This window comes from Mus musculus, chromosome 16, assembly GCF_000001635.26.
Source record: "Mus musculus strain C57BL/6J chromosome 16, GRCm38.p6 C57BL/6J".
Taxonomy (NCBI): Eukaryota; Metazoa; Chordata; class Mammalia; order Rodentia; family Muridae; genus Mus; species Mus musculus.
Genome location: NC_000082.6, coordinates 50,500,123 through 50,561,574, shown reverse-complemented (window position 1 = coordinate 50,561,574; position 61,452 = coordinate 50,500,123). Strand labels below are relative to the sequence as shown.

The 61,452-nt window shown below is 41.9% G+C and overlaps 2 long non-coding RNA genes across 4 annotated transcripts; one reads left to right on the top strand and one right to left on the bottom strand.

Moving 5' to 3' along the window:
* Positions 1–2,115: 2,115 nt before the first annotated feature.
* G730013B05Rik (RIKEN cDNA G730013B05 gene) lies at positions 2,116–35,330 on the bottom strand. Of its 2 annotated transcripts, NR_040379.1 has the most exons (6): positions 33,012–33,073; positions 24,037–24,087; positions 23,257–23,364; positions 19,574–19,734; positions 6,995–7,100; positions 2,116–4,360 (listed from the first exon to the last, which is right to left on the bottom strand). It is a non-coding gene; the product is annotated as an RIKEN cDNA G730013B05 gene (long non-coding RNA). The 2 variants fall into 2 exon arrangements; NR_040380.1 differs by lacking the exons at positions 19,574–19,734; positions 33,012–33,073 and adding an exon at positions 35,193–35,330.
* Positions 35,331–41,475: 6,145 nt separating this feature from the next.
* Positions 41,476–48,763, top strand: Gm41459. Of its 2 annotated transcripts, XR_876099.2 has the most exons (4): positions 41,476–41,963; positions 43,288–44,809; positions 45,349–45,455; positions 45,669–48,763. It is a non-coding gene; the product is annotated as a predicted gene, 41459 (long non-coding RNA). The 2 variants fall into 2 exon arrangements; XR_876098.2 differs by having other exon boundaries at positions 45,349–48,763.
* The last annotated feature ends 12,689 nt before the right edge of the window (positions 48,764–61,452 follow it).

Here is a 61,452-nt window from a genome sequence, read left to right as displayed (position 1 = left end):
TGAAGAAATTCCGCAGTAAAAATAGTAAATCCACCCTTAAACGTTGACAGATTATATTTCTTTCATTAATGACCTTGAGTTTTCTCATGACTTGCTTCAGTTTTCTTCATGAATCACTGCTGTGAATAATACTAAATGTTCCATCATCTGTTTTATTTCAATCCTACTTTACTTTCGTTTTTCTCTTCTATTGACTTTTCTACAGTTTATCCAGTAGATAAAGACAGAGGATTAAAATCCTTGTCTGGCAGTTTATCTAAATTGATATGTAAAAAGGGATTAAAATATCCCATTTATAAACCCAACTGCTAATTTTCTTAAAGCCTATCTTATAAGTGCTTAAAATATAAAAACAAATCTTTTAATACCTTTCTGAAAACTAAAATAGGTATATAATTTAATTACTCATTTTATATAGACACTTGAACAAACCTGAATTCTCAAAAATAGTGAGATAGAAACATCTAGCTTTTCTAGAAGAGTCATTTTATTGTTTAACTTAGTCATCACTGAGATGATTTTCTCTGTTATATCATAAACTGGGACCAGATACCATTATGGCCCAAATATGAATGGGTTGCCACTGTAAATTACTTCTTCTACAAAGATCATCTCTCTATAAAGTTTGAAATAAACCCTAGAAGATTTAAAAGATGGCAAAAAAAAAAACCCAATTGGGTAGAAATATAACCCTTCAAGCTATAAAAAGAAGAAAAAAGTTTCAGAAATTGAATTTTCCTTCTACATAATATTTCAAGAGAGTTTTTGCCTTGAAAAATCATGGTACTAGAACTAATTACTAGCTATATTTTTTAAGTAAATAGTAGACTTCAGATTATTTAAAAGGAAATACCTTTTTCACTTGTTTCTGGAAGATGAACTTCCTAAGAGTTTACCCTCATCTGAAAGGCAAATACCCTCAATTTTCCAAAACTCTATTTCTATAAATGTTTCACCATAACTCCTATTGTTGTCTAAGTCAGAATCTCGAACAGAGAGTAGGATGCAAGCTAGACTGAATGGTGGTGCACGCCTTTAATCCCAGCAGTTGGGAGGCAGAGGCAGGCAGATTTCTGAGTTCGAGGCTAACCTGGTCTACAGAGTGAGTTCCAGGACAGCCAGGGCTACACAGAGAAACCCTGTCTCAAAAACAAACAAACAAACAAACAAACAAAAACAACAAAAAAGTCTTTGATTAAGATCCTGTCTCAGTATCAACATAGGAGGCTGTTGAGGAAAACGAGGTGATAAACATTCACCTCCCTGTTCGCTTTCTCTGACCCTCAACTCCTCCCTGACAACTACTCTGGTTGGTTGATAATGTCCCATGAGTATATCTAGAGGATCCGGTTTCAGACCTCCAAGGGCTAATCCTGACACAGTAGATAGGCCTAAATGTTACTTCCTAAAATGACTCTAGACAGAAAGAAACAGAGATTTGGGTGATGCTGGGAACTACCCATAAACACATAACTTATCACCAAACCAGGCTAAATTTTAGAATAAAAAAAGCTCAGTATTGTCTGAGTGTGGTCCCAGCACTTAGGAAGCAGAGGCCAGTGGGTCTCAGAGTTTGAGGCCAGCCTGGTCTACAGAGCAAGTTCCAGGACAGCCAGGGCTACACAGAGAAACCCAGTCTTGAAAAGCAAAATATAAATAAATAAAATATAAAAGAGCTCACTGTAGAATCTGGGTTGGTTATTTGTTGGTGCTGTAACGTACCAGCTCAACCCTAAGAGATTTAAGCACAAATGTATCATCCTAACGCTCTGGAGAACTGAAATGCAAAATGAGTCTTGTGGAGCTTAGGTCAGGTTGTCTGGAGGCTCTCCAGTGGGAGAGTCTCTGCTTCCTTGTCTATTTTTAGCTTCTGAAGACAAGGATTTCTTGGCTATGGCCTCCTTACCTGTCATTTCCATTGCAGGCCCTCTTTATCACATCTACTATTGGCTAATCTCCTTATCTTCCTTTCATAAACATTCTTGAGTTTACCTTGGCTCCACTCAGCTCCCGGGGAATCACCACACCTCACCATCTTCAATTCAATCAGTCATGTGTGTGCAGGCTTACCCTGTATGAGAACAAAGCTATAGATTCAAAGGATTCAAAGATCCTGATTTTTAAAAGATTTTTATTTTTCAGTTATGTGAACCTGTTCGAGCCTGCATGAGTTTATGAGCACGTGTACAAGAGAGTATGTGCAAGAGCTTTAAAGACCAAGAGAGGGTGCCAAACTCACTGAAACTGGAGTTATAGGCAGGGCTGGGATTTAGAGTCACGCTTTCCAATCAGGCAGTAGCAATCGATGACAGCAATACATTGGAGTAAGATATCAGATTTTACAACATCCTCCCTCCCCACCAAATGAACTATCGAGGAAGGTAAATATCTCTGGAAGTACTGGGGGGTGATCATTGTAAAAGATATAGGCATACGGTGGAGGAAGAACGCCCAAGTAAAATGCCTCAAAACAATGGGCAAATGGTTCATTTTGCCTGACTCACACACCTCTCCCCAACCCATCACTACCCTGGCTGAGAAGAAACTAACCAGCCCATGAACTGCCCTCTTAAGAAAAAGAAAGGCTGGGTGAACAGCCATATCCCACAAACTTTCAGAACACCTTTTCAAAGACTCGCCTGGTGATCTCCCCAGATCACTAAGGAAGAATGGCATAGTATGCATCTGGAAATAGCTCGGAGCAAAAGAGACAGCAATAGAGTATGTGACTTGGCTGTCCTTAGAGTCTCCTCAGAAGAGGACTCTGGAGCCATCTTTGCTGGAAACTTAACAGACCCAGGAGCTGCTGCAAACTCCTCACACTTTCACCACTGAGGACTCACAATATTTAATGTGACAGAATTAAAACATTGCTCCAAAGAGGACTCCATTAATCTGTAGCCAAGAGTCTTTATTTGCCTTTACAAGCTATGGCTTCTGAGCCTCTCGTGCTCTAAACTTTCCCGCTGTGCACTTGCCTGCCACCAAACTTGTCACCCAGCAGATACCTGCAGCTGGCCTTTGAGGCCAAGTGTACGCATCTGAGTGTCCCATGTCTCCATTGCTGCCCTTGCCACTGGATCCCTAACAGTCCTCGCAGCATAGGACTGCCAAGTTGTCAACACTTTGGATACCAGCTGTGTGAGCTGATAGACACATTCATTACCCTCTGAACTGAAAGCCTCCACACGTGCCCTGGCTCACTAGGTTTAGAGTCAAAGTATGCTTTAATGCACCCCAGCTCAGAGGTAAAGTTAATCACTATGTCAGAGATAGTTGATAAACCCTGGAGGAAAGAATCTCTTGTGCAAATGTACAGATAACTACAAAAGACTCTAAGAAACATGAATAACCAGGAAAACAAGACACCACTGGTCTTAGCGACCTATTGCTATGAAGAAACACATTACCATGGCAACTCTTGTATTAAAAAGCGTTTGATTGGGGCTGGTTTACAGTTTCAGAGGATCAATCCGTGTCATCACGGAGGAAAGCACGGCAGCGTGCAGGCAGACATGATGCTGATGAAGGAGATTTCTACATCTGAATTCACTCTCTTAGCTAGGGTTTCACTGCTGTGAACAGACACCATGACCAAGGCAACTCTTATAAGGACAACATGTAATTGGGGCTGGCTTACAGGTTCAGAGGTTCAGTCCATTATCATCAAGGTGACAGCATGGCAGCATCCAGGCAGGCATGGTGCAGGAGTCCATTATCATCAAGGTGACAGCATGGCAGCATCCAGACAGGCATGGTGCAGGAGTCCATTATCATCAAGGTGGCAGCATGGCAGCATCCAGGCAGGCATGGTGCAGGAGTCCATTATCATCAAGGTGACAGCATGGCAGCATCCAGACAGGCATGGTGCAGGAGTCCATTATCATCAAGGTGGCAGCATGGCAGCATCCAGGCAGGCATGGTGCAGGAGTCCATTATCATCAAGGTGACAGCATGGCAGCATCCAGACAGGCATGGTGCAGGAGTCCATTATCATCAAGGTGGCAGCATGGCAGCATCCAGGCAGGCATGGTGCAGGAGTCCATTATCATCAAGGTGGCAGCATGGCAGCATCCAGGCAGGCATGGTGCAGGAGTCCATTATCATCAAGGTGGCAGCATGGCAGCATCCAGACAGGCATGGCGCAGGAGTCCATTATCATCAAGGTGGCAGCATGGCAGCATCCAGGCAGGCATGGTGCAGGAGTCCATTATCATCAAGGTGGCAGCATGGCAGCATCCAGGCAGGCATGGTGCAGGAGTCCATTATCATCAAGGTGGCAGCATGGCAGCATCCAGACAGGCATGGTGCAGGAGGAGCTGAGAGTTCAGATCTTCTGCTGAAGCCCGCTAGTGGAAGACTGATTTCCCGGAAGTTCACATTAGAGTCTTAAGCCCAAAACCACAGTGACACACCTACTCCAACAATGCCACACCTACTCCAACAGGGCCACACCTACTCCAACAGGGCCACACCTACTCCAACAGGGCCACACCTACTCCAACAGGGCCACACCTCCTAATAGTGCCACTTACTGGGCTGAGCATATACAAACCATAACATTCCACTCCCTTGACCACCATCACAGACACTAAGTCTGGCTTGAGCTTTTGAAATCCCAGAGTCCATCCCAAGGGCATAGTTCCTCCAACAAGGCCACAAGGCCACACCCACTCCAACAAGGCCACACTTCCTAATCCCTCTCGAATAGCATTGCTCCCTAATGACCACACATTTAAAATATGAGCTTATGGGGGCCATTCCTATTCAAAACACCATATCACCAAAGGGCCACAATAGACTTCCAATAACCTGAAAGATATGGAAGTGTATAAACATGTGGCAAAGACTCCAAAGGAATTATTCCAAAGAAGCTCCGTGCACCACAAGAGGACACAGATAATAATATTAGAATTTCTAACAATATTAGAAAGACAATTCCAGAACAAAATTAAAAGCTTAACCAAGAGATGGACAGCAGGTAAGAAACAAGTCTGGAAACAGAAACATTAGGACCGAGTGACACAGAGAGCTTTAGCAGTATACTTGATGAAGGAGAGGGAGGGATCAGCAAATCCAGAGACAAGTCATTTGAATTCGATCAGAAGAGGAAAGATAACGAGGATGGAAAGGAGCAAAGAAGGCTTGTGGGATGGATTTCTAAAAAACTACCATGATAACATAACATACGGCGAGAAGTGAGAAAAAAATCAATGGAGGGTTTGCCTAAATTAAAAATGTTTTTAAAACTCTCCATTCCAGAAGCACGATATAGAAACCCAGATATATAAAGGCCAAAAGTGCTCAGATTCAACCCAAAAAGGCCTCACTGAAACATTAAATTCAAATTGTCAATAACCATAACTAAAGACATTTGTGAAAGTAGCAAGACAAAAGAGGGTTGCTACATACAAGGGAATGCTCCTCTATCATCAACTGACTTCTCAGCAGAAAGCAACAACAACAACAACAAGAAAAACATCAACAAAATGACCTTCTGATGCTTTCTCAGATTAAAAAAATAGCTGAAAAGGTTCATGGTCGCTACGTAGGCCTCACAGAACATTCTGTCATTCTTTAAGCCAAAGCTAGAAGATGCCATTTTTCCCCCCACAGGGGAAATGCAAAAGTGTAAAACTCAAACGTAAATATAGAATCAAAGAGCAAATGTCTAGCAAAATTCATAATACACTCATATTGTAATGGTGGTGTATAAATAACTTATTACTCTAATATAATGATCCAGAGCCAAAGTTTAAAGACAGCTATAATTACAGGAGCTTTTTATATAAGAACAGATGTTTTATGTAAGAACATTCATACAAATATAAAACCATAGTTATAATAACTTAACAAACATGCAATATGAAATTATGCAAATTATGACACCAAATGTAAAATGTGGGTTCTGGGCTAGCCAGGGCTACACTGGAAGACCTTTTTCAAGTGTGTGTTTGTGCATGTGTATATGCACGTGCGTGTGTGTGTGTGTGTGTGTGTATGTGTGTGTGTGTGTAAGTATATTAGTGTGTGGTATATGTTTATGTGTGCATGTGTATGTATATGTATGTGTATTTGTGTACTGTGTGGTGTGTATGTATGTTTATGTGTGTGTTTGTATGTGTATATGTGTGTGGTGTGTGTATGGTGTGTAGGTGTGTATATATGTGGGGTGTGGGGGTGTGTGTGCACACACCTGTATGTTTAGATGTAGAAGGAGGAATAAGTGTAGAGCTTTTGCATGTGACTGAAGTTCAGTTGTCAGCTTAAAATAGACTGAGAACTACACTCTGTCTTTTGAAAACCTCATAGGAACCACAAATAAAAACCTATAGTAGACAGACCACAAAAAAGTCATCAAAGCACAAAGAAGCACAGCAAAAGATAAAAGAAACAAGGAACCCCAAAACACTAAAACCTAAATGGCCACAGTAAGTCTGTGCCTACAAATAATCACTTATATGGAACAATGGGTCAGAGATGGGCTAGGTAGATGGAGCACCCACTTTCCTCTTACCATTGTGTTCTTGTTCAGCTCCATTGTTAAGTCCTAGAATGTTCTTCATCTTCCCACGCTTAATCACCGTTGCTCTCTGAGCTATTTTCTACTCTTCAAAGCCCATTCAAGAGCTAGGTTCATCATAGAACCACCCAGCTCAGTGCAAACGCTGCTGTCCCTGCTTCGTTTTCAGCAAGAATCTCCATTCCCTCCTAGAGCGCTAGCTAACACCTGTTCCTACAGCGCTAGCCAACACCTGTTCAATGTGATGTAAATGCATTTGTACATTTGACTTTCTCACACCTGAAATGAGTTCTGAAGACAGTAGGCGTACACAGCAGCATCAATGAAGATGCTTCCTCACCATAGCCACATCTGGTTCTACTAGTACCACTTCTCTAAGCCAAATTCCCATCCATTTAAGCCACTTATCTTGCCATCTAACAAAGAACAGCAAACACTTGAGAAGTTTTTACGCACCAAGAAAAGACTCACCAGAGAATTCCAGCAAATTGTGTAAGCCAATGTTTTGGTTGAGCTACGTCTATTAGCTGAGGTGATTTTCATCAATAGTATGCTTCCAACCACATCTGCTTATTCACTGAAACAACAATTAAAAAATTAAAATTGGACTGAACAAAGTAAGACATGCCTGTAATCCCAGCACAAATAAATAAATTGATCAACTGATTAATTCAATTAAATAAACAGTTTAGACATCTTATTTGTAAGCTAAATACTCTCAGATGCTCATCAACAATTAAAATGGCAACATTGCCTTCTGGGTTTTGTTTTATTAATGACAGATGATAATATTGAAGTGTTTTAAAGCAATGGAGAAGATACAAGCTGCTATGATCTCCTTTGTCCAGCTATTTCTCTAAAAATTGTGTGTAATATTAGAGGTAATACTGGAAGCTCAAAGGGTTATGATTATGTATTTGGTAGGTCCTAGCCAAAAAGCTTATATATCAAGATAATTCACAGTAGCTCATGAATATGTATTTGACAAGAAGTTCCCACAACAGAGTCCAACCGGGTGCTTTTAAAGCCATATGCTAGTGCCTTGGAAACTGAGAAAGCAGTTGACATTGCAGAAGGATATGTTAGCAAAGGACTTTGCAATTAGTTCTGACCATTTTTTTCCCTCTCTGTTAATAGTCATTCCTGGGTTCAGTCCCAAGCCAAGGAAGGAAAGGCCAAATATAGTCACCAAATCAGCCGTGTTGCAAAGCAGCTGTCTGCTGCACGAAGCAGAGCAGACAGTTGAAACTCCAATGACAGCGAGTAAACAGGGGCTCCACCGAAACAGTAATCACGTTTATCACCATTTTGTGAGCAAATGTGCTGCACTTAGCATGCTCACAACATTGTATCATCATCAATTAATAAAGGAGCTGTAATCACTACCGCATGAGGCACACGCAAGTGTGTGCAAGATGGAAGAAAAACAGTTTCCTATAGAGTGTATTTAGAAAGTGAGAGACTTTTCTGTTGTCTTTAGTTGGCTTGTTTCTTTTTTTCATTGGACACACTGCACTATGGTCCCTCACTCTTTGTCAGAGTTTATCCCTTGCCTTCCATCTAATGCAAGCCTCTAGACAGTGCTCATCCATCTGGTAGAACCACCGTCAACATCGCTTTATCATAGAAACAGTTCCCAACATGGCCAAGGTGTGGCAGGGGACATCTCCTGTAACTTTTCACCCTCTTCTTATTGAGCTGTCTTACGGGCCATGCTGTCAGAGGCTATGTATGCTCGTTCACCATTGCATCACAGTAAACATTTGCTACCCACTAAGTTTCTCTTTAATGAATAAAGAAAGGCATTTATTAGTTTCCCATGACAGAGAGGGAAATAATGAAAGTCCATCTTTACTATGTTAAGTTCTCGCTCCAGAATTATCTGCTCAACACTTCGGATGCTTCTCTCATGTAATGTTTTCCATGTTTCCTCTAAGGAAGGAACATGCTCCCTGTTGTAGATAAACAACCTCCTAGACCATCCACATCAAACAAGGACATTCTGAGACCATCATACAATGAAACAGAACAAGACTGCTTCATTATTTTCTCCAAGCGCCGACCCAAATAAGGGCTCTGTAGAAACTCCACAAGAAACCATCCTCCTCCTGGCTTTGGCTGGTGGGTGGAGTTCTGCCTATGTCTTTCCCCGAAGAGTTCTGTACAACAGCCCTCTCCACCGGTAAGACTGAGAACTTCAGTCTTAAAAGGCTCCTCACTACCTGGCAACAATCACAGAGATAAATTCCCTCCTTTTTTCCCCTGTGCAAAGCCCACATGATTCAAGAAATCTTTTGAGCTATCCTATTACTGAAGCACAATCCAGTTACCATGGCCTGTGTTTCCAGTGAGAAGCTTAGTTCAAGCACATTGTGTGTTCCTCGAATGTGTGCCCCTTTGGGATTTCGGGCCAGGAGGCATTGACAAGGAGTTACACAACATGTACTGGACTGGAGAAAGAAAATGTGACAATTTATATTTATCTAAAAGACTAAGAAAAGACATCTTAACCCGCATTCATCACAGTACATAAATATTGTCTGGTTCTCTCATTCTCCCCTCTGAGAGGTGACTCCAGGACAAACAGCAGGTACACACAGATCACCAGGATATCACAAAATGTTAGGCATGGTATATTTCCATTCCTGTGTGAGCTTGACCAGTCAAAATCATAGAAACAGAAAGCCAATAGTGGTTTCTTGGGGCTCAGGGCAGAGGGGGAAAAAGGAAGTTATTTAGAGATATAGTTTCTGTTTTACAAGTTTTTGTCCTTCAGATGTAAATAGAGTAAACACTACTGCACGGCCACGTCCTGTCTGGCTTCGTCCTGAAAACCTCACTGGGGAGAAGAAGCAATGAAGAAAGGACAGACACACTTACAAAAAAAGCTGCGATCAGGTAGGGCTGTGTTCATTCTCCTACAGCAGCAAGATTGGCACAGCAACCTGGACCCCTAGTGGCTTATGATGTACGCAGAGGGTGCGGGGTATGGGGGAGCTATGTCAGAAGCAGTTCTCAGCAGAAAAGCAGTCTTCTGCAAGAAGGAAGCAGTAGTTTCTAGTTTGGCTAGCACTGGTCCAAGTCGTAAACATTTGTGTATTGCCAGTTCCTGTGGGTCTGGGGCATTGGTCCTTGAAATCAAGCTTTGCCTATTTTCATGGGTCTGCAACATTGATCCTTCTCAATGACTCACATTCTCTCAGGACTTCATTAATCCTTACACTCACCCAAGGCTTCCTCAGTGCCAAATGCTCACCTACGCTTGGAAATAGCTAATAAAATAAATGTTATATTATATACATTTTCATCACAAGCTTTTAGTTATTACTATTGTGTTTCTGTATATGCAGTGTGTGTGTGGTGGGGGTTGCAGCATGTGTGTGGAGGTCAAAAGACAACTGTGTGGAGTTGTTCTCTCTCTCCATCATGACATGGGTTCTAGCGATTAAGCTCAGATCGCCAAGCTTGTATAGCAAGAGCCTTTACCTGCTGAGCCACCTCTTTGTCTTATTAATCACAATTAAAGGGAAACACTTGAGCGAAAAATAGGAGTTCCAGAAAAGAGAAAATTCAGCAGGGCTGTTCTGCCCTGGACACTGCAGTATACCGCAGCTGACTTGTGCCCAGAAATAAACTTTGCCTTGCATGCAGCTAATCTCGGGTAGTAAGCACACTAGGGAAGATGAAAATTGAACTGTGTGCTCAAAATATCACAAATCAAGCCAAGAGAATTGATATATTTTTTAAGACTGACTTTTGCATGTGTGTTCCTCTCAAAGAAATGATCTGTCTGTCCGTTGTTGAAGAGAAACACAGTTTTTCACTTCAGTAAGTATACAGCTGACTGGGAGTCAGTAGGAGGACTACATATGTTCTGTAATCTGACTAATGTCTCTAAAATGGTGCGAAAGTTCATAGGCAAGCTCAGTGACCTTTAGTCAAGAATCAAAAAGAGGTAGTGAAGCTGGTGAAGGAAAAGGCAAACGTTGTCAACATGACGACAATATCTGTGACTTTCAACCCAAAAGACAAAATTTTGCTTGCTTTTCTCCCATTTCTCAAGTGTCATCTCCTTTGCTCTTCTACATAATGCTATGAGGGAGAACTTTGCGATGAGAATAACTTTGAGACAAATGCCATGAAGGAAAACATTTTTATTGTGCTCATTCCCTGTTGGCTTAAGATGCTCTTCTTTTTTAAAAAAAATATTTTTATTAGGTATTTTCCTCATTTACATTTCCAATGCTATCTCAAAAGTCCCCCATACCCTCCCACCCACTCCCCTACTCAACCACTCCCACTTTTTGGCCCTGGCGTTCCCCTGTACAGGGGCAGATAAAGTTTGCAAGTCCATTGGGCCTCCCTTTCCAGTGATGGCCGACTAGGCCATCTTTTGATACATATGCAGCTAGAGTCAAGAGCTCCGGGGTACTGGTTAGTTCATAATGTTGTTCCACCTATAGGGTTGCAGATCCCTTTATCTCCTTGGGTACTTTCTCTAGCTCCTCCATTGGGGGCCCTGTGATCCATCCAATAGCTGACTGTGAGCATCCACTTCTGTGTTTGCTAGGCCCTGGCATAGTCTCACAAGAGACAGCTATATCTGGGTCCTTTCAGCAAAATCTTGCTAGTGTATGCAATGGTGTCAGCGTTTGGAAGCTGATCGTGGGATGGATCCCCGGATATGGCAATCTCTAAATGGTCCATCCTTTCGTCACAGCTCCAAACTTTGTCTCTATAACTCTTTCCATGGGTGTTTTGTTCCCAATTCTAAGAAGGGGCAAAGTGTCCACACTTTGGTCTTCGTTCTTCTTGAGTTTCATGCGTTTAGCAAATTGTATCTTATATCTTGAGTATCCTAAGTTTCTGGGCTAATATCCACTTATCAGTGAGTAGATATTGTGTGAGTTCTTCTGTGATTGGGTTACCTCACTCAGGATGATGCCCTCCAGGTCCATCCATTTGCCTAGAAATTTCATAAATTCATTCTTTTTAATAGCTGAGTAGTATTCCATTGTGTAAATGTACCACATTTTCTGTATCCATTCCTCTGTTGAGGGGCATCTGGGTTCTTTCCAGCTTCTGGCTATTATAAATAAGGCTGCTATGAACATAGTGGAGCATGTGTCCTTCTTACCAGTTGGGACATCTTCTGGATATATGCCCAGGAGAGGTATTGCGGGATTCTCCGGTAGTACAATGTCCAATTTTCTGAGGAACCGCCAGACTGATTTCCAGAGTGGTTGTACAAGCTTGCAATCCCACCAACAATGGAGGAGTGTTCCTCTTTCTCCACATCCTCACCAGCATCTGCTGTCACCTGAATGTTTGATATTAGCCATTCTGACTGGTGTGAGGTGGAATCTCAGGGTTGTTTTGATATGCATTTCCCTGATGATTAAGGATGTTGAACATTTTTTCAGGTGCTTCTCTGCCATTCTGTATTCCTCAGGTGAGAATTCTTTGTTCAGCTCTGAGCCCCATTTTTTAATGGGGTTATTTGATTTTCTGGAGTCCACCTTCTTGAGTTCTTTATATATATTGGATATTAGTCCCCTATCTGATTTAGGATAGGTAAAGATCCTTTTCCAATCTGTTGGTGGTCTTTTTGTCTTGTTGACGGTGTCTTTTGCCTTGCAGAAGCTTTGCAACTTTATGAGGTCCCATTTATCGATTCTCGATCTTACAGCACAAGCCATTGCTGTTCTATTCAGGAACTTTTCCCCTGTACCCATACCTTCGAGGCTTTTCCCTACTTTCTCCTCTATAAGCTTCAGTGTCTCTGGTTTTATGTGGAGTTCCTTAGTCCACTTAGACTTGACCTTAGTACAAGGAGATAGGAATGGATCAATTCACATTCTTCTACAGGATAACCACCAGTTGTGTCAGCACCATTTGTTGAAAATGCTGTCTTTTTTTTCACTGGATGGTTTTAGCTCCCTTGTCAAAGATCAAGTGACCATAGGTGTGTGGGTTCATCTCTGGGTCTTCAATTCTGTTCCATTGGTCTACTTGTCTGTCACTATACCAGTACCATGCAGTTTTTTTCACAATTGCTCTGTAGTACAGCTTTAGGTCAGGCATGGTGATTCCACCAGAGGTTCTTTTATTCTTGAGAAGAGTTTTTGCTATCCTAGGTTTTTTGTTATTCCAGACGAATCTGCCAATTGCCCTTTTTAATTCGTTGAAGAACTGAGTTGGAATTTTGATGGGGGATTGCATTGAATCTGTAGAATGCTTTTGGAAAGATAGCCATTTTTACTATATTGATCCTGCCAATCCATGAGCATGGGAGATCTTTCCATCTTCTGAGATCTTCTTTAATTTCTTTCTTCAGAGACTTGAAGTTCTTATCATACAGATCTTTCACTTCCTTAGAGTCACGCCAAGGTATTTTATATTATTTTTGAATATTGAGAAGGGTGTTGTTTCCCTAATTTCTTTCTCAGCCTGTTTATCCTTTGTGTACAGAAAGGCCATTGACTTAAGTTTGAGTTAATTTTATATCCAGCTACTTCATTGAAGCTGTTTATCAGGCTTAGGAGTTCTCTGGTGGAATTTTTAGGGTCATTTATATATACTATCATATCATCTGCAAAAAGTGATATTTTGACTTCTTCCTTTTAAATTTGTATCCCCTTGGTCTCTTTTTGTTGTCTAATTGCTCTGGCTAGGACTTCAAGTACAATGTTGAATAGGTAGTGAGAGCACGGACAGCCTTGTCTAGTCCCTGATTTTAGTGGGATTGCTTCCAGCTTCTCACCATTTACTTTGATGTTGGCTACTGGTTTGCTGTAGATTGCTTTTATCATGTTTAGGTATGGGCCTTTAATTCCTGATCTTTCCAAGACTTTTATCATGAATGGATGTTGGATTTTGTCAAATGCTTTCTCAGCATCTAATGAGATGATCATGTGGTTTTTGTTTTTGAGTTTGTTTTGTTTATATACTGGATTACGTTGATGGATTTCCGTATATTGAACCATCCCTGCATCCCTGGGATGAACCTACTTGGTCAGGATGGATGATTGTTTTGATGTGTTCTTGGATTCGGTTAGCGAGAACTTTATTGAGGATTTTTGCATCGATATTCATAAGGGAAATTGGTCTGAAGTTCTATATCTTTGTTGGGTCTTTTTGTGGTTTAGGTATCAGAGTAATTGTGGCTTCATAGAATGAGTTGGGTAGAGTACCTTCTGTTTCTATTTTGTGGAATAGTTTGTGAAGAACTGGGATTAGATCTTCTTTGAAGGTCTGATAGAACTCTGCACTAAACCCATCTGGTCCTGGGCTTTTTTTGGTTAGGAGACTATTAATGACTGCTTCTATTTCTTTAGGGGATATAGGACTGTTTAGATCATTAACCTCATCTTGATTTAACTTTGGTACCTGGTATCTGTTAAGACGCTCTTCTATGCCATTAGTTGGCTTCATGATCCATTTTGATCAGTCAAACAAGGTCAACATCACTCGTCCATGAACCTTAGTCTTTGAACCTTATGTTTGTTGGCGCACATGGTTCTGTGTATAAAGGGAGGAAACAATATCTAAAAGGCAGTAGGGGAGTTCTTTGGACGAGGAACCAGAGTGGGAGAAATGGCACATATTGATTACTGAATGACAATAATCAAAGCTGTTGCAGAGAACAGGCATCTTAAAAAACATATATATTTTCTGAGCTTCTGAGATGACAGTCCAGGTGGAAAAAAATAAACCACTTTTGGTAAAATATTGAATCATTCCGGAACTTTTTTTTAAATCTTTGTTGTACTTCAAAGAAAGAAAAAGAAATGTAATCAACAGCGCCTATCATATTTCTCCTATTACCAAACTGAGTTCCAAACCACTAACTGTGAGAGTGTCAGGCAAAAGTCAGGGTGCAAATGGAGTGCAGGTACTCTTTGATTATGATTGGAGTTGTATCTACAGTCACATCTCATTATAACTTCAAGGCTGATGCAGTCTGAATGTATCCATGAAATCAATGTGTTGGGAATTGAATGCTTGATTCACAGAAGTGGGAAGGTTGGAGCTTCCATGACGTGTTAAGGCTGCATAGGCTCTGGCCTCTTGAGCACTTTGATGCCATGTAAGAAAGCAAGCTGGAAGGAGTTTGCTCCCTTTGTGGATTCCCAGCTCTGTCGCACAGAGTGGTACACTCCTCGCCTCTGAATGCAGCATCAGTGTGCCATCTCAAAAGCACTGGGCACTCTTGGCACCCAACCAAACCTCCTGAGTTCTTGAACTTCCTAGCCTCTGTAACTGAGGAGCAAATTCCTTCTATTTACAGTTATTCTGTGGTACTCTTTCAAGTCATACAAAAGACTAAGACAAAAAAAAAAAAAAAAAAAAAAAAAAAAAAAAAAAACACAACTCTGAGTACTCAGCGATTGGGGGCTGGGAAAGTTCTTGCCAAATAATCATGAGGGCCCGAGTTAGGGGCATCAGCACGTATAAATCAGCCGTGCCCACATGTGCCTGTAATCTCAGTATGGATAGGCAGAGATGGGAAGATCCCAGGGGTTCACTGACTGTCTAATCAATTGTCAAATTGGAAAGGTTCAAAAAGAGACAATTCCTCAAAAAAAAAAAAAAAAAGATAAGATGGGGTGTGCCTGAGGAAAATGCAACATCAGCCTCTAGCCTCCACATGAGCATATGCCTCCGCACATACATGTGCATATGCCTCCACACATACATGTGCATATACAGAAATGCACAAAGCTAGTGAATGATTTCCAAAGCTGTACTTTCGTACATCAGAAAGCACCTGTGAGCATGAGTACTGACTTACGCAGAACTTCTTTTCCTCTTGTTTTGTTGCGTTCCAGGCTAATGTAAGATCATATCACACTCTTACACTGTTGCTGTAAAGTCTCCCAAAGAAGCAGTTATGAAGATTAAATGGCTACATGACAATTGCTTCAATGCTTCCCTGTATATCTGTGACTAAATTGTGAAGAGTTCTGATTTCTGGTCTTGCGTGCAAAGAATTGAGAGGTTGTGATTCTTCCTAACAACAAAGTAAAACGCACACCAAAGTAGAAGTCCAGCAAGTTATTCTGAGGCCACAGCGCAAACCACTGCCCTGAAAATGAGAGATGCAAACTGTCAAATCCAGAGAATGGGAATTTACAGGAGAATAAACCTCAGAGGCAGGGTAGGGAAGCCCATAGTATAGGGCTAGGCTTCCGGAGGCTCCAAGAGCACAGAGGAGCACCCACACATAACCTCTGGGAATTTTACCATATGAATACTGAGAAAAATGTTCATGCTTATAGCCAGGAGAGTAGAAATGGAGGCATTTGTTCTTCTTAACAAGCCATGTCCTCATGAGTCACTCTCTCCATCAGAAGGTTAAACCCCACACCAACCTCCTCTCTCCTTTCTGTCCAAGCTGGGGGTGAACATAACTCTGAGAAGCCATAGAAAAGCCTACAGTTTAAAAGCTGAAGTTCACCAGAAGGTGGAGGCTAGACCAGAGAATGACAGAACTGTTACATGTCTCCATCCCTCACCTCTGTTCTCTCTGGACTATTTACTGCAGCCTCTTTAACAACATACACCAAGTACAGATTTTCAATTTAAAAAACAATAAAGCACGATAAACACAAAGCCCCATTGGAAAAGACAGTTTAAGTGCGGAACTGTCAGATGTGGAAGTCAGATATGGAAGATATAACCAGCAGGTCAGAAATTAATGTACCTGTGTAATGTCCAGACCAGAACACTGAGGATGAAATGGAATGCCCCCTCAGACTCTACATGGCTGAAGAAAGAATTCTGAGACTGAGATTATGGCAACAGCGTCTCACAAAAGAGGAAAATAAGAGTTCGGAAGAAGACCTTTACCGAGAAGCCATGTGGCAAGGGCAAAGAATGCAATATGAGTGTCATGAAAACAAGAGAGATCAAGAGAAACTTTTTAAGGCAATTAGGTTGGAGGTCGTTCCCAAGCTGATGTCAGACGTTGTACTATGGACCAGAGAAGTACGAAAACAGCAGGCAGAGTAAATGTAAGAATGAAAATTAAAAATTAAAAACTACATCTAGACATGCTATGTTCAAACATCGAAAAGCCAAAGAGAAGGGGGAAAAATCTTCGAACAATTAATTTCAATAAAGTGATATCAATTTGGTGCCATCAATGCCATACAATAAGGAACACAAGAGAAGGTTGATTCCAGTAAGTACTTAGGATACAATGGAAGAGACGCCATCTTCTATGAGATGTGTAAGAAAATATCTTGTTTGACCTGTCCTGGGGCACCACTGGAGAGGTGATCCAGGAGGTGTACAGCTTCGAGCCCTACAAGCAGTGCACTGTGGAGCTGCACAAAGTGTCCAAGGACAAACACAGACTCAAGTTCAGCAAGAAGAGGGTGGGCATGCATATTCATGCCAAGAGACGGCTAAAAGAGCTGAGCAACCATGAGGAAGGTGGTGACCAAGAAGGATTGATGCACCCTTCCTCAATAAACGATTGTTCCATACAGTTAGAAAAGAGAAGAAAAGAAAAGAAAAGAAAAGAAAAGAAAAGAAAAGGAAAGGAGGGGAGGGGGAGGGGGAGGGGGAGGGGAAGGGGACGGGAGAGGGAGAGAAGAGAAGAGAAGAGAAGAGAAGAGAGAAGAGAAGAGAAGAGAAGAGAAGAGAAGAGAAGAGAAGAGAAGAGAAGAGAAAAGAGAAAATCTTGAGCAGGGGAAAAGTGCTCAGTGGTTGAGGCACTTGCTGCACAAGGGCCTGAGTTCTAAAAGCAGGGCATGGCTGGGTACCCCAGTGACTACAGTACTGGGGGGCGGGATGGGGAATGGGCAGATCTCAGGGTTGTGCTAACCAATCAGTATAGTCTAAACAACATATCCCATATTCAAGAAGAAACCCCATCTCTAAAATATGAAAATGATACCTGATGTCAGCCTTTGGCCTCTGCAAGCTCCTGCATGGGTGAGTTCATCTGTACACCAATGCACATGGATGAGAGAGAGAGAGAGAGAGAGAGAGAGAGAGAGAGAGAGAGAGAGAGAGAGAGAGAGGAAAAAAGAGAAATATCTCCAAAGGCAAAGGGTTTGGGGTTTGTAATTCTAAGGATTCAGTTCTTTAGAAATTAGTAAAACCCTGAAGGACGTTATTCATAAGTAAACTGTCAATATAAATTGGTTTGGCTTATATAAATTAGAACAGACAGGATGTTAAAGTTGATGCAATTGCACATAAAAGCATTTACAATGCGCTGTGGTGTGTTATAACACTACATTAATAAAAACACTGAAAGAGAAATATATTGGTTTCAAGAGAATTTTACAAAGATTATAAACAATAAAATATGCTATGGTGGCTACTGCAGGAATCAGTTTCTCTCCACTGCTGGTGACAACTTCCAGAAGACCACACTAACCAGTCTTACTTAGGACTTTGGTCTTCCCCATTCCTTTGGAAGACCTATGATCTAGACATTGCCAGCAGATTGTCCTACAAATCAGCCTATTTTCAATTTAATGTGGCTTTGGCCAACCAAATAAAATGATGTAATAATTCCCTGAACATTACCACTCCTAATATTTATTGGGTGTTTAAAATATACTAAGACTAAACAGTACAGATAATTCAAACTTTATCTTTGCTTAACAGTTTTGTTTATTCATGCTTTTTCTGTTGTGCATTTATTTCCCCATAAGTTTGTGTGTGCAAGCATGTGTGGTGAGTGTGTGTGTGTGTGTGTGTGTGTGTACATATTATTCCCTTAGAGTTTGCCACATTAAATGTTTAAAATTCATTTCATTTTTACTGATAATGCTCTCAAAATCTGTTCCTACTCTTCCCCCTTTGGTAGCATGCTGATTGCTGTCACAGACAAGGTTCTACTTATGTGTTTACTATTTGTACCAAGCACTTAGGACATCCTGCTTGTCTTTTCCCATAGCCTTGATCAACAGACACTCAACTCATCAAGATGGCAGCTGACAGTCTGAGCCGCATCCTTTTGCTTCTTGCTGCTCCATATCTGCAACTCCACTCTAAATTCTGAAGTGAATACGAGGTTTCTTTTTCCTTCTGGAGTGCTATGGAAGGTTTATCCCCCAAGAACTGGAGGAACCAAAACAATGTCGTACTTTGTATCCTCAGCATCCTTAGGTCAGAAGGCTGGTATCACACATCCCTCCAGACTTGGGTTTTGAAGTAGAAATTGGGAAGCCTTGCTGAAAGGACTTTCCCACTTAAAAAAAAAAAAAAAAAAAACCACCTGTGTAGAACTCCTATAGCCCTGCACAGTTATTCAGCTACGTGCCACTGCCTTAGCCACTGACATACTGCCATCTTCAGGAAGAAATGTGGGGCTCTCCACTCCTATCTGTAGCAGGGTCTCTTGCAGCCAAACATTACACAGCCTGGCCTTTGTTTATGCTTTGCCATGAAATCACCTATGTTATTTCCTTTATCATCCAAGTATTAGTAATTTCCTTCGGTGGACATTTTCATCCCATATGGGGTTTTTTTGTTTGTTTTGGAATATATATATATACATACATACATACATACATACATATATATATATTGATTTGTCTTTCTAAACAAGTAGACATTTCAGTGTGAAGTTGCAAGAAATGCTAAATGGAAGAAAATTCACTTTTAAATTCAATGAACAATGTTAAAATCTCGTTTTAACATGACCATGTTTGGAGCAGGAAACAAACTCTAAAATGTTTCCTGTGTACTTATGTATAGAAAATATAGATACATGACTTAATTTCTCAAAACCAATTTATACATTTTACAAGAAAAAAATTGTATTTTTAGGTTTGTAATATAAAAGCTTTGCCTTCTTTTTATTACCCCTAGTCGCAGGTTACTACACAAATTAAAATAATGCTGCACCAGCTCTCTAGTGCTTAAGTCTAACACTTCAGTTTGCTCACAAACAATGCTTTTTTTGGCTGGGGACTCAGCCTGAGCAATTGCAGAGCATTGGCCTAACAGGGGCAACGCCAGGCTGGGCTCGCTGTTCCCAGTATTGTAAGCACAGAACGCTGCAGCTCCAACAGGGCTTCTCACCTCTGATCCAGTACACACCAGTTTCTCGGTTTCTCGCTGCTTTCCTTTGATGACTTTTTCCTCCCTGTCTTCCATCCTCTTTGTTGTCTTGTTTTTCATGGTTTAGGAAGTTCATGTCTGAGCTGCCCAGGTGCTTCAAGCGGCATGTCGGGGCTATTTTGCTAGTTATTTTTAATAGAAATATTTTTCTTCTATCACACAATACACAAACACAGTTTTATAGATAGATAGATAGATAGATAGATAGATAGATAGATAGATAGATAGATAGATGGATGGATGTGAAACGCCCTAAATACAAAACACAATTACGGAGAAAGAAACCATGCACACAAAACTCTCGGCTTAACACTGGGGAAATTTGAGAGTTATAAAGATATCAGGTTCTCCCCTCTGGCCACCAGTTAACTTTACTTTTTGAGTAACTAATACGGTATCCTAGGTTATTTGTTTAATTTTGTTATTTATATTACTTTAATCGGCATAATTATATAGAAACATTATGACATTTGTGAGGGAGAAAGGGTGTGATTTTGTTGTTCTTGCTCCTCCCAGATTTTAAAGTCATATCAACTAAAATTTCAGTGGGTTAAGTGTGAGAGGGAGACAAAAATTTATACAATAATTTCAATATTCACTTAAGATGATGATCTACTAGAGACAATAATGACAAATTAAGTTTTGGGAAAAAGAATCTTGTTAATCAATAATATCTACTATCAGATATTTATAAAATAAAGATGATAATGATACAATGTGGAAGTTACGTCTAAAAAGCAGAAAAGACCCTCCTGTAGGTGAAAATATTCTGTACTAAAAATATTATTTTTAAAAACTAGTAAAATTTCAATAAAATTAAAACTTTGACTTTATAAATATAGCAATAAACCCAAGGCAAAGAACTCATAGTAAATTATTTTTAAAAATAAGCTCTAGTCTTCATGTGGGGCCCCTAACAGCAGGAGCAGGGGCTGTTTCTGACTTTGTTGCCTGTCTTTGAATCCCTTTCCCCTAACTTGGCTGCCTTGTCTAATCTCAATAGGAGAAGATGCCCAGTCCTGCTGCAACTTGATATCCAAAGTAGGATGATATCCACAGGAGGCCTCCCCTTCTCTGCAGAGAAACAGGGAGTTAGAAGGAGAGAAGGAAGGGGGGGGGGGGCTTTGATTGGAAAGTAAATTAACTAATTAATGAATGAATGAGAAAAAAGCTCCATTTAAAACTGTAAGGAAGTGAGGGCTGCACGGTGAGTCTGGGCCAGTCTAAGCTAAATAAAAACTGCAAGTCCCAAATGAAAATAATAAACCAACCAAGAATCAGATAATATCTACTATTATAATACCTGCTATTATTGTGACTATTCGTTGTATTGCAACATAATTAAAAAGAAGATATGGAAAGATGAGGGACTGGGCACTGAAATCAGGCCATCAAGTTTTAGTGGCATGCACCTCTACCAACTGAGCCATTTAGATAGCCCTGAGTTCACATTCATAATATACTTACCCTTGACTCTGAATTCTCTTTCTATTATGGTTTTATTTTTATTTATGTTGATGTAGGTGACTGGTGCCTATGAGTACAGGTGCCTGTGAGTGTAGGTGCCTGCAAGTGCAGGTACATATGAATGCAGGTGCCTGGGAGTGCAGCTGCTTGGGAGTGCAGGTGCATGTGAGTGCAGGTGCCTGGGAGTGCAGTTGTCTGTAAGTACAGGTGCTTGGGAGTGCAGGTGTCTGTGAGTGCAGGTACCTGGGAGAGGCCAGATGTATCAGGTTCCCATGTATCAAGAGTTAAGGTAGTTGTTAATCTTCCGTCAAGGATGTGAAGACCTGAACTCATGTCCTCTATGTGAATAAAGCATGCTCTTCACCACTGACCCATCTCTCTAATCTTGCTCTCTGATTTCTTAGGCATAGTTTAAATGTCCTAGGGAAATAATCAAGATACAGATACATGTGTGTGCATACATATATGTGTGTATGTGTATACACGTGCATACATACTCACAAATAAAGTATGCATCAGAATAATCAGATTGTGGATTGGTAAAATAAGTGTTGTATACATATTAATGGAATACTATTTATTTATTTATTCAACTTAATTAAAAACAGTGAAAGCCAAGTATTTATTAAGTGATTGAACAATAGCTAAACTATGTCACATCGTCATCATAGTATGTAATTACATACAATGGAAGTGAGGTTTAAAGAAAAAGTTAGTTGATTTATTTCCTAAATAGTAAGGCCATAGTTAATTTCCTTGCTTTTTAGAAAGTAATATTTTGTGGGATTTTTTTTCCTACAATATAACATCTTAAGAGGAAAAAATACTTATTTTAAAAGCCCTGAAGCCCCTCACTTCCATTTTAAATTCAATCATACACCTCTTTCTGCTTCCTGTCTGGGAATGGAATATGACCAGCCCATTCTTGCTTTGTAGGCCTGAAGTCCCTGCCAGGAAAGCCTACATCCCCTTCAAGTGTTAGTTACCATCGATCCTGTCTCCTTAAGCTGCATCTTTTCATATGTTTGACCACAGAGAGTAGAAAAGTAACTCACATAAACATGTAGCCAGTATAAATATTCTATCATTTGTGCCCCATAAAGTTATTGAAACCTTATGTGAATTTACACATACACAGCCCATCTCAATTTGGTTCCTAAGTTTTCTCTTTAAGATTTATTTATTTTACATATGTGAGTCCTCGGTCACTATGTTTGTCTACATATCAGAAGACAGCATTGAGTCCCATTAGAGATGGTTGTAAGCCACCATATCGTTGTTGGGAATTGACTTCAGAACCTCTGGAAGAAGAACAAATGTTCTAAGCCACTGAGCCAAGTCTCCAGAGGCTCCTAAATTTTAATAAAAATACTTGATCAGTATTCAGATTTCAAAAACCTTTCAACCGTGAAAAGATGTTAACATACTCAAGATTTTCCAAACTCTAATTTTCTAGTAACTGACTCAAGGATCTATTTTGAAATTTAAATTTAAAAGAATTAAAATTAAAATTAAGATTCTCAGGCTGGAGGCAAAAATCAATGATAGAGCATTTGAGGACTCTAAGTTCAATCCCTAGTGAGTGAGTGTGTGTGTGTGTGTGTGTGTGTGTGTGTGTGTGTGTGTGTGTGCATTTGTGTGCATGTGTGTGTAAGCACACATAGAGAACACCTGAAGATACTGAGCTGTACTACTACTTAGATTCACATTCAAAATGTGGCTAAGGGCTAACTTACTGGCCTCTGAAGGGATTATTCCTCTCTGGAGGGATTAATAATGAAATAGTGACATTGGACATGATATTTCATTGGGGAACTGGCCTGAATATATTTACCACTCAGTGAGCTTGGATCTAAGGTCTACTCGTATTAAAGAATGTTCACTGTGTGTGCTTCTCTACTTTCTTGGTCTCCTTTTTCATAACCAAATCATATGTGTATTAGATTCTCAGCAAATTTGTCTACAGAAAAAGGTGTATCTGGGCTGGTGAGATGGCTCAGCGGGTAAGAGCACCCAACTGCTCTTCTGAAGGTCCTGAGTTCAAGTCCCAGGAACCACATGGTGGCTCACAACCATCCTTAAGGAGATCTGACTGGTGTGTCTGAAGACAGCTACAATGTACTTACATATAATAAATAAATATTTAAAAGAAAAGAAAAGAAAAAGGTGTATCTTACCCCAGCAATGTTTTAACAATTAACAATTAATTAACAGTTCAGATTCCCTTGGTGGATTAGAAGATACATCTGGCTGGGCACTGTGGCCCACACCCATAATCTCAATACCTGGAGGGGAGACAGGAAGATGGAGAATTCAAGGTTATTCTTTGAGGCTAGCCTGCTGCTATTGTGAGACCCTGTCACACAATAGCAACAATTACAAAACTCTATACAATGCGTAACAGTGCAGGCTCAGTGTGAGAGATGAAAAGCCCAGGCATGTTGTTTATTACAGGAGGGGACCATGTGACCTCACAAGCAGTGAACTTCCTCTCATATCTAAGAAGTCTTCTGTGGCCTAAAAGAGAAGAAGTAATGACCTACCCAAAGCTCAGCTGTGCTTTTCAGCTTGTCCGTAAATATTGGACAAGCACTTTACTGCTAGCAGCCAGTCCTTTGGTAGTGCTAATGAGCATAATATTTTAAGTTGATTACAAACTGGACTGAAATTCTTACACACCGGTATGTGAAGTTGGGTCCCGAGTGCCAGGGACGGATAGAAAAGATAGAATGCGTGCCTGGATATGGCTGCCAATGATGTCAACCACTTGGAAAGGAATGATATATCGTGATGGAGGTATCCTTCCTCCCTTGGAATAAATGCACTCCCAGAAAACATCCATAGTAACTCATATAAAAAGCAAAGCCTCCTAGGATGGCTACATGAGAACATAGTGTATGTGCACCACTAATCTAAATTTGTCAATCAATTGTCAACAAACTTTAATTGTCACTCACAGCAGGCACTCCATCCGTTATCAGGAAACAACTGCATCGATGACAAAGTTCCTAATAAGAGAACAGTGACAAACATTATATAGTAGCCTGTAGTTAAGACACAAATGAGCACTACAAGCCATTAGTGCTTCTGCTAGGACTCAAGCAGTCATTCTCCAAGTAGCCCCCAGGACTCACTGTGAAAATAAAGCAATTTCCACACAAATACCTCGGTATCATTTGCCTCCTATCTGTATTTCCACTAATAATGGGTGTCTTAGTTAGGGTTTTACTGCTGTGAACAGACACCATGACCAAAGCAAGTCTTATAAAGAAAATTTAATTGGGGCTGGCTTACAGGTTCAGAGGTTCAGTCCATTATCCTCAAGACAGGAACATGGCAGCATCAAGGCAGATATGGTGCAGGATCAGCTGAGAGTTCTACATCTTTATCTGAAGGCTGCTAGTTGAATACTGACTTCCAAGCAGCTAGGATGAGAGTCTTATAGTCCACATCCACCATGACACACCTATTCCAAAAAGGCTACACCTTCTCATCGTGAAACTCCCTGGGTCAAGCATATACAAACCAACACAGTGGGTAAAGCTATGGCTACTTTATCAAGAGCAAAACAGAGGTGCCAGACTCTAGGAGTCTCCCCTTATGCACCTTATACATTTCAGGACTCCTAATAGATGTCTGTGATTTAAGATACTACTAAATCATATACATGTCTCTTCATGACCTATACATATCCATTCTAAATTAGGTACACTAAGAGATCAATAATAATTGGTGATAAAAGAGAAAAATAACAAGGTTTTATGCCAAGGTAGTATCTCAAAGTACCTTATTACGTTGCCCTCATCCTTCTTGGAATGATGGGAAATAATGGAGGACCTCTGCAGTGAACTGAGCTGAGATGAATGACATGAGTATTGAGACATCACACCAGGCTACTGCACACGGATTACTTGATCCTACCTTTGCAATACTGTTACAGCTGGTCAATAACCAAAATGGCTTCTAAAGGACTTACAGGGCAGCTTAGCTTTTTCAACATGGGCACCCTGAGCATGGATGACTCGTGTCCTATGTCTTCAGAAGGGACCCCCTTGAAAACTTAACTGTTTCTTTGTAGAGTTTTCCTTGTGACATTTTCAAGTTACAGGTGACCTCAGATAACCGAAACCACAATAAAACAATACACCGGAAGGGGGAAGCTCAGAGGAGAGGGTGCAGTGAGATCCTGTCATTTCATCACACTTGACGTACAACAGTACAACGAAAGCCAGCTTTGCTCAACGAAGTGATGCCTCAAACACTGAAAGTGTTGATTTTATTATAGTCTAACTGTCTAGGATATGTCTTTTTAATATTCTGTGGGATAAAGTTGGGAGAGGGGCTACATGAAGCGCTTCTGTTGCTCACAGATGTGCACATTTAGCATCGGTTTGAACTAACCAATTTTCTTATTGAATACTATTTTTATTTGAAAGAATGATGGACTGACAGACACACTATAGTCACTCAGCTTTGACTACCTGCATGGGGTTTTCTCTCAGAAATAAACAAAACAAGATTGTCACTTCAAGGAAAACAGCTAACGGTATTTTAACAATGTTAAATTTTTGATGTATATGCAAAACAAAAACACTGGAAAATATGTATCCTGGTGTGTAAAGTCTGTCCTGATGATCTAGGCCTGATTGCTCATGATTGTAATCTCATAACCTGTAAGGCTTGAGAACGAAGATTGCCATGAGCTCAGGGCTAGCCTGATCTACAGAGGGAAACTTGGCCAATGCATAAATAAGTAAAATTTGTAAAAGAGAGTGATAAAGCTGGTGACATAGCTTGGTGGTAAAGTCCTTGCCTCGCATGCACTCAGGCCCTTGCATTAGCCACCAGTGCTACTAAAAACAAGCAAGCAAGCAAACCTTGGAGAAAATGTAATGAAAATGGTGCTGAAAGCAACACTTTCGGTCACATCCAGAAAAGTGGACAATATTTGCAAGATCTACATAATTCAGTAAATCAATAACTCCAAATGGCCAATGGGTGTTGCTATAAAAGATTCATGGGCCAAAGAGCCATTTTATACACAGTTAGATTTCAATATAAAAGAAAAGGAAACACTTGTTGACATGGACTTAAAATCTACATTACAGTTTTAATTTCCAACTGAAGGATTTGGGGTAGTGTCAAAAAATAGCCTCAGTTATCTGAAAGAACCACTTAAATATGCATCACTTTTAAAATCTGTCCATAGATAGATTAGATAGATAGATAGATAGATAGATAGATAGATAGATAGATAGATAAGATAGATAGAAATATATAGATAGATGATAGACAGACAGGCAGACACACCGATAGATGGATGATATATAGGTAAATGGATAGATAGATGATTGCTGGATAGTTATAGATATAAGATAGATAGATAGCTATGATTAGATAGATACATGATAGAATAGATGGAGAAATAGATTATTGATATATAGATAGAAATAGGCGATAGATAGATAGATAGATAGATAATATGTATGTATATATATATATATCTCTATCTAATCAGTGAAGCCAGACTTTCTCCATATCTCTATAGCACATATCAAGATACACAAATAGTGGAAACAAAGATGAGTGTCGTTATTGTTTTGGTTTGTTTGTTTGTTTGGTTGGTTGGTTGGTTGGTTGGTTGGTTGGTTGGTTTATCTGTGTAATACCCCTAGCTGTTCTGAAACTCTCTTGGTAGACCAGTCTGGCCTTAAACTCGTAGACATCTGCCTGCCTCTGCTTCCCCAGTGCTGGGATTAAGGCCATGCACCGCCATGCCCAGCTGAGAATGTAGCTATTGTTACAATATTAATTATTATTAAGGAAACTTGCAAATATAAAGACATCTTTATCAATTTGGGGGAGATATGGTTATATTTAATTTAAAATATATTAATACATAATGGCTGATCATTAATAATTAACAAATATTTCATATATTTCTCTAATTCTAATTTCTTTTTTTAAGAGATTTTATTTTTGTCTTATGTGCATAGGTGTCTGACCTGCATGTGCATCTGCACACTACCTGTACACCTGGTGGCCTCAGAGAGGGTTGGATTCCTTGGAACTGGAGTTATTATAGCCAGTGGTGAGGCTCCATGTTTGTGCTGGGAATCAAACCCAGTTCCTCTGGAAGAGCAGCCAATGCTCTTAACCACTGAGCCAGCCCTCTAGCCCTATGTTTCTAACTCCTAATAAAGTAAACACTGAAAGCTTTAATCTACTTATACAAAGGCTCTGTGGGTCTCAAGAAAAAATATTTGAGAACCACTGAATGGAAAAAAAAAAGAGGAAGTCTGGGGAATTAAAATCCACTACTGCATGATCTCCAACATACCTTTTAAGGTGGTTTGAGTCAACTTGACCTCCATAGCTATAGAGAGTGGCATTATTGGGAGGTGTGGCTTTAGTGCAGTAGGTGTGGCCTCGTTGGAGGAAATGTGTCACTGAGGTTGAGCTTTGAGGTTTCCAACGCTCAATCCTGGCCTAGTCTCTCTTCTCTCTTCCTGCTGACTGCCAATTCAGATGCAGAACTCTCAGCTACCTACCCAGCACCATGTCTGCCTGTGTGCCACCACGCTTTCTGCCACCTCTGAACTGTGAGCCAGCCTCAATTCAATGTTTGCCTTGATGCTGTGGTCATGGTGTCTTTTCACAGTAATAAAACCCTAAGACAACCTTTCTTCACCTTTATGACCTCAAATGAAAGGTGTTGATAATTTAATACATACATGCACACAAACACACACACTCAAATGCACACACACATATACATATATGTATATGTGTGTATGTATATTTATGCATGTGTGTGAACATGTGTCACCAAGTAAAATGTTGGGAGTAGTCCATGTTACATCATATCTGAGGAAGTCAGAGGACAACTTTGTGTAGTCAATTCTCTCCTTGCACCTTTAAGTGGGCTCTGGAAGTCAATCTCAGGCAGGCAGTCTTGCCCAGCAAGTGCCTGACCCTCTGGGCATCTCTCTAGCCCTGCTGTCGATCATTTAAACACAAACAACATACACTAGTGTTCTTTAGAGGACAATGTACCATACTTTTGGAGATATAATCTAAAAGCTCCTAATGTACCAAGACTCCCTCAAAATCAGGCCTTCGATGGAGTGGCAACAGACGAGAGTCACATCAGATCCTAACTCAGGCTCTGAGTGCCCAAGGTCTCATTTTCACGTTTACAGTTGTCAAAAACAAACAAAAAAAAAAAAGAAAGAAAAGAAAAAGAAAACCAACCTCGTACAAGCTGATATATAAGATATTGACGAGCATGTGAAATATGTTTATTTTTAGATTTATTTATTGTTATATGTAAGTACACTATAGCTGTCTCAGACACACCAGAAGAGGGCATCAGATCCCATTACAGATGGTTGTGAGCCACCATGTGGTTGCTGGGATTTGAACTCAGGACCTTTGGAAGAGCAGTCGGTGCTCTTAGCCTCTGAGCCATCTCTTCAGCCCATGAAATATGTTAAGTCTTGTGTTTCGTTTCCTATTTCAGATTGCTTATAGAGCTTAGTCTACACATTCTGAGGCAAAGCAAAATGATGGAATTTTCATTAACAAGTGGAGGAATCAAGCTATTTCTCTTTCAGTCTTTTGGATTTTTACACCAAATGATGGATTTTTTAATCTGCTGTCACCTCCATAAACCTCTGCAACACAGAAGTGGGGAAACCTCTGTTCTTGTAAAATTCTGGTTTCTCCTTGCCTTTAAAACACTGGTTTTGGCTTTAGTATACTCGAGTTGTGATTATTTACAAGTATGCTAACTTCTGCTTAGGCGCCAGACAGCAAAAGAGTCCAGGATCTGTGTCCCTTTGTAAGCACACTATGTTGCTGGATCAGACAGGGGCTGGGTGACTAATTGCTTCATAAGAACCTCAGAACCTCAATTTTCCTTTTTTTAAGTAAAGATTATTTTTATTATCCTTAGGGGTGTGTGTGTGTGTGTGTGTGTGTGTGTGTGTGTGTGTGTGTGTGTGTGTGTGTTTGCCTGTGTGAAGGGAAGGGGAGGGTATCTGCATGTGAGTGTAGATGTGTGCACTTAAGAGGTGATGCCTGGGTCTTATTCTCACCTGATGGGATTAACAATAGCTGGTAAGTGGGCCTGGAGAGATGGTTTAGTGATTAAGAGCACTGACTGGCTAGGCAGTGGTGGTGCACGTCTTTAATCCCAGCACTTGGGAGGCAGAGGCAGAGGCAGAGGCAGGTGGCTTTCTGAGTTCGAAGCCAGCCTGATCTATACAGTGAGTTCCAGGATAGCCAGGGCTACACAAAAACAAACAAACAAACAAACAAACAAAAAGGCACTGACTGCTCTTCCAGAGGCCATGAGTAGTCATGAGTTCAATTCCCACCAAACACATGGTGGCTCACAACCATCTGTAGTGGGATTCAATGCCCTCTACTGGTGTGTCTGAAGACAGCAACCGTCTACTCACATTAAAAAAAAAGAGCTGTTGCCTAAGGAAGCCAGAGGTATCAGATTCCCCTGGAGCTGGGTGAGTTCTGGGTAATTATGAGCTACCCAGGTGGATACTGGGAACCATAATGAGGTCCTCTGGAGGAGCAGCAAGCTCTTGTAACCACTGAGCCATCTTATGAACCTCAGAAATCCAGTTTTCTTAACATATAATGGATATGTGGACTGCACACACTGGAGTCACAGATACCTTCCAAGTCCAGTTGGTCTGGCAGAGGATTGAGCAAAGGACAAAAGTGTTCTAAAAAGTGATACTCTGCTTCAAACCCATGAGATCATTTGATTTTTCCTATCACTGCCAATGTGTGACAAAACTTTCTTTAAAGAGATGTTTGCAATTGGTCTTTGGCACGGCTTTTTGGCCATCTAAAAACAGAATAAGATGCCTACCCACAGCCTCAGTGTGTCAGCACTTATCCGGGTTTGCCTCCAGACACAGAGCAATCATGGTTCACAAGTTCAAGTAGTGCCCTAGCCCTGGTTGAGCAGCTATAGGCCTGGCCTAGTATTTTTAATCCAATTTAGATCAATTGCCCCTCTGCAACCTGGACCACAAGGCTAGTATAACTCTTTTTCATCCCTCTCAAATATGAATATTTACTACAATTTTTAATAAGGTAGTGTCAGTTACTAGGAATGGTGAGTCTATAAATGAGATTTGTGATGTTGAAATGTGCTCTGGAAGACCTTCCGGTCCTCTGCAGTTACAGTTCTCTTTCTAAAAAGAATGCTGTTTGGAAAATTTACACTAAAAGTATTATTTTTTTGTATGTTTTCTTGCTCTTCATAATAAAATAAAAACATCTCAGTCATGCTTTGATAAATTCTACAACTGCAGGCTGTAATCCTGCCCTGCCTGCCAGAGGTCTATTAGGCATTAATTGGAGTTTTTAATTGTGCATGATGTTTGTAGAGGGCAGGCACAACCTTGTTGCTGTTACATATTGTTTGATTTGAATAATTCATCACGTTTTAAAAAACTACCTAGACATGATTGTAATAACCGGCCCCTATTTTTTTTTACACTAGACTGCTTAAAAATTACTGTCTGTAAATGTATTTTTAATTTAGGGAAAAAAATGTGCTTGTTTGATGGAAATGTGAATTTGCAAGAGATAGGTAATTCCCCTTCCACTGTTCTGAACACAGTGCCCAGCTTGGCAAGGCGGGCAGATTTTCAGATTCCTTTGCAATCTCTCTGGGTCTGAACAGATCCGAGCTGCTCAGCTCCAGGCTCCAGAGCTCGGGTAGCCACAATCAGCCCGAGGTCTTCCCAGTTTACCCCAGAATCCTCACCAACAGCGATCCAGCCACTCTAAGGGATCCGGATCGGTGATTCCCAACTAGTGAGGGAGCGAGCACGTTCGAAATTCAACAGAATTTAACAGATCCCACCGCCACCCAGGCATGGCTCTTATTTTAAGATTAGAAACTCTGATAGATTCTGGATAAATTCGCGTGATGGCTGAATATTTCACTAATGATAACATCTGCATTCATCTGAATGAGTGCTGCGCGCTCAGTTTCACAGATGGCCTTCCACAGGGAACAAACATCTTCAGGTGCTCCGGGTCTCAGCCCAAGACCACGCAGCTGAGGCTGTAGCCCGAGAGGCCGCAGATCCAGCCTGCTCACCCAAAAGTCCAATTAGGCCGGCTTCCCACGGCCAGTGGACACATCGCAGTGCAACTGCTGCCCCCTATCGGCCACGCAAACAATAGCCCTACCCCGCCTCGCTCGCTGGAAAAGGCCTCTGGAAAGGAAAAAAAAAAAAAGGTTCCACCACCAAGCAGTCGAGGTGGTGGTGGGGTGGTGGAAATTCTCGGAAAACCTGTTTTATATAGCCAGCAAGCTCCCACTGCCTCGTTCTAGCGCGGTTGTTCTAAAGAGATGATAAGATGTGAGCTTGGGGAGACGAAAGTGACACTGCTTGGTGGGGGAGGGGCGAGAGACCCAGAAGGTTCGATTTACGGTTTCCGCCCCCTGTTCAGTCATCTGGCCAGGGCTTAGGGGACAGCGCATGCCTTCCGTAGCGACCAGCACGTTCGTTAGAGCACAGGGTGTTTCCCCCAGGTCTCAAGCCGCTGCCTTCCCCATTGCACCTTCAGCAGAGTCCCCTGACCTGCTGCAGAGGTGACAAAGGCCACCCGCCCCGAGAATCTGTCCCCAGAGGCGTCCACAAGTAGGTGTTATCCCTCTGGTGCCTGTAATGCAAATAAAGATGTATCTCATGGAAAAGCACTAAATCCTGAGCTCAAGCCCGGGGCTCCACTGGCGCCTGTGCTGTGTGGATTCTGTCCTAGAATTGAATATTTAAAATTTGCCTCCACTTGGACACAGCCGAGACTGCTGGCGGCTGAGAGCATCGCGCGCGCGTGGGGTTACACTCTCGGGTGTTTCTAATTTCGTTTTCATTATTTTCTCCCACTTCATTACCACCCTCCTCCCAGCGCACACGCGCTCGGCCGTATCCTAACTTGTTCGCTCATGTCCATCTTTGCCTTGGAGCTTTTGGCAAGAAGATATGAGAGAGATGGACGGAGGTGAGCGGAAGAAGGGAGGGCGGGGAAGAGGTAGAATCAGCTGGCAGCCCCGACTGTGTTTGCGTAGGTAGGGGGACGCCGGAGGAGGCTCTGCGGGGGGACAACTGAGAAACCCCGCACGCGCTCGTCGCCTAGGCGCCTGCACTGTGCGGATGCCAGCAGACGCCCGAGTCCACTGGGACCTTCGGGAGCTCGGCTGGCTCCGCTTTCCCGGACTGGCCGGGTCTAGGTTCCCGGGCGGCTGCAGGTACCCACGATGCGCATCCCCGGGGGACAGAAAGACCGGGGCGGCGCCCGGATCCGAGAGCCCCTGGGCGCGGCCGAGACTCTTGGGGCCCCTGGGCGCGGTGCTACCGGGACACGGGCGGCCACCGATCTGGCGGAAGCAGAGTCTGCGGGGAGGAGCTGCCTCGCCCCGGGCGAGCCGCAGGGCTCCGGAGGCCCCGGGGAGGCCGTGCTGGGCTCCGCGCGTTCCCGCTGTGCGCCTTGGCGCGGGCACCAGGAGCCGCCCCCCGCGGGCGGCCACTTCCCGGATGGGGCCGCGCTGTTCTCCAGGACAATCGGGGCTCCTCCCCTCGCCGCGATCTTTCTAGGAGGCTACCTCCGAGATTGCCTGGCGGCTTTCTCCCTGGCGCTACCCTCGGGCTTCTCTCACTGAAAGCCCCGTAAGAAGCACATGCGGGCGGCTCGGCTAGAGATCCTTCACAGCCGCAGGAAGCCAATGGGGAACGGAAGTTCATTTGCGATTGCCCTGATTCTCGCAAAGTTACGTGCTCTGTTTTCAGCCTGACCAACAACACAGAAAATGTAATTCTGCTTTGTGTGTGTGTGTGTGTGTGTGTGTGTGTGTGTGTGTGTGTGTGTGTTTCGAAATCAGTCGTACCTAGTGACTTTCAGAGGAACCGTGGATGGATCTAGGAGAGCCGTCGTCACGCGGCAGGATCTGGCTAAAGAGACTCAGTCCCTTCCTCTCGGCTCACCCACTCTAATGGGAGTGCTAGCTTTCAATTGTTTTTCTTAATTATTGTGAGCCTCACGATATAAAAGTATTAATATGACAGAAATTGGGCATAAAATTTAAGTAGATCTCCCAAATAAGCATTAGATTTCTTGGGTCAGTAATACCCGGGATAATAGAGAACTTGAGTTTTATAACAACAAAGGAAACTTTACTCTTTAAAAGAAAATTATTATTTAGCAAACACTTACGAAGATTCTATCTTGTATCAAAACCACCCATATACACACCACTGTATTCTGTGAATCATCTGCTACGGTTCATTATACAAGCGGGCAGAACACTGGATATTTTGAAAGCCTTGTATCATTTTACTGTTCCAGAGTCAATAACAAGTAGATATTGTTTTTATATAAGATTGAAATATTGGTTTTATGAGACATGAGAGGTGATCATTCGAGTTAGTCCTCGCAGCTAATGCCACGAAGGGATTGAAGCAACCAGTCTGCCGCAATCTTCTCATTCTTGGACCAGATTTACAAAGATGTGTATTAAAACCTCTTCAGTTGGATGTGATGTAAAACAAAGCTTGTTAACAACCCCCCATTCCCAATCAGAAAATAACTCCAACGTATTTAACCAAAATTAATTACTGTATCAAACAGATAGTTCCACTCTCAAAATATGGAATTAACCAAGGTGTCCATTAGAAGAAAATGTATAGTAAAATATTCAGACCTTAAAAATGAACTAAATCAGGCAGGCCAGTGGTGGCCCATGCCTTTAATCCCAGAACTGGGGAAGCAGAGGCAGGCAGATCTCTGAGTTGGAGGCCAGCCCGATCTACAGAGCGAGTTCTAGGATGGGAAGGGTATGGGGAGAAGTGTACTAAGCACGAAATCACAGTAGGAAGAATTACTGGGCTTTCTGTAGCTCTGAAATGTAACTGTTGGTTCTCAGACTCTATGATAAAATGTGAACGTTCCACCTTTCACACTCCTCCATGGTTCCATTTGCTAGAAGAGCTTGCTGTCTCCAGTGCATATATTGTATCTATGGACTGAATCCCAAAATCTATGGACTATATCCCAAAAGATGAACAAACATTTATAGCTCAACAAAATGTATAATAATAATAAAAAGAGACTGTTAAGCATTCTGTCTAAACTCCACCCCCACAGTTACCTGGCAACAGCCAGGTATGCTTCACCCCACAGTTACCTGGCAATAGCCAGGTCGGCCTGACCTACTATAAAAGGGGCTGCTTGCCCCCTCCTCCCTCTCTTATTTCTCTCTTGCTCTTCTCTTCTTGTTTCTGCTCTGTCCCCTTATCCTTCCCCATTCCCTTCCCCCCTCTCTCCACGTGCTCATGGTCGGCCTCTACTTCTCTACTCTCTCTGCCTTTCTCTGCCCCTACTACCCTCTTAACTCCCCTCCCCATGCCCTGAATAAACTATTCTATACTATACCATCGTGTGGCTGGTCCCTGGAGGGAAAGGGATGCCTTGGCATGGACCCCCTGAGACATCCCCTTCCCTCATACCTCACCACACGCCTATAGAACATATCACTCCTTTTCTTTATCTTTTTATAAACACATCAGAGACCCTCCAAGAAGAGAATTGTCTGCTGACACGGGGGCAAATTGAAGAATGAGGTCTGGACACAGTGCACTGCAGAATGAGGTCTAGAGAGTCTTGTGCCTCCTTCCCAATTTCCTTTCTACCGCATCCAAACCACACTGCCTCAGCCCAGAAGTAAGAATGTGAATAATTCAGCAGCTACAATAAATGGACAGTCCGGTCTAGATTGCCCCCCCCCAGCCCCCTTCCTCTGCTAATTGCTTGCCTTCTGCATATTTGACTGTTGTCAAGTCTGTCTCCCAGAGGGGGAGAGAAACCCAGTAGAACTCAATTATTTCCTTCCTGCTAATGCCAACCAGTAATTCCAATATAAAAAAGGCAGGGGTAAAGAATTTATGGGAGAATTTACTAGAGATGTTCCCTTAAACAAATCTTCCGATGACCCTGGATTTAATTTCCATGCCACTGGTGTCTCCCCCAGTCACAGGAAAGTCTTGGACATGGCTAAATGGGTGTTGCTCACCTAAATGTGTCTTCCAGACTTTTCTTCCTGTCCATCCCGCTGGTGATAATTAAGACGCCGGGAAAATAAGAAAGAAATGGGAGTGATTTGCTGAGCTATTCTACTTTCGTTTTGGGGGTAGGGGGAAAAGAGTTCTATTTCGAGAATCCTTTTGTAAGCTGTGTGAAGATATGTTTCTGTCCCGCCTCACCTGCCTACGGCATTCTCTGATTGGTTTAATGAACTGCCAATAGTTAACCAGGAGAGGATAGGCAGAACTTCCGGGTAGAAAGAGGAACACCAGGAAAGACTCACAGGCCGGGATTGCACCAGCCTTGTTAAGTTGGTTGTATGGTTGTATACGGACCGAGGAAAGGTAATGAGCCACACAGCAGAAAGCAGATTGGTGTAAATGGGTTAATTTGAGTTATAGGAGTTAGTTGGGAACAAGCCTAAGTAAGCAAAGGCCTTAAGCATTGATAATTATTGAAACGTCTCCGTGTTGTTACTGGGAATTGGCATCTCGGAGACAGTACAGTTCTAGGTTACAGCATCAAAACAAAAACAAACAAACAAACAAAAAAGCTGGCGAGATGGCTCAATGGTTAAAAGTACTTGTTGCTCTTGCAGAGAACGTGGGGTGGGTTCCCAGCACCCACATGGTGGCTCACTACCATCTGTAACTCAGGTTCCAAGGGATCTGACGTCCTCTTTTGTTCGATGTGGGTATTGGGCATGCGTAGGGTACGCATACATACAGTCAGGCAAAGCACTCATACACATAAAATAAAAACAAGAATGAACTGAAGTGGCAGTATCCCCTCTTCAGCCCTAAGCACTGAGTGCCGACCACTAAACAGCCTGCTCACCGCATTCCTACTTCTCCTCACTCTTTTTTCTCACTTTCTCTTGGATATAAAGATGTTGACAGTCTGGACAAACCCCAGAAGAATGCTGCCCTTTCTCAATAACTAATACATCATTTTCTTTATTAAAACCATTTGCAGACCCATGCAGTGGCTGCTCACGGCTTTGGGCCCAGCACTTGGGAGGCAGACTCAGGCAGATCTCTAAATATGAGGCCAGCCTGGTTTACAGGACAGATTTACAAAGTGAGTTACAGGACAGCCAGGACTACACGGAGTTAACCTGCCTCGACAGACAACAAACAAACAAAACCATGGCTGATTCTGCATCAACCAGCCGAGATAAAACTCTTCCTCAGACTAAGAAAAAGAAAATCTTCAGGATACACCTCTCAGCACTCTCCGCGAAAGTTCGATAAACACTTAACAGGCTGCATGTAACACTGGCCCCTACTCCATGTTCCCTGTGTGACTTTATCCTCGGCCTGGTGTTGCGCAGTGCCTGTTACAGCAAAGCCCGCCTGACACATCAACACCTAAGCGTGAATTCTTTTCCAAGGCCTACCTATGTCCCTCAGAGAATTCCTTTTCACTTGTGAAGGGACAGCTGCTGTTTATCATACAGTTCCCTTTCACAGCTCTGCTGTGAGACTGCTGTCGCCATCGCTCCGCCCCCTTTCTTTCTTTTCTCCTCTTTCTTTCTTTCTTTTTTTTTCTGTTATATTAGTGTTCTTTGGGAACTCAAACATAAGCTCTCTGTTTAGTGTAACTGAAAACTTAGGAAAAGAGCTGAACTCATTATCAAGTGTTGCTTACAACTTTAAATAATGTGCTTAGTGAGTTTAAAGCATCAGATCCACTTATACACACTGCAAAATGCTCCCACGCAAGTTTTGGAAACAGAGGGAAACTGTATTCAATATATTTTTTGTGTTATTCCAAGACTTTAAACTATAGTCATTCTACTTGAAAAGTTTTCTGGAGATTAAAGCAAAACTGAGAATATAACTTGAAAATATGACAGAAATATTCTCTAACCATAAACACATCCTGTTTCCTGGTTTTTCAAAAGGAGACCCTGTAATCCTAGCCCCAAGCACTCTGCCCTCACACCGACACAACATTTGAGTGTAGGTTGAGCTGTTGTAAATTGATCTAACTTTAAACATCCACGCTTCCAGGAACTTCCAGTTCTAGCTCGCTGCTGGTCCAGCTTCTGTCTGGTGAGCCCCTAGCAGCTTCCTTCACTTTGTCAGTCATTCCCATCTACATGTCTTTGTTCTCCATTCGTTCCGATGCTTTTGATAAATTATAGTGACTTGTGCACTTGGGACATTTTACTTAAGGAAGTCATCCACAAACTTTCGCCATGGATAGCTTAAATGTTCTCAAGGAACAGAAAAAACTCACGAAGAAGCCAAGAAGATTCTAGAATCAGCCAGTACAGCATTCTTTCACTAGCTGGACATAATTAATTAATTTTAAAATTTCCATCTATATTATGTGTGAGGCTGAGCCAGGAATGGCCTTCCAGACTGATAGGGGAATTCTGTTTTATCCAACATCTTCAATTAAAATTGTCAGAGAAGTTTCAACTGCTGTTTAGGAATGGGTAAATGGGTTCTTCACCGTCAGGGACCATAAGAGTGAGCCAGGACCAGGCAAAGTAGTAGTTTAGCATCGGTGCATTTCCCATGTCGGGTTAGTTCTCAAGTAAAGAACGTGGATATTCCCACAGAATATGCGTATACTTACATTTATAAATAAAGTATTTATGAGCACCTCTGGAGGGCTTCTCGGTCACAAACAGGTCTCATGGAATAAAAGGTCTCTGTCTCTGGAGTGGTTGCTAAGCCTTCAGTATAACAACACTGTGCATATCACATACACTAGTTTAGACACACAGTGCGATGCACACAGTCAGGAGTGCAGAGAGGAGCCTGAGAAGTGGCAGGAATAGCATTTCTACACAACACAACTTCTTTTCATACCACAAGAGGGAAGAAGTGAGAGAGCGAGACTCTTCAGGCCTAAGAAAAGTCTGGTGAAAATTAACAAAGTCGATTTCAGAAGAGAGATTATATTCTCCAACAGAAGCATTTGAGAAACTCTTGACTCAAGGCTATGTTTCATAAGTTACATATTCAAAAATAAGATTTATAAAATTCTCATTCTTTTACACTCATTTGGGTTCCTTTTTTTAATGAGTTCAATGACTTTCAATGTTTCAGTTTGCAGCACAATTTAAAAAAAGGCAATTGTCTGAGTTGTTTAGGCATTGAAATAAACTGACCCTCCTTAGATTTACATCAGCTTAAATTAGAAGAGGCAGCGCAGTATTTTGGAGCTACGTGGAGCTAGATGATCAGGTTCAAACCCTGGTTTGCCCATGTGCCAGCTTCATGACCTACCGTTGCTTCTTCCTCGTTTGCTTCATCCCTCTGGGGCCTGGTGAGAGCATGTCTCTGATGCAGGTTTTGCATTTTTTCAGTTAAGATAAATATCCTTTGAAATAGAAGAAATATCTAAGTTGGTTCTACTCTGAAAAATGGGATTTTCTGAATTAGACCCCAAGAAACCACTTTTTCACACATTTCTCCAGCTTGTCCTGCACTGCCCTTGATCAGTTAGAGGAGTTCCAATCCTCCCCTGGCTGCCAGTTCCCCACAGGTCCTACAGCATGAAGGGCAGCAGTAAACCGGATTGCCCAATCTGGTACTTGCCCGATCTGCTGCTGTTCTCCATATTCCCGTTACGATGCATTCACTTCTACTAACTGACTTTACTGGCTTCATTAGTAGCATTTATGACAGACATACGAAGAGAAGAGAAGAGAAGAGAAGAGAAGAGAAGAGAAGAGAAGAGAAGAGAAGAGAAGAGAAGAGAAGAGAAGGGGGAAAGGAAAGGAGGGAAGAAAAAGAACGATCTTTGGAAACTATGGAATTGTGAATGTAAAAGGTGATCACTTGCTCTTTTCAAGAACGGAGCTTTGGTCAGTTTGGACCACCACACGGCAACAACATGAACCACCGAAGAGTGGGAAGATGCCCCTGCTGGTAAAAGTGCTAACCATGCAATGATGGCTTGAGTTCAGTCCTCCAAGTTTGATTTCCAGACCCTGTATCATATATGATACTGTGATAGAAACTTGTAATCACAGCACACCTACTGTGAGGTGGAGTCCGGACAATTACCCGGAAGCTTGTAAGAAGAGAAGAGAAGAGAAGAGACGTGGAACAAGGCTACAGAGATACAGTCTCAAAGGATGGGCAAATCCAGAGACATAAATTACAACCAATGCTGAAAATTATAATCAATAATGGTATATTATAAAACAATTGATGATAGATTCTTCTAACTCACACACATTCTCCCACTTATGTGGGCTGATGACTAATATGCCTTAAAAATGTTACTTCCTATAGCCATTTATTCAAACATTTGTGAGTTTATATACAAGGGAGGTAAGACAACTGAGTAACAAATATTTTCTTTTCTTGCATCTTCATATCTGATTACAGAGCCATTTTTCCCTAAACAGAGGTGCCATGAGCTCATAACTTATAAGTAGTGCCCCCCAAAACTGGGAGAGCAAAACTGTATGCATAGACATAGATATGAATCAGGCAGCAGTGTGATGTGCCTCAAGACTCAAAACAACACCCATTTCTTCCATACAAATTCTCTTAAATAGGACTTGTCTGCCTAATTTCTCATTTCTACCTTTCCATGTGTGACGATTAGTGACTAACATAATTCCCTTTTGTAACACATACCCTCTTCTATCCAACTATTATAGTAAACAGAGGAAGTATAAAATAAAAAGGGTTGGTGGTTTTGTTTTGGTTTTTTGGTTGGTTGGTTTCTGAGAGGAATTTCCTGTGTAGTGTTGGCTGTCCTAGAACTCACTCTGTAGACCAGGCTGGCCTCTAAGTCACAGTGACCTCCTTGCCTCTGACTCCCAAGCACTAAGGTCAAAGATGTGCGCCACCACTACCTGGTCAAAGGAAAAGCATTTTCAAAACTAAATTTTTGTTGGTACTGAAGCTAAATAATTACATAAAGTCGAGGCCTGGCATGGTAGCTCACAGCTTTAATCTGAGCACTCGGGGGCAGATGGATCTCTATGAGTTTGAGGCCAGTCTTGTCTATATAGCAAGTTCCAGGACAGCCAGGGCTCTGTAGAGAGACTCAAACTCAAAAAAACAAAACAAAACAAAAACAAAAAATAAAGAACAAAACAGTAAGAACAAAAACAAACAAACAAAATCCCACAAATATAAAACTATGAAATCCTAATTATTCTGAGGCAATTACTGAATTGAGCTCCTTTGGGGGAAATAAAGGAACAGGCTGGAGTTGGTTCTGGGTCCCTCTGCATTGAGGAGGGCAGGGATGACAGCTTTCATCTCTGCAAATGAGAATGATGTTCTCTGGAGGCTTCTGGGAAAAGCTGAGACATGAGTAATGTTCGCTTACAGGATTGTAGAGGTGTGCTGGGGTTTAGAATCTGAGTGTCTGTGTGGGCCTGGGAGAGCTTCCTCGGGGCCTAATGCTCAAGAACACTAGAGTACACCCACTGGGATTACTAATGCCTCTTCAGTTTTATGATTGTATTTTCCTGATTAACTTGGTAAATTAAACTGTTCTTAAGTGGACAGGAAAAAAGACTGGTACATGTCTACACAAGAGTATTACAGATGACAAAAGAAAAGGTTTCGTGAAACGCTGTGCCAATTAGTGGCCTTTCTGAGGTGTATCAGTAGAAGCCACGCAGGAGAAAAAGGCTGGTGAGCTGGCCAATGCTCACCCCTTCACCAGGACTCCAGCCCACTCATGCCTTCCTTTCCTTTCCAATCTTCATTGAAGAACACAAGACTCAATCTCTTCCAGTTTCCTTATTCCCTCCTCGATGCTATTAGGAAGAACTGAGTTTACCAGCAAGAGATCTGTAGCCCCTGTCTTCTGTGGAACAAAGCAGTGTGGCTAGAGACTAGAAGAAAAAAAAATATGCTTGATGAGGAACTAGCTTGGAACATTGTGTACCCTTTTCTCGGGGCTACGGCTCCAAACTCTAACCACAGGTGTGTAAATCTCACTGTCATAAAGTTTGGAACAAATCCTTCCAAAGAATATGCAATGTTTGGGTTTTACTTATTCTCCATCAAATTCTTATTCAGGATGCAATTAATCGGCTATTCTGTTTCTGAAGACTTCCCCCCAAGTATATGAATTAACGCTACATATATATATATATATATATATATATATATATATATATATATATATATATATAATTAAATATTACTAGGTGACAATTGCCTTCTTTGCTAATGATAAATCCATTTCACGGTGATTATGCAATAGGCACTGCTGTGGGACCTATGGTACAGCAGTGAATAAACCCGACAAGCAGCTTAAGAACTAGAGTCTGCAGTGAGTCAGGTGGTTACAAGTGCTGTGGACCGAAATAACACAGGGAAAGGAGATGGGGTGGAGCTTATGGTTTGTTAAAGAAGGCTCCCTAAGTGGGTAACCTTTAACCAATGACCTGAAGGAGGAAAGGAGCCAGCTGTGGGCTTCATGGAACAAGAAGGGATCCAGCAGGAGAGACAGCTTGGGAGGATAGTGTGTGCCTAATAAACACAGAAAGAGCAGGGAGGCCAGGTGGCCGAGAGAGGCAGGAGGGGGAGAGCAGCGGGAGATGGGGTCAGAGGTGCTTGGTGGACAGCAAGGCAGGCGCCTTGCACCTGGAGGCCACCGCAAGAGCTTGGCCTTTGTTCCAAGTGAGATAGAAGAAGAGTTATGAGCGGACGTGGCCACGCCGGCTGTGGTTTACCCCCTTCGCTCTTGTGTTCTCTGTTACACAAGAAGGGAGAAAGGACAGGGTGGATGCAGAGAGACAGGACGCACTGCAGTGATCAAGGTGAGAGGTGAAGTGCATATGGCAGCAGTCCGGGGAGAAGTGACCCATGAGTTCTGAAAGCAGAGCAAACAGTATTTGCTGATAGCTTGGTGGTGGCGTATGGAAGAATGAGAGCCGTTTAAACAGAGACAAATGAAGTCCCTAAGGTTCGGGATCTGAGCAACCATAAGATCAGCGTTGCTGCTATCTGAGCTTGTTTGGGAAGATGGTTTGCACAGGGGGAAAAAACAGCATTTTTAAGTTCAAAACGCCCTGTTGTATCAAGTTAAAATAAAGAATGGGCTATTGGAAACCCAAGTCAAGTATTCTGGGGGAAAAGTCTGAATTTGAGTTGTCTATTTGAGGGTTCATCTAAAGTTCTGTAAATGAATGTAAAGTTGCTATCAAAGTGCACATTCAGCTAGTGAAGAAATGGTCCTCACTAGTCAATTGTGTCCTTGGGGACACAATTCTGAAGGGTGAGGGGTTAGCCTTCTAGAAATGAGATCGTAGGAAGGTCTGGGGGTCCCAGAGTGAGGCTAGGGTGTGGTAGGTTGTGAAAGGCACAGGGGGGGGGGGGGCTGGAGACCAACGCCTCACAGTCTGAGGAGGAGCATTTTGATGTGTCATAGAACCGCGTGGCACACCAGAGTGCAGCAGTTGGAAATTGGCCCCACAGGAAGATAGAGGGGAAAAAGTCACGGGCATCAGGAAGAACAGTGTTTTAGAACAAGATGAAGCAACCACAAATCCCAACAAACAGAAATAATGAGTGTTTGGGGAGATGGTAATGCTAATTGATCTGATTTGATCTTATACATTGAACACCAAGTGAACTCCCTAAATCTGTACAAATAGTAAGTGCCAATTAAAGTTGGAAAGCGATGCTGGAGAAAATTATGTCAAGACATGGGAAGTGGAAAGGGGCCTAAAATCAGAGCAAGAAGAGACCTGAGGACCAAGCACAGGGCAGGTCAGCATGTGGGGCTGCCGCAAAGGAGCAGGCAATGAGGCAGATGAGACCCTGTCCTAGTGTGATACCCTTGAAGCACAGGGACTATTTGGTCCAGTTTGTAGTTTGTCCATCTGAGACCTTTCATCACTGACAAAGTACCCAATATGACATCTAAGAAAGTAATAAATGAGCTGGGTGGTGATGGCACACGCCTTTATTCCTAGCACTCGGGAGGCTGAGGCAGGCAGCTAGCTCTCTGAGTTCGAGTCCAGCCTGGTCTACACATGGAGTTTCAGGAAACTAAGGGCTACACAAAGAGACCCTGTCTTGAAAACCAGAGAGATTGATTTTTTTTGTTTTGTTTTGTTTTGTTTTTGCTTTGAGTTTCAGGAGTCTGAGTCTACTGTGGTGGGAACGAGTTGAGAGGGGATCCAGTCACATTGTGGTCGCCAGAAGCAGAGGAGATGCCTAAGGTAGAAGTCTCTCTCTCTAGAAGGGTGGGAAGGTGCCACCCACACTGAAGATGTGCTTCCCTGCTAGTTAACCCAGTGTGGAAACATCCTCAGACACACACACACACACACACGACTCTACCAATCTGCTAGGCACTATCAAGTTGTCAGTCAAGGGTAATTATCCAGAGCTGAATGTGCTGGGTCAAACCTGTAATCTCAGCATATGCGGAAGGGGGCAGGAGAAGCCATCTTGGGCTACAGAGAGAGACCCTGTTGATAAAGAACTGTTGCAGTCTAAGTTGACTTCTAGGTCTTGATATAATTAGCATGGGCTCCAAGGGAAGCAAGCAACCACCATGGAAGGACTGGTGGAGCATTCAAAGCCTTGTTCAGAGTGAGAATGAACACTGGCCACAGGAGCAGCTGTCACAGAAGCCCGCCGGGAAGATGTTGAGCGGTTTCAGGACAGCAGCAACTGGGGCTGAAACCCAAAAGTGAGACAAGGGATGGAGGGTGGGAGTGGGAAGAGAGGTTGATGACTGTAAATATATGCAAATATCTTAAGTCATTTTGCTGTAGTTTAAGGCAGGAAAGTGATGGGGAGTGAGTGGTCGGAAGAAAAGGCAAGTTTAAACAGGGTTAGGTTAGATCGGGGAAAAATACAGTCTTTTTACTGAGTGAGGATGACCAATGGAAAGAAAGGTAGTGAAGTTAACCTTAGGGATAATGGGCTGCGCTGAGATCTGGACCCTGCTTCTCCTCCATTAATTAAAAATGCTCCAAACGAATTTTTTCACTGTGATGAGTAGAAATAAATGTTAACACGGTATGGTAAAACACTTTAATACATATGCATATTTCATCTATTTATTCTACTTTCCCAGAGATCTCAAAACATATCATGGACACCCTTGCCTGTCCCACAGGCAGGGAAAGGGAGAGGTTAGTGTGGAAGCTGTGAGCCATCCTAAATAGAGGGTCTGACTGCTTGTTCAAGGTCAGGAGGAAGGGCAGGAGATGGAACGTGGATAAGTGAGTAAGCAGGCTCGGGAATGGGAGCTGTGGTGGGGTGTAAAACGGCATGGTTTCTACTACTTGTTTTTATTTTCTCAGTAAAGTAGGAAACTCAGTCGTTAACTAAGAAAGGTTATGTAGGAGGCTGGAAGAGAGAAGACTGTGTGAAACAGCCACCCAGAAAGGTGGAAGAGTGAATGGCTAGGGAGGGTTCCACATCCGGAAGCACTGAGAGAGCACCGGGAAAGCTGCCTCTCCAGCTGCACTCAGGGGCACTCTAAGAGCCGAGCAGAAGAGCTGGATTCGAGCACTGATGGAATCTGAGGAGTCGGTGTGATGCACAAAAGCTACAGGACAGTGAGGCTGTGTGCCAAACGACCAGGGCAAGCCACACTGAGTAAAGATAGAAGCCAGGAGATGACGGGACACTGAGATGACGGGAGGTTTGTATATAGTGCTTGGATGGTCAAAAATAGCAGGAGTTAAAGTGCAGCCCTGACTTAGATAGCAAGTGATGGTGTGAGAATGGGATGCTCGAAATCAACGTAACTGGGAGACATGGGGAGACGTGCAGTTACTATTCATAAGGATGCCCTACGAGGAGCATGTGAATATTTTATTTGCTGTGCACAAATCAAATGGCACTCTACAGATCGTATACCCTTGAAAGGTGGTCACTGGTAAGAATTTTATATACATCTATGCATGTACACACACACAGAGAGCTTCAATGTTGGCCTATTTCATTTCCATATAAATGGAGTCATCATGTTAAGCATATGCCCAGACCTTGGGTTTGTTTGTTTGTTTGTTTGTTTGTTTTATTTTGTTTTGTTTTTTCTTTTTTCAGATATTCTGGAGTTTTTTTTAATTATAATGGTTTATGTAGATTTATTTCATTTTTAATGGATTTCTTTTTTTTTTCTTAACATAGCTTCCACTTCCACTTGAACTAACTCTCTCTCTCTCTCTCATATTGTAGACATGTTTACAATGGTGGAAGTAATGTGAAACTGATAAGAGTTTAGGGTCTGGGTCCCTCGTCTTTCCAGACATCATCTAGTGGCTCTGGGTACCAGTGAACAACAGGTTTGTGTGGCTATCATCTTTATAAAAGTCATAAATGTGAAGATTAAGACCTCCCCCCTAGCTCCCCCACAGCACCTTTGCAGAACTGGATGCAACTGAAGAAGTTATGTGTACCCAGAAATATACACTGACTTCTAACTGAATAATTCTAGAAAAACAAAAAACAAAAAAGATGTTTTTGTACCAAATGTTTTGCACAACTGTTTCTTCCAGTGGGCTTCATAATTGAAGAAGCTTTGAGACCAACAGAACTTAGATCTGCCTCCCCACATTTAAGAACAGTCAATAGACTACACTCTCAAGGATGCCCAGGTTGCAGGTCACCTCCAACTGACCACCTCAAATATCTGTTACTGAACCTTAAAAACAAGGCTCTGCCCTCTCTGTCCTTCCTCACCCTTCTCTATGTCCCCTGCTCCCAAACTAACTCTACTGCATCCAGGGAACTTTCACTTTTCCTGCAAGCATGCTCTATAAATTTCAACCAAATTTTTGCTATAGCAATTCTGTATACTAATTAATGTAAACCTATTGAATCTTAAACTGCTTTTAGATGATTATTTAAAAAAATGTGCCAGTCGCTATAATTGTTTTCCAATGATTCCATTTGAGGTACTTATTTTGATCACTTTGGCCTTTACTCAGTCACTAAACCAAAGAATCATTAACTCAAAGTTTCAGGTATAGGAGGTAATTTAGCGATCGCTTAGCCCCACGCTTTGTTTTAGTGCTTCGAAAGCTGAAGCATGAAACAGAGAAGGAGAGCGTTTGTTAAGGAAGGCGCAGTCCAATGTTACGGGTAAGGTGAAGAGATCAAGAGGGCCAAGTCTCAGATCTGGGATAGGAAGCTTCTGACCACACAGTGCTGTAAATCTTAACACACTCTGTCCCACCAGCAGACACTAATGACTGTAATAAATTAAGGACAGTTCAGCTAAGCAATAAACAATTACGGCTGACACAGAGTATAAACTTGATGCCCTAATTAAAGCACTGACCAAGAGATCTTTGTTAGGCTAAGAATGTTGGTTCTGATTTACCCATAAAATATAAATATGTAGCTTTGTATGTAGGAGGACTGAAGCATATTTAATATTCAAGTAATAGGTACAAAGAACAAAGTGTTAAAAAAAAATAAAGATTCAGAGTTGGGCGTGGTGGCCTTTAGTCTAAGCACTAGAAAGGCAGAGGCAGGCAGATCTCTGCGGTCCAGGCCAGCCTGGTCTACAGGGTGAGCTCCAGGATAATCAGAGCTACAGAACAAAGACAAAATCAAAAACAAATCTCTGACTCCCCAAAATACAGATCCAGAACCAAACAAAACAAAAAAATTCATGGTGGTTCACACCTTTAATCCCTTCACTCAGGAGACAGAGTCAGGCAGACCTCTGAGTTCCACACCAGCCTGGTCTATAGACTTAATGAGTTCCACGACATCCAGGGCTATCCAGAGAAACCATGTCTCCTCAAAAAGCAATTTTAAAAGATTGAGATTCAGAATAGAACCAAGGTTTCTCACATTCTCCTTAAGAGTGATGATACTTGGACTTGCTTCATAGTATCGTGAAGATTAACAAGATGATGTTTATAAAAATTTTAAGCCACCTGCCTGTATTTAAAAGTTACAGTTGGCTGGCAGGTATGTCTGGCAGGTGTGTTCCATTTTATAATGAGATATGAGTATAGACCAAGGAGACTGACCTTCGGCAAACTTATTCCAACAAGGCTCGTGTATCCCAACCTGCTTGGGCCTGCCGTGTGTTCACCATGGGAGACTCTATATTTATTCTGATAAGACTGCCATTGCTTAAAACATTTTCTGAAACGCTCTCCTGAGACAGCTTTGGTGCTGTGATGGGACACAGGAGAACAACAACCTCCTTATAGCTAAAGAAATTATGGAAGCCCATAAAGGTCTTTTAAAAACAACGGAGAAGTTGCATTGCTGCTCAATGGTAGACTGTTTGCCTAGCCCGTACAGCCCTTGGAATCCGTTCCCACAACAGCACCACTAAAAAAAAAAGAAAAAGAAAAAGAAAAAAGAAAGAAAGAAAGCCAGAAAAACTAGCCATTTATCAAGCAGCCAAGCACCCAGCAAAGACAGAGTTCTACATATCTAAAAGAAGCGGTTGCATAAGAAGACAAATGTCAGTTTAAAGTTTCTACAGAGTTATTATAAGACTCATCAAAGGCATTTTTAAGCACATCTATGCATATGGAATTCTCCCGGAAGATAGGAACTCTTTTAATATGAAAAGTGAAATTCGTAGTGTTCACTTACTTGACAAGTCATATGTTGGCCAATGATTTTAGGAAGTAATTTCTGTGTGGGAATTAGACCAGCTAACGAATTTTATATGCATTGGTTCACTTATCTTCACAACAACCTAAAGGTATTGCAAAGTTAGACAGCATTATCATCTTGCACCTACTTACATTAAAAAAAAAAATCAGGCTTGGAAGTTTAAGACTCACGTTGACATAATTAGTGAAGGAGTGTGATGCGAGACCCAATCCTTCCTATTTCCATCTCTGGCCTCTTTCAAAATTAAAACAAATATTTCTAAAATGCCTTACGAAGAACTCTCGATCCCAGCATGGTCTTCATGATGTTTTAAAAATCTGTATATAAGTTGTTTGGTGTCTGTTGTAACTATTCTCTTCTAACATTAAAGACTTAAAAAGGTGTGTGTTGGGGGGAGATATGTAACCTAATTTTCTCTTTGGTTTGGGGTAGATCTAGTGGCTCGTTGATGGGAGTAGTCTCTGACTGCAGTGCTGAATGCCATGACCTCCTCCAGTTTGTTCTGGTAGGTGACGTTGGCATGTCATGGGGACACTTGGGCTGTCCCATTGAGAGCCATACATCCTGAGGACCCCATGTCTCCTGCTTGCAGTCTTAAAAGAGTCTTTGCATGGAATCACTGTTTCTCGGCCCAGTCAAGTCTTTGACTTTCGGAGGAGAGACTCTGATCCAGAGCCCCAGTGCTAAAGCACTCCCAGATTCTTAGTGCTCAGAAACTGGGTAGAAAGAGAAAGGTTTGTTGTTTTAAGTCCATACATTTTCAGTGACTTTTTTTTTAATTTAGCAACAAATAAATAAGAAGGCTCACTAACAAAGTGTCCTGCAGCCCACAAAGTTTGGTGGGAACTTATATAGTCTTCTCTCTTACCCATGAATTTTATATCCACAAATTCCACCAACTACAAATGGAAAATGTTTCTTTAACTTTTGTAATCAATGTGTACATTTTTTTTCTTGCCACTATTCCCTAAGTGATTCAATTCAATAAAACTTTTCATGTGAAGGTAGAGACTATTTAAAATACGTGTGTGTTCGTGTGTGTGTGTGTGTGTGTGTGTGTGTGTGTGTGTGATTGCTCACAGATTCTATGCAGTTACTACATTCTAATGAGGGAATTGAGTACCTGTGGAGTTTGGTGTCTATATGGATCCTGAACCCAATTCCCCACAGGCAACAACAGATGAATGCATCCTCTAGCCATCTTAGGGAGCCATACCTCTTTGTGTGTGTGTGTGTGTGTGTGTGTGTGTGTGTGTGTGTGTGTGTGTGTGTGTGTGTTATACTCTGAATAGGAAGTGTTTCCCCATGGACTTGTGTGTTTGAACACTTGATCCCAGCTGTTAGCAATAACTGGAAAGGTTTTCAAACATTTTAGGAGTGAGGAGGTCAGGCCCAGATGGAAGCAGGAGTCCCTGGGTGGGAGTCTTGAAGGTGATAAATCCTTCTGGAGCTGACCTAGGCTCCTACTGATGCTAGAACATGACAGACTGCTAGCTCCCACCGTGTGGATGAGCCAACCCAGTGATCACACCCTTCCCACGAGGGTGGACTGTACTCTCTGTAACTTAATCCCAAATTCAACCTCTCCTTCCTTGTGGCTGCTGCCAGGGCTTCGGTCACAGCAATGAGAGAAAGCTAATTAACACAAGGAAGGCACTTGAGAAGCCCTGCATCACAGAAACCAACTATTTCCTGTTTATAATATAATTCTAAACTCACTTTAGAAATATCATGTGCATCACATGGAAGCGGTTGAGATACTTTGACCTGTAACAGTATAAATCCCTAACAGTTATCCAGTCACCGTTGCAAATTTCCAAAGGGGCATATAGAAAAAAAACCCCACAAAACCCAAGAACTATACCTCAGCTGGGTGTGCTGGAACAGCTGTCATCCTAGCAATTGGGAGGTGAGGCAGAGGATTAGTAGTTCAAGGTTATCCTTAGCTAAATTACAAGTTTGAAGCCATCTGGATACATTAGACTCAGTAGCCATGAAAACAAAAGAACCAACAGTCCAAATCCAGTAGATATAAATGTTTGGGTCTCTACTGTTTGGTGCACAAAGCGCTTGGAGACTTTGAAAGTATTGTCATAGACAAATGGAATCAACCTAGATCTAGATGTCCATCAGCAGATTAATAGATTATATATTAGCATAATATTATAGTATAACATATATATAATGCATATATATATATATATATATATATATATATGAGTAGTACTCAGCTTTAAACAAAAATGAAGTTAAAAATTTGCAGGAAATAAGGCTTGGTAGTAGTGCGTGTCTGTACTCCTAGTACATGAAAAACAGAGGCAGTTAGATTTCTGTGAGTTCAAGGCCAGTCTGGACTACATAATGGACTTCTAGCCCAGCCCAGGATATTCAGTTAGGACTATCTCAAAAAAAATTTTTTAAAAGATGTAGGGAAATAGGTGGACTTTGAATGTATTATATTAGGTGAGGCACAATGTCAGAAAAAATAAACCGTGGGCTCATTCTCATATACAGATTCTACCCAAAAATATATGTATATATGAATATAAATGTGAGGGGGTAAAATATAAAGCAAGAAGGGCTGACTAAACAGGGATGAAGGACTGTTTGCTGATAATTGACATGAATTACAGGAGGGAGTGGAGATAAAGCTGATTGCCTTGCTAGTTTAATCCTCTCGAGGATGTATTTCTTTTTCCCTTTGTTTTTGGTTTTGGTTGGAGTGATGGATAAGTGCAGATAATATATTAAATACTGAAAGTGTAAGATGAAACATGAGGAGGCTGGAGAGAAGGTTCAGTGTTTAAGAGCACATACTATTCTTCTGAAGGACTCGAGTTAGATTCTCAGCACTCAAGTCCAGTTCTCACAACAGCCTGTGACTCTAGCTAAAGGGGATCGGGCTCCTCTGGCCCCTGTGGACCCATGCACTTGTGTCCTAATTAAAAATAATAAAAGAAAATGTGAGGGTGAAGTTCTACATCTTCCCTTCTGACTGCCAGTTTTTACTGTATAGAAAGAGGCTCGTTGACTTCTATAGACTTTGGATTTAACTAATTTTAGTGTGTGATTTTTTTTTATTTGCAAGTTGTTTTATAATAAAGTTTATATGGTTTTTAAATTATACTAATCTTATAAAAGTCATTCAGACAAAATGAGGGGGGATTATAATAGGTTAAAGGATATGAAAATGTGAAAAACAATTGAAATCAATAAAATCTTTGAATCTTCACTGACCTTTGGATCAGAAAAAATAAGCCTGTAAGGGACAGTCATGAGACAATTTGAGGAAATTTAAAGCATGGAGTTAATATAAATAATATTATTGCATTAATGTCAAATTTGCTGAAAATTATAGCATGATTAAGTAAGAAATATTCTTTTTCTTGGGTGGTTTATGCTGAAATTTATAGGGCTAAAGTGTCAGAACATATATAGCTCTAAAATGATTAAGGAAAAAGTGTGTATGTGTGTTTGTGTCTATGTGTTTGTGTATCTTGCTGTGTATGTCTGTGTGTATGTGTTATATGTGTATGTCTCTGTGTGTGGCCTGTGTGTGTGTGTGTGTGATTTCTTTCCACTATACTATATATTTCCTGAGAACACAAGTAATATCTCCTTCATTGGATCCATAATATACTCTCATAATATTTTTCAGAGTAATTTATGTTTTATTTCTCTTTCTAGATTTCCTTTTATCTCCTTTCTTTCTTTCACTCTTCCTTCCTTCCTTCCTTCCTTCCTTTCCTCTTAAGTAAGTGTACTTGTGGGACTCTTCTCATATTCACTAGGTGCTAGTGTCTTCAAGCTATCGGCTAGACACTCCCACCCACACATCACATGACGGTTGTCTCCACCATGAGCCTTTCCCTAGAGTTAGTGAGGGCCTACATATCACCTAGCTGCAATGGACAGTGTTGAAAAGTCTTCTTCACAACTCCACGTCCACCTAGCAACTCAGATTGCAATCTTACTGGGAAATGGGGCAACTGTGGACTGCAATTAGTTATGTTTGAATGAGGTCATACCGGGTTAGTGAGGACCCTATAGGGAGACACAACAGACACATGAGCTCAGAGGGAGCTCTCCAGATGAAGATGAGGGCAAAGACTGCAGCAAGCATCTGCAAGACAAAGAACACCCATGATCCCTGGCAACCAGCGGGAGCAAGGAAAAAAAAAAAAAAAAAAAAAAACAGATGGTCTTTTCCCAGATCCTCAAGGAGATGGCTGGCTAATGACATCTTGACTTTACACTCGCAGCCTTAGGTTTGAGACAATGATTTTTCTGCTATTCTGAGCCGCTCCCTTAATGAAAATTGCTATCTGGCAGCCTAGGAAACAAACAATATTTATAAAGTTTTACCAATTTGCTAGGCAGACCCTTTCCAGACCAGCCTGCACTCTAGGCCTGTAAATCCACCCCAGACTCTGGCCCTGTGAGTCAACTGCACAGCGACAGTGCAAAGATCGCAATGATCGTTGATAACAGATTCCCAGCCCACTAAGCTGCTGAACAGGGACTGACAGTTTATTTGTTATCCTTCCCGAATATTTGCATTTTAATAAGATATTTAGTCATTCAACACTCATCCCAACAGTGTCCATTGGCTCTCATGATTTACCAAGTGCCCCCTGAGTGCCAGGCAGTGCAGCAGGTCAGCCAGAGCACTATTTTAAGACAAGCAAGCTTTCTCTGAAAGCTTCAGATTGTACCCTAGAGATCCCGCCCGCCTCGTCCAATGAGCTCAAAGACCTTAGTGGACACTCTTCCTGGGAAATACAATAACATGGATGTCTTTCCCTGAACAAAAGGGTTCTCTGGAAAAGGCAGGCTCAGTGTGAGCATGGTTTGGGGAGGAATAAACAGAAACCGAAGAGGAAGGTGAGTAACCAGTCGTATAACCCAGCCTGCAGCCTCCAGCTAAGCCATCAGTGGAAAATTCCTCAATCCTGCTCACTCCTAGTTTCGTTTCCAGCTCAGTTACCTAGTGTCCTTCGACCTTACGTCCACCTCTCTCAGAGTGCGCTGCAAAGGTGTGGATTTTCTTCACTACTTGTTCATGTGGCTTCTCTAGTCAGCCTATGTTCTCCCTGTGGATTTTTGCATCTGGTTCCTCTGGTCTCAGCCTATGCTGATGTTTCCCAATGTTTCTCTCGGAACCAGAACTCTGTCTCCAAGCTGCACACCATTAAACCTGACTGCTTACAAGATAGCTCCCCTCGGATGTTCCACAAACACCTCAAATTCAGTGCCTCAAAAAACCAAATTCACTAGCTTCACCTCCAAATGCACTTTTCTATCAGCATATATTATGTTATTTATGTAAGAAAATGTATGAAAGAAGGTTAATTGATGTCCACGCTCTATTTTCTTTATTTGTCATAAACTTGGGACCTTTGAGGTTCAAAGGCAACTTGAGATCTTGGCATCTTTGAATTGGTGAATACATCTTTGTTTAGTTTTCATGTCCACCTTTTTTTTTTTTTTTTTTTTTGGTTTGGTTTAGTTTGGCTTTTCAAGGTAGGGTTTTTCTGTGTAGCCCTGGCTGACCTGGAACTTGCTCTGTAGATTAAGGGGGCCTCAAATTAAGAAATCTGCCTGCCTCTGCCTCCTGAGTGCTGGAAGAGACTATAGTCTTAATTTTAAAAGGTTCCCTTCATTTTTTCCATGAACCGTTATCATTCACCTGATATTCTTCAATCCACTTATAAAAGACAAGGCATAGCCTGTTTCTAACAGTAAAGTTCTGCTTGTCTCAATGATGAAACCTCAATAAGATGAAGTAGTGGAACTCACGTGCTAGGTGAAGAGTCAACAAGTTGCAAAATACTTGTGATTGATATTATAAAAGCAGATTTAAAACTGAACAAACATAGTCATGACTTCTGTTTGTTTAGTTTCATTCTTTGAGACAAGTTTGCTCTGTGTAGCTCTCTGGCTGTGCTGGAATTCACTCTGTAGACCAGGCTGGCCTCCAGAGATGCACCTACCTCTGCCTCCTGAGCTCTGGGATTAAAGATGTGCACCACCACTGACTGGGGGATCTCAAGATGCAGTCTACGCCAGCCTAGAACTCACAGAGATCCACCTGCCTCTGCCTCTGCCTCTGCCTCTGCCTCTGCCTCTGCCTCTGCCTCTGCCTCTGCCTCTGCCTCTGCCTCTGCCTCTGCCTCTGCCTCTGCCTCTGCCTCTGCCTCTGCCTCTGCCTCTGCCTCTGCCTCTGCCTCTGCCTCTGCCTCTGCCTCTGTCTGTCTCCCCAGTGCTGGGATTAAAGGCATGAGCCATGACACTCATAACTTTTGACTCTAGGACAACAATAGAAGCATAACCAGGGTCTGAAGAGATGGCTCAGTGGTTAAGAGCATTTACTGCTCACTCAGAGGACCCGAGTTCAGTTCTCGGCATCCGCATCTACAACCTCCTGTTCAGGCTGGCCTCAAACTCAAAGATCTGCCTACCTCTGCCTCTCAAGTGTTGGGACTAAAGGCATGTGCCACCACTGCCCAATAGCAAACATTTATTTTTATTTCTATTTTTTAAAGTTTGAGTAGAATAACCAGATAATTACTGTACACTCCTTCTTGAAATTCCATCAAAAGGACACATTCGTGTAAAAACTAAATGGAAAGAAATCAACCACTAGGGACAACCTTAGGAATGGAAGCTCAGGGACACTGGAGATCTGTCCTAGAATAGTTAAGGACTGGAGTAAGGCACACCAGAGCCGGAAAGGAGATTTATGCTTTTATGAAAGTGTCGTTGCAGGCTTGTGAGATGGCTCAGCGAGTAAGAGCACTGACTGCTCTTCTGAAGGTCCTGAGTTCAAATCCTAGCAACCACAACGTGGCTCACAACCATTCATAATGAGATATGACACCCTCTTCTGGTGTGTCTAAAGTCAGCTACAGTGTACTTAACTATAATAAGAAATAAATCTTTGGGCTGGAATGAGCAGAGGTCCTAAATTCAATTCCCAGCAACCACATGAAGGCTCACAACCATCTGTACAGCTACAGTGTACTCATATACATAAAGTAAATAAGTAAATCTTTAAAAGAAAGAAAGTATTGTTACAAGATATACACTAGCAAAGGCTAGGGAGTGACATGATCAGAATTACATTTTATTTCTCATTTTAGCAAGCAAATCTTCTAGAGCCTAGCGAGTCCAGCCGTGAGAGCATGGATTGGAAGTCCTTCTCTTGTCCGACCACACAATGATGCAGTCTGGAGTGTGTCTTTGGGCATGTGGGGGATGGGTGGCAGTTGAGTCGAAAAACACTCGGGATTTACTTGGAAGTATCTTTTAACGATGTATCAAGATAATTGATGATATATTTGATACACTTTGGTCATCTATGCTAATCAACAAAATTTGGTTTTTGACGTGGAAGAAAAGGAAGCCATCCATGTCTTCAGCTCAGCGATATGAAGGCTGTGGCATGCCAGGGATGACATTCATACATTCAAGGTATGTACTGTGGTTGGCGGAGCCACGGTGAAATATCCCTTAGTGAGGGCAGGAAATATATGAAAACTGTGTCATTTACTCTTTTTTAATTAATTATTTTATTTAATTATATCCCAAATGTTGATTTCCTCCCTCCTGGCTCCCCCTCCCAGAGTTCTTCATTCCATTCCCCCTCCACTTCACCTCTGAGAGGGTGCTCCTTCCCCCCACCCCCATTCAGAGCTACACAAGTTACAAATTACTTTCAAAACAATCATCCAGGGCCAGGGAAGTCTTTTTAAATGACTAGTTATACATAGTTTTAGAAGAAAGGCACACTAATAACGCCAATAATGCATTGAACACTCTTATCACTAAAAGCTATCTAAGTCTCCTGTGTGGACCTTTCTACACATTGAGAGTCACAGTTAAACAGACTCAGCTATGCAGGCAGGACAGTCTTGCCCAGGCAGGACTTAGAAGCAGAGACTGTCAAAGCCATTCCTGAAATAACCTTGAAGAAAGACACTGGTATTCGAGGTAACACCAGAAGCTAGTCCCCAAAATGTGACAAGGCTAGCCATGGTGACATAGTGGCAAACACAGGTTTTGCAGAGGTAAACAATAAGAGAACCTCTTATAATGCAACATTTATAAATTCCAAGCTTCCTCATCAGACTAACAGGCATCCACCCCTAACAAGGACTCACAGAGTAAGAAAGTATCAGCTGGGCTTTGGGTCCAATCATCTACTGTGACAGTAAGTACAAGCTAAAGGCAATAGTAGTCTGAGTTGCTTTGTTAGTGTATATTTCTTTATACCTGGCATTGGGACCAGGAACAGCCCTACCTGTTGGTCCTTTAAGAAGTGATTTGGTTTCATGACTCTTCCTTCCTCAATGAGAGCAACACCCTCTTAAAAGAAGTTTCACACGACCTTCAACTCCCTTGCTCCTCTGCCCTCTGCAGTTTGAGGATGCTCACTCCTCTTGGATTCAGGATGTATTGGTAAGATACCATCTAAAAAGCAGAGAACAGCCTTCGCCAGACAAGCAAACTTTTAATCACCTTGATCTTGGACTCCTTAGCCACCAGAACTGTGAGAAATTGTTTTTCCTTTTAAATTAACCAGTATGTGATATCTTGTAATAGCAGAACAAACTAAAATAGCTCCCTTCATATACTAATGTCAAACTAGCTTCAAACTTCATAGACCACATCCCTTTACCTGCTGCTCCCTTGACGCAGTCCTGAGCCAGCAATTCAAGAGCAGTCATAGTAAAATTATAAATTATTATCTTACTGGTGCTTTAGCTGTGCCAAGTGGAGTTCTTTGGTCACTAGGAATCTTGGTTTTATGTTAGTGACAAGAGTTTCAATAGCTTTTAAAAAGCATTAATGACCATTTATATCATTAACCTAATCTCTTTCATAAAAAGTTCCCAAGTGTCTATCCTCCTTTATACAAGTGGCAGGCTCCTTTTGATTTTCCAGGAGAGAGCAATGAGTTCTCTTTGCAATTACACGGAGGCTGAGTCATAGAAAGGGCTTGGATAATGTGTGGAATGTTGCCACTGAGTCATTATGAGTGACACAAGGCCACTCAAATACTGATGAATCAAACCTTTATAATCATCAGAAATCAAAACACTTCTCCTTTTTACTCTACAAAATTCAATTTCCGTTTGCCCTAGAAGAGAGACTAGGACTAGGTAGCTAGTTCAGTTCTTGTTCATACGTGAGGAGGTTTGTCATCCCTGCAGTCAAGCAAGACTCTCAGCAGAGACAGAGATCTAAACATATAACTTGAAGCATAGTATAAGTATTGTCTCTCTCCTTTTTAAAATTATTCCTCTTTTCACAGGGGAATAATTAAAAAAAAACAAAACAAACAAACAAACAAACAAACAAAACAAGCAAGGGTCTGCGGAGACACTCAGCCAGTAAAGTGCCTGCTGTACAGGCAGGAGGACCTGAGCGTGGACTCTCAGCATAAAAGAACAAGAAGCCATGCATGGTGACATGCACCTGTAACCCTGGAGCTGGAGAGTAGGTGGAGACATACAGGTCCCTAAGTTCCATTGCTTAGACGTTGTATGAATTGATGAACTCCATCTTCAGTGATAAATCCTATCTCAAAAACATGAAAGACAGAGAGGGTGATAAGACACTCAAAGTCAGCCTCAGGCCTCCATAAACACACACACACACACACACACACACACGTAAATACACTTGAACAAGTATATATGCCATGCACACACTCACCTAGAACTGGCCCAGTTGTGACTAATGTACTCAATGAACATGTGATTCTCAAGGCTCCGGGAGATACCACTGGCAGAGTTTGATGGGTATGCTAGAATGCCTGTGATTTATTATATAATTTCCATGTCCACCTGTGCAGCTAAGCAAAGGCATAGTTGATGACAATATAATCTGCCCAGATGTTTTCTCTACTCCACAGAGGTCATAAGGATTGCTTCCCAGCAGCTACCATCAATCTTCTGTCAACAGCCCCACCTTCTGTCAGAAGGACCCTTCATTCCTACAGGCTTCTAGAAAAGGAAGGGCGGCAATGCCAGTCTAATCCTGGAGAAGGTTCTAGCAATTTTCTAGGCTAGCTGCAATTTAATGAGCCTTGACATTGATTAAGGAAGCCATTCTCTCAACCTCTGGGTCTCTCATCTCTGCTACACAGTGTGAGAAAAGGAGCTGTAGTCTGGGCAGCTTTCCTACACTGAGTTCCTTGCTCCTTACATTTTGCCTTTCAACTGTTAAAAAGAAGAAATGAGGGTTTGGGGGTGTGGGTATAGCTTAGTAGTTAAAACAATGTATCACACTGGTAGAGTCCTTCCTTTGATCCATAGACCTGGGAGTGGGGGTGTTGGGGGGGGGAGAGGATGTGGATTATGTAGTGGCAAAAGTGGCCAACACAACACTACTTTCTGTATTAGTTAAGATTCTCCAGAGAGACAGAATCATTAGGATGTACACATAGAAAGGAGAGAGGTCATACATTAAAAGACCTATGGAAATGTCTTAGTTATTTTTCTATTACCATGACAACACATTAGGATCACTGCAACTTATAAAAGACAATGCTTACTGGGGCTCACAGTTCCTGAGGGATGAAGTCCATGATTCGTCACGGAGGGGAACATGAGAGTAGGAAGGCAGGAAGGCAGGCACGGTGCTGGATGCAGTACCTAAGGGCTGAGATCCTGATCCACAGCCACCAAGCAGAGAAAGAGAACTAACTGGAATCCTGTCGGTCTTCTGAAACTTCAAAGTCCATCCCTAATGATACACTTCCAACAACAAGGCCACATCTCCTCTGTGTGTGTGTGTGTGTGTGTGTGTGTGTGTGTGTGTGTGTGTGTGTTTAAGACAGGGTTTCTCTGTGTAGCCCTGGCTATCCTGGAACTCACTTTGTAGACCAGGCTGACCTCGAACTCAGAAATCTGCCTGCCTCTGCTTCCCAGTTGCTGGGATTAAAGGCGTGCGGCACCACCGCCCGGCTGAGGTCAAACATTTAAATACATTATCCTATGGGACCCATTCTCATTGGAACCACTACACTTTACTACAATTAGTCCAACTTCAAAATTCCCAATGATCTTTCAGTCTCAGCAGTTTAAAAATAAAATCCAAAGTCTCTTTCTGAGACTCAAAGTAATTTCTTTTTCTTTCTTTTTTATTTTTAATGTTTCTTTTTTCTTCTTTCTTTTCTTTTCTTTTTTTCCCCCCTCTGGGTTTTCCAAGACATGGTTTGTCTGTGTATCCTGGCTGCCCTGGAACTCACTCTGTAGATGAGGCTAGCCTCAAACTCAAAGATCTACATGCCTCTGCATCCTGAGTGCTGGAATTTAAGGCATGTCACCACCACTGTCTGGCTACAGTCTGTAAAATCAAAAAAAAAAAAAAAAAAATCAAAACCAAAACCAAAACCTGGCAGACAAACTCTAAATCCCTTAACTCCATCTCCTTGACAGATATCCCATGGCTCTGGTATCTTCAACATCTTGGGGTCTCCAACATAATTCACCTTCACAGCTTCATGATATCTCATGCTGGGTCTCCCTTGAGTAAAAGGAGTGGTACTCTCAGGTCAAACATCCCAGCTAAACTTCTAACCTGTACAAAGAAGCTTATGCAGCCAAGGAAAACAACTGGAGACCAAGTCTTCTAATATATTAGCCCATGAGGGCTGTTCTTACTCAAACTATTGCAGGAAGGTCTTGGTCTTGACATTATAGGTGCTGAGAGGTCCTGTAACAGGCCCTCCGTGTACTAGGGACCATGAGGTATTTGTAGCATGGCTGAGCTCAGGAAATCAGTTGGGATAAAACTCAGTCTAAGACAGCAGTTCTCAACTTGTGGAGCATGATCCCTTTGGGGTTCACATATTAGATATCCAGCATATCAGATGTTTACATTATGAATTGTAACAGTAGCAAAATTACAATTATGAAGTATCAACAAAAAATCATTTTATAATTCGGAGTTGTCACCACAACATGAGGAACTACATTAAATCATCACAGAATTAAGAAGGTTGAGAACCATTGATATTAAAAGGTCACAACATTAAACAGGTTGAAGAAAGACTGAAATAAGGCCAGGCATGGTGGCGCACATCTTTAATGCCAGCACTTGGGAGGTAGAGGCAGGCGGACTTCTGAGTTCGAGGCTAGCCTGGTCTACAAAGTGAGTTCCAGGACAGCCAGGGCTATAGAGAGATACCCTGTCTCGAAAAAAACCAAACAAACAAAAAAGACTGAAATAAGGATAAAGACCTGAGAACCGCCAGGAATCACTGTTGAGGACAGAAAATAAAGAGGCTATCTCAATGCCAGGAGAGTGATATATATTCCATTTACTCAGCCTTGTTGCTCACCAGGCCTCAGAGAACTGAATAATGCTCATTTGCATTGAGAATTGACTTCCCTACCCTAGTGGTTTGAGTAAAAATGTCTTCCATAGGCTCAGATGTTTGAATATTTGGTTATCAGCTGATGGCTCTGTTTGGGAAGGTTTAGGAAGTGTGGTTTGCTGGAGGAAGTATGTTACTGGTGGCAATGTTGAGGTCTGGTATTTTACTATGTACTGTAATGCTAAGTGAGGCCTCCAAGACCCGGTTGCCCCAGAGACAGAGCATCTACACATAGACCCAAGTGACCTTGCTCTGTGACCTTGCCTCAAGTTATTTCTGATTGGTAAAGATGTCAACAGCCAATAGCTGGGCAGAAGAGACATAGGCCGGGTTATGAGTTCCTGGGGCTGGGGGCTCGGTTCAGAGGAAAACTGAGTAAGAAGAGGGAGGAAGGAACTTGTGTACAGAGGGCCCTTGGTCCTGTGAAGACTCAATGCCCCAGTGTAGGGGAATGCCAGGGCCAGGAAACAGGAGTGGGTGGGTTGGTGAGCAGGGGGAGTGGGGAGGGATGGGGGGGAGTAACATTTGAAATGTTAATAAAGAAAATATCTAGTAAAAAAAAATCTAAAAAAATGAAAAGGAAATATTAAAAATAAAAATAAATTTACAAAGAAGAAGAGGGCGAAGGAGGGAGGAAGGAAGAACTAGAAAGAAGGAAGAGAAAGAGAAAGTTGCTATGGGTTAGGAGTAAAGAAAACATGGCCCTGGGGCCTGGCCAATTGGAGGTAAGAGCAGCCCAGATGAAACATAGTAATAACTCGGGATTATTCTAATAGCATAGAGTATAGATATCTGTCCAGCTCTAGTGCTGATTAAGACTTATTGTAAATATAAAGGTTGTATATGTTTTTTATCCGGGGACTAGATGGTCAGAGACAGAGTAAAAACTCCAGATTGGGATTAAAAATTTCTACAACATGGCAGTGTTCGCTGTTTCAACACCACATGCTATTCCCAATCTGCAGTCTCTCCTTCCTGCTTGTAGTTTAAGGTGTGATCTCTTAGTTTGCTGCTCCAGTTGCCACGACTGCCTGCTGCTGTGCTTCTCTGCTGTGATGGTGGTAGACTCTTATTCTTCTGGAACCAAACCAAACCAAACCAAAACAACAAACAAAAAAACCCTAAATAAACCCTCTCTTTTTTAAGTTGCTTTGGTCATAGTGTCTCATCACCTCTATAGAAAGGTAATTCATATACCTAATAATTCCCTCAGTCCCGTCTGCTACTCTGTCTTGCAAACATTCTCAATGAACACCCCAAATTAATGCTTAACATTAACATTTCTAGCTAGTCCTGAATACAAT